Source organism: Nipponia nippon, unplaced genomic scaffold (assembly GCF_047370975.1).
Source record: "Nipponia nippon isolate SJK-2023a ecotype South Korea unplaced genomic scaffold, ASM4737097v1 scaffold_56, whole genome shotgun sequence".
Classification (NCBI taxonomy): domain Eukaryota; kingdom Metazoa; phylum Chordata; class Aves; order Pelecaniformes; family Threskiornithidae; genus Nipponia; species Nipponia nippon.
The window spans coordinates 84886-140849 of record NW_028262376.1 but is presented as its reverse complement, the minus strand read 5'-3'; the positions used below and the strand labels follow the sequence as shown (position 1 = coordinate 140849).

At 52.9% G+C, this 55964-nt stretch overlaps 3 protein-coding genes and 1 pseudogene across 3 annotated transcripts; 3 read left to right on the top strand and 1 right to left on the bottom strand.

The window, feature by feature from the left end:
• The first annotated feature begins 16269 nt into the window (after positions 1-16269).
• LOC148051703 (olfactory receptor 14J1-like) lies at positions 16270-17199 on the top strand. Its single transcript, XM_087735416.1, has one exon. The coding sequence runs from the start codon at positions 16270-16272 to the stop codon at positions 17197-17199; it is 930 nt and encodes a 309-aa protein (XP_087591542.1).
• Positions 17200-26631: 9432 nt separating this feature from the next.
• Positions 26632-27567, top strand: LOC148051702 (olfactory receptor 14J1-like; annotated as a pseudogene).
• A 4798-nt stretch (positions 27568-32365) lies between these two features.
• LOC148051701 (olfactory receptor 14A16-like) lies at positions 32366-33388 on the bottom strand. Its single transcript, XM_087735426.1, has one exon. The coding sequence runs from the start codon at positions 33386-33388 to the stop codon at positions 32366-32368; it is 1023 nt and encodes a 340-aa protein (XP_087591552.1).
• Positions 33389-48399: 15011 nt separating this feature from the next.
• On the top strand, positions 48400-49518 carry LOC148051700 (olfactory receptor 14C36-like). Its single transcript, XM_087735417.1, has one exon. The coding sequence runs from the start codon at positions 48472-48474 to the stop codon at positions 49516-49518; it is 1047 nt and encodes a 348-aa protein (XP_087591543.1). The 5' UTR covers positions 48400-48471.
• Positions 49519-55964: the final 6446 nt, after the last annotated feature.

The window sequence follows — 55964 nt, the reverse complement described above, 5'->3', positions numbered from 1 at the left end:
CAGACACCCCCATCCCACTTGGGAAATGTTCTTGGAAAGGGTAAAATTCCCCCGTTGCCCCGTTGCTCTCAGTGTAAACCTGTGTCAGTGCTCTCATCCAGGAGGGCTGCTCTGTCCATCAGCCTGGTGCCCAGCTGCTCTGTGCTTGCAACGCTCCCAGCTGCAGGAGGGCTGCTCGCAGAGGTTGTTCCAAACAAAAACTGGTCTGTTCTGGGAGCAGAGGGGTCCTGTTCAAGGTGCAGATTTCAAAACACCTCTCCTTTCCAGCACAGCTCTGCAGAGTATGATGAAGAGGACAGGACAAGGATGCTGCTTTGTTTGAGTAGATCAAGTGCTCTCAGACATCACAAGGGTCCTACAGGAAAGCGGTGCCCTTCTGGAGTGATGCTCACAGCCCCGCAGGACTCCCTGTCCAGCCTGATCAGGTGTCTGAAGGTGATGTCTGCTAAGGGAAGCAGTGTCTCATTGCCCAAGCACTCACTGCAGTGTCTCGAGCCTGGAAAATGAAGAGAGGGCTTGGGCACCTTGGTCCCATGGACACACCTCCAGGGCAGCACCCTCCAGGTCAGGGCCAGAGCAGGCACTCAGCACCCCCACCCCTTGCCCCACACCACCACCGTTACTGCCAGGGAGCCCAAGAGCAGGAAGAAGAGCAGCACAAGCAGGTGGAGGAACAAAGAAAAACCCTGTGACTCTCCTCCTAAGGGAAGCAAGGAGAGGAGAGGCGGCCGGGCACTCAGGAAAGCCTTCTCCTCACCTACCTCCCGGTTAGCAAAAGCCCAGGGCAGTCAACTCACAGCCCCTTTGCCCTGCAGAGGGAAGCGGCCCCATGTCAGGGGAGATGCCCCTCTGCTGTGCCAGAGCTCTGGCTGCAGCAGAGGCACCTCCTGCCCTGGACCACGCAGCCTTGAGGGCAGAGGCTGTGCTGGGTGGGAGACGAGAGCAGCGGTCTTCCTCAGAGGAAGGCGTCTGCATTGGAGGGGATGACAGGGAGCTTTCCAAAGTCTCCCTCCCATGACATTGCTGGTTGGAGTTTCCTACAACACCCTGCCCATGTGTTTGCAGCCTGGAGCTATCCCTGGTGGGAACTGTTTTCTCCCTCCAAGTTTTCCCTGTCAGGGATCACAGGCCCCATCACCCACTCCTGTCTGCTCAGCTCTGACCTGAAAAAACCTCCCCGTTCCAGGCACTCTCTAGAGGTACTGCCCGTTTGCAGGCAGTGAGGAGCAGGTCAGACAAACCCTGATGAGGCCAGCAATGGTGATGCTGGTGCTCTCTGGAGGGAGAGGAGGGGATGGAAGCAGTTGACTTGACCCTCACCAGACCTGCTGATCTCTCAGTGTAGCAGCTCAGGACTCTCAGGCTCCCTCTCCAAATGCAGCAGCGTCTTTCCCCTTTTTCCAGAAACAGCAGGAAACGGAAAGCACAGCCTCAGGAAAGCTCTTTACCTTCAAGGGATCCCCTGCCTTGCTCTTCCTCTGCAAAAGTCCCCTCTGAAATGCCCTGGGCAGCTCTGGCTGCACACCCTGCCTTCACCCCTTCACTCTTGTCTACCATGAGCCCCTGGGCTGGGAGGCCTCCTGACAGATCCCGTAGGCTGTAGGCTATGACAGATAATTTAGGAGATCCTTCCAGGAACAGCAGCTGCATTGCCCTGCACCAAGAGACTTACCGTGACAAGGGCTGGAAAGGTTTCTTCCCTTGCAGCTCTCCTCTCTCCTCCCACTCCAGGCTGCCTTTACTCTCTCTGTGCCCTACTTCTTTTCCCAGAGCCCTGCTGCGCTTGGCAGAGGAGTTGCTCCTTGGCTGAGCTGTCTCTCTGCACTGCTGCCTGCTTCCCAGGAGCTCCCTCCATCCCAGGAGCCCGTCTCAGCCCAGGAGGAGGGGACCTGCCCAAGACATCACTTGCTCTGCCCCACACCCCACTCTGTGCTCCCTCCAGGTGTCCCTGTGACTCTCCAGGAACCTCCTTGGAAAGAGACTGAAGGAATCACCGATGCTGCCTGTCTCACCTCCGCAGAGACGTTTCTTTGCAGCAGTGCCCTTTCTCCTCTCAGAGACACAGTTAGGTCTCAGAATCCCCCTTCCTTGGCCCATCATCAGACAGGACACCTGGACACTGGCAGGGAGGCATCTCCTTTAGCCATGCTGAGAGAAGGCAATCAGCTGAGGCAATGGAGGCATCTCCTCCTGGAGTTGTAGTCCTGGGGCTGGAAGGGACCTCAGCTCCCTCCCGTGCCTGCCACAAACCCACAGGACATGAGATTCCTCTTGCTTCAGTCATGGTGTCAGCTAAAAATAGGCACCTGCACTCCTTTTCTGTGGTCCCATGGGCATTGATGGAGATGGAGACCAGGAGTTCACACACAAACACCTGGTGACATCTGAGGTGCCAGATGTTGTCCACAATAATGGAGCAGTACTGAGAGATTGGGAAACATCTGGGGGCACCATCCTGCAGCCTGGTGAGGATGCCAGCTGAAATGACGGCAGATGCCCACATTTAGGACATCAACCCCTGTCCCTACTCACGCTGTTCAGGGCCGCCTAGAGAGGTGTCCAGCTGACCAAATGGAGTTCTGTGCCAGAGGGAGAGGGAAGTCTTTCTCTTTCTCCCCTCCTTTAGCTGTATTGACTAGCTGTCTGTTGCCTGTAACACGAGTTGTCTCACTCAGCCCCACAGAGCCTAACCTAGTTCAGGGCAGCTGCTCATTGAATGGCCAAACACAGGCCTGTAGGGCTCTGTGAGACGCCAAGGCTCTCCACCAAAACTGCCTGTGGCTGGCAGGGACAGCACAGGACCTGCAGGAAAGCCGTGTCCCCTCAGAGCGGGTGCGTGACAGACACCCCAGGCGCCATCTCAGATTCCTTCAGTGCTTGTGTGCAAGTGACTGGTTGCCACCCCTGCAGTGAGGCCAGCCCTGTCCCATCTCTATCCAGCAGATGCAAGGCACCGCATGAATAAGAAGCACATTGCACTGGGCTCTCCACTTGTGGGCCTATGTTCTCAGCTTCTTCTACTTCTCCTCTGCCCCATCCTTTACTCACCCTCTTGACGATACAGTCTTCAAAGAGACCAGTGAATTTCGAGTGTGCCTAGATCACAGGATGTCCACACCCAAGGACGCTTTCAGCAGCACCTTGTCCTTCCAGGAGATCAGTGCCTCTCTCCATCAAAGGCCCTGCAGGGCTGCAGAGACACCACAGACAGCAATGCCCTCTCCTGCCAGGGCTGCCCAGCCCAGCCTTTTTCTCTCTGACCTTGGGGACAGCAGGCATTGCTCTCTTTTGGGGCACCTCAAGTCTTTCTTACAATGCCATCTGCCATCCGCTCCAGCATGTCTCTGCCATGCAGCAAAGCTTTTGCGTACATGGGCTCTTGGGTGCTTGGTGTCCCTGTTCACCATGACAAAGCTGAGGTTGGCCTGGAGCCACAACTCGGGGGCTGCAGCCCAGATGTGCAACACTCTCCTCTGACTGGGAACAGCCAGGAGGAGCTGGAGCCCCGAGGCCGGTCACAAGCTGTGACTTCTGAGGCCCAGTGGGACACCTCAGCCAGTTAGGGCAACATCGTGATGGGAGATAAAGAACGGGTGATCAAGGGGAGGAGGTGGACAAGCTCTTATTTAAGTAACTCCAGGAGGTCTCCAGGTCAGTGACATGGGGCTCTTTCTGGGGACCTTAATGACCCTGACATTCATTGGAGGGGGAACACAGCACTGTGAAAACAGACCAATAGGTTTCTGGAGGGGGTTGGAGCAATTTCTTTGCAAAGCCACCAGCTGGACCAACAGAGATGATGCTCACCTGGATCAGGTCCTTGCAAACCATGAAGAGTGGTCAGGGACGTGAAAACCAGGGTCATCCTTGACTGTAGTGACCATGAAAAAGGGGGGTGCAGCTCTTGAGCAGCCTGAGGAGGGAAAGGAGCAGAGTGTAGGGGTCAGACCTCAGAGGGGAAGTTTTTGGCCTGTTCAGGGGGCTTTTAGTGGGGATCCCGTGGGCAGCAGTGAGGGGCAGCACAACTCAGTACAGCTGGTCTTCAACGAGAGAATCACCCACAAAGAGCAGCGGTGAGTACATAGCTGACAAGACCAACTTGGGTCAAGAGGGAACTCATGAGGAAACTCAAGAGGTAATGGAAGCAGAGAGGAGGAGGGTGCAGAGACTCACTTCAGAAGGAACAATTTAGAAGTAGGAGTGGCTTTTTCTTTTTTTTTAATAACAATTTTGGAAACCAAGGTGGGTTGAGCTACAGGAGCACAGATGCCTGGTGTCACCCTCCATCTGCAGTTTCCATTGGAGGGTCCAGGTCTCCCACGGCCCCTTGTGGTCACTCCCAGTCCCAGGTGAGTGTGTCAGGCACACCAGGACCTCCTGAAGTGGCAGTGGAGGCTTCTGGTCAGGAACTGAGCTCAGCCTGCAAAGATGAGGCAACCTTCTCAACATTTATGTAGGATGTGAATATTTTCATCAGCTGAAATGTTTGAATACTTTTCATAGAGAGAGAATGTTTTCCTGTGCTGCCATCATGAAACTCTCCAGGATGCTAACAGCTCTTGGGAGAAGAAACCTTGATCTTCCTGGCACTTGCTTGACCACTGCTCTGTCCAGTATGGAGTGTACTGAATCTCACTAATCTTCTAGCTATTCCCACATGTCCTGATTCAACTGACCCTTTCTCAAGTCATCTTCTCCAGCAGATTGTCTGCACAGATGCCTTTTTAAGTGTCCATCTGGTTTTCTTCTTCCCGTTACTCTCCATTCCCTCAGACCCCTCCCAAGTACCCAGGTGCTGCTTGGAGCTTCAGGCAGGTGAAAGCTTGCTGCTCCTGTCTCCTGACTCTCTCTGTAGCCAGCTCCTTCATTGCCTTTCTCTCTGTCCTTTCTTACTAATCTCACTGCAGATTTTCCCCTCCAAAGGACAAGTGGGATTTAGTGGAGGCAACCTGGACTTCATGGACACCTGATGAATGTTTTTTATTCTTCACTGAACGACTCTTCCTTTTTTTGTTTTTGTTCTTGTTAACGAAGAGAAATGCTGTGTCTCTGTGCAGCCACTTCTCCAAGGAAAGCAGAAGGAAATGGAGGCTGGGACATTCAGCTCCAGCCTGAGTGGGAAAAGCTTCCATTTTAACATGAGTGATGTGAGTTTTAGGTGACCGGTGAGAGAAATGGCAGGTTGGGGTGGGGTGGGTGGGATGAAGCGTGTCTCTAGAGTGTCTGACAGAAAGGGTCTGGCTTTTCCTGCGTATTCATACTTCATCATGAGACCCTCGGGATCAATATGGCTTGGAGATTGTCTATATCGTTTATTCTGTAAGCAGAAAAATAATGAAAATGCACAAATCTTTTTAAAATGTTATTTCTTTTTGACATCTTCTCATTTACACTCTACTCCTGAACTCTCCCTAATGAACCACACAAGAAGGGAGGCATTAAAGAAAACTGCAGAGCACCATGGCATGTTAGGGTATCTGCATTTCCATGAGCCCTCTGCTGCCAAGTTCCTGAACTGCAGCTACCGAAAGGAGATTGAACAAGCTGCTGAAGAAGCCTTTAAAATGTGATTAAAATCTCCAGGACTCTGAGGGTGTCACTGGGCTCCCTGAGGGCCATCACAGCTGAAGCCATGAAGGGAAGCACGGGTGGAGGTACCCCTCCCCGGGGGCTGCCTTAAACTGGCAAGAGGTCACCACTGGTTCCAGGTGACAAAGGCAATGGGCAGGCGGCTCTGCTGCCATGTCAGCCCTTGATGGGTTTCATCCAGAAGGATGGTCAAGCTCTGATCCCTGGCACCGGGGAAGGGAGATCCTTTTCCTCATGCATTGCTCAGGGCTCTTGATGGAGCAGTGTGATGTGGGGGTGTGTGATGACGAGTGCAGGACAACCCTAGGAGTGCATGGACTCTGTGGGGGAGCACTGAGGCCATGGGGCTGTAAGGAAATGGTGTCCCCGTGTGGCTCTTGGTGGCAGTGACAATATTGAGAGCTGAGAGGAGAGAGACCTTGGTTGTGTTGGGGAAGTCCCAGCCCCACCAAGGCCCTCAGTCATCTCCACCACGGGCTCTCCCATGCTGTCCCATGCCTGCAGCAGGTCTCCTGCAGACTTTGGCCACCCCCCTGCTTCTCCACCTCACTGTGTACCTAGGCTTTACAAATGTCTTTTTGTCCTCCCTGCCTTTTGCTTCTAACACAAAGCTGTGGTTTTCTGGGGATTTGCCAAAGCTGTGAATCCCCAAGCAACTCATCCAGCTGCTTTCAAAGCTAATGCTCCTCAGTCACCTAAGATATCCCAGCACTGTACTTACTTATCATAGAATCATAGAAAGAATCATAGAAGCATAGAATGGTTTGGGGCCATCTTCAGCTAGATCAGTTTTAAACTAAAAGAGGGGAGATTCAGACTAGATATAAGAACTTTTTTTCGATGAGGGCAGTGAAACACTGGCACAGGTTGCCCACAGAGGCTGAGGAGCCCACAGAGGCTGAGGAGCCTCCATCCATGGAGGTATTCCAGACCCACCTAGACAAGGTCCTGAGCAACCTGCTCTAGCTGACCGTGTCGCAGCTGGGGAGTTGCACTTGATGAACTCCAGAGGTCCCTTCCAATCTCAACATCTCTGTCATTCTGTGAGTGTGAAGGAGAAAAGTGAGACGGAAAGAAATGAACAACACATAGCCTTGATGGCAAACACAGTGGGATCCTCTGGAGAGGGCCCACGCTGGAGCAGGGGAGCAGTGTGAGGAGGAAGGAGTGGCAGAGATGGTCTGTGCTGACCATAGCCCCCATTCACCATCCCCCCAGCTCCTCTTGGGGTTGGGGTGGGTAGAAGAATTGGGAGCAATGGAGTAATTTGAGCCTGGGAAGAAGGAGTGGGGTGGGGAAATGGTCTTGAATATTTTTGCTATGCTTTCTCTCTATCCGAATCTCTTTTAATTGGCAATAAATTCACTTGATCTTCCCCAAGTCAACTCTTCTTTGCCCATGACAGTAATGAGTAAGTGATCTCCCTGTTTTTCTCTTGACGCATGAGCTAGTCCACCTTATTTTCTCCCTTTGTCCTTTTGAGCTGGGGGTGCGAGTGAGCAGCTGGGTGGGTGTCTGGCTGCTGGCCAAGGCGAACCCACTACAGGACCACCACAGCAGGACTGCTGTGTGCAGCCTGGGGCTCAGCAGCACAAGGAAGATCCTGACAGACTGAAGCAAGTCCTGCAGAGGCCGGAAGGATGGCTGGGGCCTGGAGCAGGTAATGGACAAGGAGGGGCTGAGAGAGCTGGGTTTATCAGAAATCCCTCAGAGCCAAACACCAGAGCAAGGACCCAGGCCACCTGGTAAAATCTCAGTCAATGAAGATTTTCAAAATTGGTCGAGACAAGCACCCGATTGAGCTGGAGCTGTCTGAGAAGAGGCTTGGCTGAGAGTCCAGCTGTGGCAAGAGCTGTGGGATTTGGTGTGTAATGGCTGTCAGAACCTGCTTCCCTTTGTATTACTAATGGCAGTGGAGTTGGGTGTCACTGAGCCCCAGAGGAGGATGGGGGTGACCATGCAGCAAAGGTCCTTCCTGAAGGCTGGGGTGTATGGCCAGAGATGGAAATGGCTGGTGGGTGCAACTGGTCTGGGACAAATTTCCTGGGGCAGCTTCCCTGGGGTGTTCAGGGAACATGGCACAGACCCGGCCCCTCTCTTCTGCACCTTGGATGCCTTGCTTCCTTCACCATGACACCTGGCTCTGCACTGGGAGTGCTGGCTGCCCCTACCCTGCACACTCACACACCTTAGCTCTGCACTGGTGGTTTTCTCTCCCGGGCTCTTTCCAGCCCAGCCCAGACCCTCCCCACCTCTCCCCACCTCCCCTGCCCTCTCCCCAGCCCAGCCCAGCCCAGCAGAGCAGCCCAGCCTGGGCTGGCTCCATGGCACTGCCCAGCGCAGGCTGCTGCAGAGCTCTGGGCACTCACCCCACAGCCCCAGCCCCTCTGAAGGCCACAGCAGCTGCTGGGGGGCAGACAGCGGGGTTCAGGCTCCCCATCAGCCCCACGGCTGGTGCTGGCTCCAAGGCCATGATGAAACAGAGGCTAGGCACTCGCTGCTCTCCTGAATTCATCTTGTAGGTGATCCTCAAGCCTCACTGAACTTGCTCCCTCCTCTGCTGCCACCAGCCCCACTCCCCAGGACAGCACCAGAGTGCTGGCCCTGGGGGTCTTCAGGCAGCTCCTGCAGCTCTCCACTCTCCCTTCCCAGTGTCTTTCGGGTTCCCAGTGAACCCCATGAAACTGCAGAGTCCTCGATTTAGTGCTGTAGTGTGTATTCCTCGATTTATCGCTTTACTTCTGGGAGACTTCACCTCTGAGGGTGTTTCACCTTCTGAGTCTCCATTCATTCCAACCCCAGGGCACGTGGTGAGTCCCATCCTCTCCTGACCCCTCCAAATTCATTTACACAGAGTCGGGTACATGCCATCTGTCCTGTCATGCATGAAGCAACCTGAGGAGATAATGGGGAGCTGATGGACCATCTCCCCTGCCATTAGACACCAAGAAGAGAGCCTTTAAAAGCAGAACTTTTGATCCATTGTAACCCAACATTACCATGAGTTTAGTCCCAAAACAACTGAGAACAAAAGGAGAATAAAAATTTTAAAAGACCCATTCCTTGGACATTTTCTTGGCATTGCACCCAAGAGATGCTCTTTAATTGAAGAGCTCCTATCTGACAGGCCAGACACAACAGGATCAAACCTCCACAGGAGTAGGAACCCAGAAAATTATCTCTAAATAGAATGATTACAAGAGAAAAAAGCAGACTCATGGCCTAAGATAAACTCTAGGAAATGTGGAGAGGAGGGGAGGCAGGTTATTGTCAGTGAAACAGCACCCATTGGATCAGTTTCCGTAAGGCATCCTTGAGGCCCTGGTTCCTCATGCTGTAGATGAGGGGGTTCACTGCTGGAGGCACCACTGACTACAGCACTGCCACCACCAGGTCCAGCAAAGGGGAGGAGATGGAGGGAGGCTTCAAGTGGGCGAACACTACAGTGCTCAAAAACACAGAGACCATGGCCAGGTGAGGGAGGCACGTGGAAAAGGCTTTGTGGCGTCCCTGCTCAGAGGGGATCCTCAGCACAGCCCTGAAGATCTGCACATAGGACACCACAATGAAAACAAAACATCCCAAAGCCCACAAAGACACTAACCACAAGAAGCCCAACTTCCCTGAGGTAGGAGTGTGAGCAGGAGAGCTTGAGGATGTGGGGGATTTCACAGAAGAACTGGTCCACAGCATTGCCTTGGCAGAGGGGGAGTGAAAATGTATTGGCCGTGTGCAGGAGAGCATAGAGGAACCCAGTGCCCCAGGCAGCTGCTGCCATGTGGACACAAGCTCTGCCGCCCAGGAGGGTCCCGTAGTGCAGGGGTGTGCAGATGGCAACATAGCCGTCATAGGCCATGATGGTGAGGAGATACAATTCTGCTGACATCAAAATGACAAACATAAAGTCTTCGGCAGCACATCCCAAGTACGAGACGGCCCTGTTGTTCCAAAGGGAACTGGCCATGGCTTTTGGGACAGTGGTGGAGATGGAGCCCAGGTCAAGAACAGAGAGGTTGAGGAGGAAGAAGTACATGGGGGTGTGGAGGCGGTAGTCGTAGGCTACGGCGGTAATGATGAGGCCGTTGCCCAGGAGGGCAGACAGGTAGATGCCCAGGAAGAGCCAGAAGTGCAAGAGCTGCAGCTCCCGTGTGTCTGTGAATGCCAGGAGGAGGAAGTAGGTGATGGAGCTGCTGTTGGACATTGTATCCCTCTGGGCATGGGCATCTGTTCAAGGAGGTAAAGGAAGGGAGAAGTTAGGGCTGACTGCTTTGAGAAAAATCTACTCACTTTCTTATAGAAGCCCCTCCAAACTGCCTTTCACTTTTCGGGAAGACCTTTGTTGAGCTCTGGTTGGTGCTGGCTGAGGGTGCCCCAGGGAGCAGCAGGCTCTGCTGCGGGCTCTGCAGGACTCAGTCCTGCCCTACACAAGTAGGTAAACAGGTACACGGGCTGATCTCAGATTAAATCCAATCCTGATATCAAAGAGCTTTTCAGCATTGTCACTCCCAATTCACCTGACTGCAGAGCAGAGCTGTGGGCAGTTTGGGTTGTGCCTTCTGCTCTAGTTGCCCCAGCACAGCTGAGCAGTGGTTGGAATGCAGCAATGCCTGGCATTTCTGCTGCGCTGCAAGGGAAACCTTGTGGGTGCTTAGATTGGGCACAGGGACTGTCCCTTAGTGCAGAGCGAGGACAGCCGCTCTGTGCATCAGCCCTGTTAGCTGCCCTGTGCTGGCAGCTCTTCCACCTGGAGGACTATCGCACTCGGGTGTTCCCCCCAAAAGAAAGAGGTCACTGCTGGGAGCAGAGGAATCCAGTTTCACATGCAGTGCAGATCTCCAGCCCCCTCACCCCATCTCATCGTACCTGAGGAGGATCTCAGCTCTGCCCTCCCAACCAGGGACACAGAGGGCTCATGACAGCTGCCCACATGCAGCCACCCAGCAGCATCTCAATGGCCTTAGCACTGAGGTGTCTTCTCCATGGGGCTCCTGCATAACACGGAGATGTCCTGGGAGAGCTGTGTCGCACGGGAGGGCAGCCTGCAGCCCAGCAGGACCTCCCAAGGACAGAGTCAACTCTCCTGAATTTGTTACGTCCTGAAGGGAGGGTGAGATCCGTGCCAGCCGCACACACTGCAGTACCCAGAGCCCCACAGGTGATCAGAGTGCGAGCTGGATGCTTTTCCTCCATGGCCTTATGTGCATGACAGCACACGCAGCGTTGGTGTCTGAGCTGTACTTGAATCCTCACCCCCCACACCAGTGAGTGTAACAGTAAGAAGAAGGGTGGGAAGGAGAAGAGGAGAACATGCCAAAGGAGTCATTCAAGCTGCTCTTAGATTTTCTTACAAGAAAACAACTCTTTTCCTCATCTCTACAGTCAAAGAGCAAGGATGTTCTCATGAGAACTCCCTGCTGCACTGTTAGGTGCAGGCAAGGCCTCGCAGGAGGCGTAAGGGCTGGTACTGAGTGGGAGCTGCCTGCAGGCCCCTTGGGTCAATGAGCTGCTGAGGTTGTCCTGCGGCCAAGGGATCTGTGCAGCACAGCACAAGCGTGAAGGCCAGGCTTTACATGCAGCGCAGCCCAGCTGGCTGTACCGTGGTCTTCTGGTCAGGATCACTGCTCAGGTTTCCCTGGTCTGTGCTCCACCCTGGTGCCACAGCTGAGCTGCTGCGGCCAAACCGTGCACAGCCAGGAGGAGGTGGATCGCAGGCAGGAGGAGCTGGACCCCCATGGCTTGTCACACAACGGTGATGGTTTGGGATGAAATGAGATGTGGTGGGAAAGCTTGCTCACATGGGGTTCTGCAGTGGAGGAAAACAGGCTCTGCTGGAGAGATGGGCAGAGAGGATGAGTCTGGGGGATGCTCCCTGTGTTGAGGGGATGCCCCTGTTTTTCTCCTCCTGTGGAGGACGACAACCAGCAGTGGATGGGGATTCATTCAAGGGTTCCTTGAGTAAACTCAAGCACCATTACAGAAATGGAGAGGGGTCATTTGAGCAGATCCCTGAACACAAGTATTGGCGTGCCCTGACCCCTGAGATTCCACTTTTTGGTCCAGAGGAATATGATGCCCCTTGAGAAGTCCTGGAATATCTCCTGACCCATGTGGTGGTTTAGGCTGGAGAAGAATGAAAACAACACCTCTTACTGGAGTAATTTCACCTTTGATGCTGATGGACAGGGCAGATGGAGGCACTCCAGACCTTCCAGGCACTCTGTGGAAGGGTTAGGTCTTCAGAGATCCAAAATGAAGATAATGGTGTTGTGTCAGTGTCCATCACATAAAAATTTGGCCTGCTTTGTGCTTTTGCCCAGTTTGGTATCTGCCCCTTGACATATTTTGGTAAAACCATAAACTTCTCACACAGAGATACACTTGAAAGGAGGATGAAAGACAGACAGCAGAAGTGAATTAAGGGCACCATTGTCTGAAAGGTATTACCATGAAATGGTAAGAAAGGGTTAGCAATGAGAGAAAAAGCACTGTTCTAAAAATTTCATGCCAGAATCTAAATACTCTTAAGTTACAGCTATCTTGTGAATTCAGAATGAATGACAAAAATAAAATGAAAGAAATTAAATTTATCATCCTCAAGAAGAAGAGGAAATTTTAGAGCATGGTACTGTTACTGCTTTTAATGAAAACAGAAATAAGTCCATAATGTGGCCACTAAGCCCCCAGCCAGCCACTCACTCACTCCCCTCTCCTGAGGGGTTGGGAGAGCATTGGAATGGCAAAGTGAGAAGAACTCATGGGTCAAGATGAGGAGTCTTGAACAGGTAAAGCAAAAGCTGTGCCCACAAGCAAAGCAAAATCAGGAATACATTCGCTCCTTCCCATTGGCAGGCAGGTGTTTAGTCATTTCCAGGAAAGCAGGGCTCCATCACGAGTAACAATTACCTGGGAAGAGAAATGCCAAAACGTCGTCCTCCTTCTTCCCCCAGCTTTTATTGCTGAGCATGATGTCATATGGTGTGGGACATCCCTTTGGTCAGTTGGGGTCGGCTGTCCTGGCAGTTTCCCCTCCTAACTTCTAGCCAAAACCCCAGCCCAGTTCTTGGAAGGGAAGCATGAGAAACATAGAATAGCTAAAAAGGTTTTGGTCAGAAATCCTAGACATGGAACCCTACGGGCTGCTATGAAGACAATAAGCTCCCTCCCAGCCAGCCAGGGCAGGCTGGCCTTTTTGGAAGGTGTGAAAATGAGAACAGTGAAGAATTTGAGAGGGGGGGAAAAGGGAAGCAGTAAATTAAAGATGAGGCCGGGGATGGCATCGGGACTGTTTGAGGTGCCTGTGCTGCTGCCTTCTACCTGATGTGAATTATTTCCACAGTCAGAGGGAACCTGAGGGCTTTCCCTCATGTTGAGGACACAGAGCTGTGAGGAATGAGAATGTCATTCAGACTGGAAGGGACCTGGCTAGATACCTGTAGAAAACATCCTTCTCAACGCAGGATCACACAAGGTTGCTCATGGTTTTATCCAGATGGGTCTGAGAAACTTCCAGGGATGGAGGCAGCGCACACGCTCTGGGAAATGGCTTCCCATGTCTGGCTGTCCTCACCTTGCAAAAGTTTCTCCCTATATTGAGCCTGACCCTCTCGTGTTCCAGCTCGTTGCCTCCTGTGCTCCTGCCTTGCACCACAGTGTCTTCTTGGGAACCTCACCATAGGCAATGCAAGTCTCTTCCATCCTCTCCGCAAAGCCCTCCATTCTCCAGGGTGAACAAGCCCAGATCCCTCAGCCTCTCCTAACAGGACCAGTGCTCCAACCTGGGCCATCTCTGTGGCCCGCCACTGAAATTTGCGGATCCTCCAGCTTGCCAATGTCTCTCTGGCATTGCGGGGAACCAAAACCTGGGATGCCACCATACCTTGGCAGTTTATTCCATCAGTATCACAGCTCTGTCTCTGACATTAACGGCTCCCACTCATCCTGTCTGTGCTCCTGGATGACGGCACTGCCACACATTTGGACTGAAGCAACAAAGCTGTGGGACCCAGCAAACTCATATTTGCCGTAAAGAAACCTGGTACCAAGTGTCCAAGAACCCGTCTGTGCAAAAGCAGAGATGGCATAGGCAAAAGAGAGCTGCCTGTCTTACTAGCCCCAGGTCTAAGGACCCAGGATGAAATGCCTAAATTCACTCAACAGAACACGTCCTCCCAGCTTGGAGAAATTAGATCCTTCCCTGGCACCTTCCTGGGTGTCCTCTCTAAGGATGGGACAAAAAAAGTAATTCTCATGCCCAACTATTTTTCTAATAGGAGCAATGACACTGCAGGAGAGAAGTTGAGGGAGGGAAGATCAGAGATGCCTTCAGCCTGTTTCCCAGCAGGTTCCCCAGGAGCCCCAGGGACACCTGGAGGGAGCCCAGAGGGGCAGAGAAAGTGCTGCCTTGGGCTGGGCCTCTGCTGCTGAGCTGGGCTGGGCTCCTGGCATGGAGGGAGCTGCTGGCAAGTGGGCAGCACTGCAGAGAGACAGCTCTGCCCAGGAGCAGCTCCTCTGCAAAGGGCAGCAGGGCTGATGGCACTGTCTGCAAGTGCTGAGAGGAGAAGGGCGAGGCAGAGAGACTGGGAAGGCAGTGTGGAGTGGGAGTATGGTGAGAGCTCACTGCATGGGAGAGATCTTCACAGCCCTCTACATGGTAAGTCTCTGGGTGCAGGACAATGTAGCTGGTGTTGCTGGAGGGATCTCCAAAAGCTGCTACATCCCACAGCCTGTGGGATTTTCAGGAGGACATGCTGCAGAGGAGGACTTGCCTGCTGCACTATCAGAAGAAAAGGCCACCTTCCGGGGTTTCGGTGTGCACCTGTGTGTGCCCAGGGCTGTCCTTCAGAGCAGGGTCACTGCACCCCAGGGGACTGTGCACCAGGGCAGGGACTCTGCCGTCTGCCCAGGTCAGCACTCAGCATGCCCAGGGAGCGCCCTTCAAAGCTGTGGGGAGAAGCTGTGGGTGGAAGGAGGGCAGGATCCCTGTGCTGTCCAGAGGGTGCAGCGTGGGTCAGGGCTGCTCAGACTTCTACATCACCTGGAGGACATTTGCACGGGTCATTTTAAAGAGGGATGTCAAGGTAGGGGATTGCCTGAAAGGGAAGTAATCTGTGCTTTGAGTTTTTCCACTCTTGGTTGGCTGGGTGGGCAGTGGGAGATGGGAATTTATTTCTCTGCTTTGGAGTAGGCAATGAGACCCCAGTTCTCATCAGGACTTGTCTGAGCTGCTCCTTAGCCCCTGCACACACAGAGATGCCCCTGGGCAGTGCCCTGCTGCCAGGAGGTGCCTGCAGGGCAGAGCTGAGCACACAGCAGGTGGGATGGGATCTTTGAGCATGAAAAGGGAGGAGATGTGGGGATCAGGCAGGCATCTTCCTGCCACCCCCTGCAGTGCAGATACTTTCCCTGGAGCAAACCCCAGGTCTCCTCACTCACACAGCAGAGTCTCAGCCCTTAATGGCATGGAGACATGCTCATGATTTACCTTCCCAAGCAGCCTGACCACCAAAGAGAGTTAAAACTCAAGGGTCTCTCTCTGTCTCCCTCTCCTGCCTCCCTTGGCAGGGCTCCTTTGGCATGTCCTCCTCTTCTGCCTGCCGCCCTTCTTCTTACTGTTACACCTACTGCTGTGAGGGGTGAGGATTCAAGTGCAGCTCAGACACCAACGCTGCATGTGCTGTCATGAATATATGGCCATGGAGGAAAAGCATCCAGCTCGCACCCTGTTCACCTGTGGGGCTCTGGGTACTGCAGTGTGTGCGGCTGGCACGGATCTCACCCTCCCTTCAGGACGTAACAAATTCAGGAGAGTTGACTCTGTCCTTGGGAGGTCCTGCTGGGCTGCAGGCTGCCCTCCCGTGCGGCACAGCTCTCCCAGGACATCTCCGTGTTATGCAGGAGCCCCATGGAGAAGACACCTCAGTGCTAAGGCCATTGAGATGCTGCTGGGTGGCTGCATGTGGGCAGCTGTCATGAGCCCTCTGTGTCCCTGGTTGGGAGGACAGAGCTGAGATCCTCCTCAGGTGCAATGAGATGGGGTGAGGGGTTTGGAGATCTGCACTGGGAAACTGGATTCCTCTGCTCCCACCACTGGCCTCTTTCTTTTGGGGGGAACACCCGAGTGCGATAGTCCTCCAGCTGGAAGAGCTGCCAGCACAGGGCAGCTGAGAGCAGGGCTGATGGACAGAGCGGCTGTCCTCGCTCTGCACTAAGGGACCGTCCCTGTGCCCAAGCTCAGCACCCACAAGGTTTCCCTTGCAGTGCAGCAGAAATGCCAGGCATTGCTGCATTCCAACCACTGCTCAGCTGTGCTGGGGCAACTAGAGCAGAAGGCACAACCCAAACTGCCCACAGCTCTGCTCTGCAGTCAGGTGAATTGGGAGTGACAATGCTGAAAAGCTCTTTGATATCAGGATTGGATTTAATCTGAGATCAGCCCGTGTACCTGTTTACCTACTTGTGTAGGGCAGGACTGACCCCTGCAGAGCCCGCAGCAGAGCCTGCTGCTCCCTGGGGCACCCTCAGCCAGCACCAACCACAGCTCACCAAAGCTCTTCCCGAAAAGTGAAAGGCAGTTTGGAGGGGCTTCCATAAGAAAGTGAGTAGATTTTCCTGAAAGCAGTCAGCCCTAACTTCTCCCTTCCTTTACCTCCTTGAACAGATCCCCATTCTCAGAGGGACACAATGTCCAACACCAGCTCCATCACCCACTTCCTCCTCCTGGCTTTCACAGACACACGGGAGCTGCAGCTCTTGCACTTCTGGCTCTTCCTGGGCATCTACCTGGCTGCCCTCCTGGGCAACGGCCTCATCATTACCGCCGTAGCCTACGACTACCGCCTCCACATTCCCATGTACTTCTTCCTCCTCAGCCTCTCCCTCCTTGACCTGGGCTCAGTCTCCACCACTCTCCCCAAAGCCATGGCCAATTCCCTCTGGGACACCAGGGACATCTCCTACACAGGATGTGCTGCCCAAGTCTTTCTGTTTGTATTTTTGATTTCAGCAGAGTATTGGCTTCTCACCGTCATGGCCTATGACCGCTATGTTGCCATCTGCACACCCCTGCACTACGGGACCCTCCTGAGCAGCAGAGCTTGTGTCCACATGGCAGCAGCTGCCTGGGGCACTGGGTTCCTCTATGCTCTCCTGCACACTGCCAGTACGTTTTCACTCCCCCTCTGCCACGGCAACGCTGTGGACCAGTTCTTCTGTGAAATCCCCCACATCCTCAAGCTCTCTTGCTCACACTCCTACCTCAGAGAAGTTGGGCTTATTGTTGTTAGTGTCTTTGTGGGCTTTGGGTGTTTTGTTTTCATCGTGCTGTCCTATGTGCAGATCTTCAGGGCTGTGCTGAGGATCCCCTCTGAGCAGGGACGCCACAAAGCCTTTTCCACGTGCCTCCCTCACCTGGCCGTGGTCTCTGTGTTTTTTAGCACTGTAGTGTTCGCCCACTTGAAGCCTCCCTCCATCTCCTCCCCATCCTTGGACCTGGTGGTGGCAGTGCTGTACTCAGTGGTGCCTCCAGCAGTGAACCCCCTCATCTACAGCATGAGGAACCAGGGCCTCAAGGATGCCTTATGGAAACTGATCCAATGGGTGCTATTTCACTGAGAATAACCCTCTTCCCCTCCTCTGCATGTTTCCCATAGTTTATCTTATGCCACAATTCTGCTTTTTTCTCCTGTGATAATTCTACATAGAGATAATTTTCTGGGTTCACACACCTTCTATGGAGGTTTGATCCTGTTCTGTCTGACCCTTGCACAACACTGTGTCACATGTGGCCCATCACATTGTAGCTCTTCAATAAAAGGGAGCCTCCTGGCTGCAGTGCCTGAAGGCTGGGCTCTTCTTCCAATGTTCCTTCCAAGAAAATGTCCAAGGAAGTGGTCTTTTGAATTTTCTGTTCTGCTTTTGTTCTCAGTGGTTTTGGGGTTAGGCGCCTGGTAAACTTGGGTTCCACTGGACCAAGTGTTCTGGTTGTAAAGGCTCTCTTCTTGGTGTCTAATGGCAGTGGAGACAGTCTCTCAGCTCCCCATTCTTTCCCCAGTTTGCTTCTTGTATGACAGGATGCATGGCATGTACCAGACTCTCTAGCAAATACTTTGGAGAATTCAGGAGAGGAGAGGATGGGGACTACCCGCGTGCCCTGGGGTTGGAATGAATGCAGACTCAGAAGGTGAAACACCCTCAGAGGTGAAGTCTCCCAGAAGTAAAGCGATAAATTGTGGTATCTATGAAAAAGGCCTCTGCAGTGCCATGGGAGTCAGAGGGGACTCGGTAGGCACAGGGAGGGGAGAGTGGAGAGCAGCAGGAGCTGCCTGAGGACCCCCAGGGCCAGCACTCTGGTGCTGCCCTGGGGAGTGGGGCTGGTGCGAGCAGAGGAGGGAGCAAGTTCAGTGAGGCTTGAGGATCACCTACAAGATGAATTCAGGAGAGCAGCGAGTGCCTAGCCTCTGTTTCATCATGGCCTTGTGGCCAGCATGAGCCGTGGGGCTGATGGGGAGCCTGAACCCCGCTGTCTGCCCCCCAGCAGCTGCTGTGGCCTTCAGAGGGGCTGGGGCTGTGGGGTGAGTGCCCAGAGCTCTGCAGCAGCCTGCGCTGGGCAGTGCCATGGAGCCAGCCCAGGCTGGGCTGCTCTGCTGGGCTGGGCTGGGCTGGGGAGAGGGCAGGGGAGGTGGGGAGAGGTGGGGAGGGTCTGGGCTGGGCTGGAAAGAGCCCGGGAGAGAAAACCACCAGTGCAGAGCTCAGGTGTGTGAGTGTGCAGGGTAGGGGCAGCCAGCACTCCCAGTGCAGAGCCAGGTGTCATGGTGAAGGAAGCAAGGCATCCAAGGTGCAGAAGAGAGGGGCCTGGTCTGTGCCATGTTCCCTGAACACCCCAGGGAAGCTGCCCCAGGAAATTTGTCCCAGACCAGTTGCACCCACCAGCCATTTCCATCTCTGGCCATACACCCCAGCCTTCAGGAAGGACCTTTGCTGCATGGTCACCCCCATCCTCCTCTGGGGCTCAGTGACACCCAACTCCACTGCCATTAGTAATACAAAGGGAAGCAGGTTCTGACAGCCATTACACACCAAACCCCACAGCTCTTGCCACAGCTGGACTCTCAGCCAAGCCTCTTCTCAGACAGCTCCAGCTCAATCGGGTGCTTGTCTCGACCAATTTTGAAAATCTTCATTGACTGAGATTTTACCAGGTGGCCTGGGTCCTTGCTCTGGTGTTTGGCTCTGAGGGATTTCTGATAAACCCAGCTCTCTCAGCCTCTCCTTGTCCATTACCTGCTCCAGGCCCCAGCCATCCTTCTGGCCTCTGCAGGACTTGCTTCAGTCTGTCAGGATCTTCCTTGTGCTGCTGAGCCCCAGGCTGCACACAGCAGTCCTGCTGTGGTGGTCCTGTAGTGGGTTCGCCTTGGCCAGCAGCCAGACACCCACCCAGCTGCTCACACACAGCCCCAGCTCAAAAGGACAAAGGGAGAAAATAAGGTGGACTAGCTCATGCGTCAAGATAAAGACAGGGAGATCACTTACTCATTACTGTCATGGGCAAAGAAGAGTTGACTTGGGGAAGATCAAGTGAATTTATTGCCAATTAAAAGAGATTCGGATAGAGAGAAAGCATAGTAAAAATATTCAAGACCATTTCCCCACCCCACTCCTTCTTCCCAGGCTCAAATTACTCCATTGCTCCCAATTCTTCTACCCATCCCAACCCCAAGAGGAGCAGGGCAGATGGTGAATGGGGCTTACAGTCAGCACAGACCATCTCTGCCACTCCTTCCTCCTCACACTGCTCCCCTGCTCCAGCGTGGGCCCTCTCCACAGGATCCCACTGTGTTTGCCATCAAGGCTGTGTGTTGTTCATTTCTTTCCATCTTACTTTTCTCCTTCACACTCACAGAATGACAGAGATGTTGAGATTGGAAGGGACCTCTGGAGTTCATCAAGTGCAACTCCCCAGCTGAGACACGGTCAGCTAGAGCAGGTTGCTCAGGACCTTGTCTAGGTGGGTCTGGAATACCTCCATGGACGGAGGCTCCTCAGCCTCTCTGGGCAAGCTATTCCAGTGTTTGACCACCCTGACAGGGAAAAAGTGTTTTGTTGGGTTCAGAGGGAATGTCATGTGTTTTTATCTGTGTCCATCACCCTTTGTCTTGTCAGTGGGAACTACTGAGAAGAATTTGGCTCCCTTGTCCTCATTCCTTCCCATCAGGTATTTATGCACATTCATAATATCCCCCCAAGCAATGGTTTCTCCTGGGAAATTAGTGAAAAAAATATAAGTTTTCTAATTTTTCTCTGGAGTGCTCCATACAGGATAGACATGGACCTGTTGGAGCTGGTCTAGGTAGGGCCACAAAAATGATCAGAGGGATTGAACCCGTCTGCTATGAGGAAAGGCTGAGAGAGTTGGGGTTGTTCAACCTGGAGAAGCGAAGGCTCTGTGACTGCTGCCTTTCAGTAATTAAGGGGGGCTTAGAAGAAAGGTGGGGACAGACTTTTTAGTAGGGCCTGTAGTGATAGGACAAGGGGTAATGGTTTTAAACTAAAAGAGGGGAGATTCAGACTAGATATAAGAACTTTTTTGTCGATGAGGGCAGTGAAACACTGGCACAGGTTGCCCAGAGAGGTGGTAGATGCCCCATGCCTGGAACAATTCAAGGTCAGGTTGGATGGGGCTCTGAGCAACCTGATCTAGTTGAAGATGGCCCCAAACCATTCTGTGCTTCTATGATTCTTTCTATGATTCTATGATAAGTAAGTACGGTGCTGGGATATCTTAGGTGACTGAGAAGCATTAGCTTTGAAAGCAGCTGGATGTGTTGCTTGGGGATTCACAGCTTTGGCAAATCCCCAGAAAACCACAGCTTTGTGTTAGAAGCAAAAGGCAGGGAGGACAAAAAGACATTTGTAAAGCCTAGGTACACAGTGAGGTGGAGAAGCAGGGGGGTGGCCAAAGTCTGCAGGAGAACTGCTGCAGGCATGGGACAGCATGGGAGAGCCCGTGGTGGAGATGACTGAGGGCCTTGGTGGGGCTGGGACTTGCCCAACATAACCAAGATCTCTCTCCTCTCAGCTATCAATATTGTCACTGCCACCAAGAGCCACACGGGGACACCATTTCCTTACAGCCCCATGGCCTCAGTGCTCCCCCACAGAGTCCATGCACTCCTAGGGTTGTCCTGCACTCGTCATCACACACCCCCACATCACACTGCTCCATCAAGAGCCCTGAGCAATGCATGAGGAAAAGGATCTCCCTTCCCCGGTGCCAGGGATCAGAGCTTGACCATCCTTCTGGATGAAACCCATCAAGGGCTGACGTGGCAGCAGAGCCACCTGCCCATTGCCTTTGTCACCTGGAACCAGTGGTGACCTCTTGCCAGTTTAAGGCAGCCCCCAGGGAGGGGTACCTCCACCCCTGCTTCCCTTCATGGCTTCAGCTGTGATGGACCTCAGGGAGCCCACTGACACCCTCAGAGTCCTGGAGATTTTAATCACATTTTAAAGGCTTCTTCAGCAGCTTGTTCAATCTCCTTTCGGTAGCTGCAGTTCAGGAACTTGGCAGCAGAGGGCTCATGGAAATGCAGATACCCTAACATGCCATGGCGCTCTGCAGTTTTCTTTAATGCCTCCCTTCTTGTGTGGTTCATTAGGGAGAGTTCAGGAGTAGAGTCTAAATGAGAAGATGTCAAAAAGAAATAACATTTTAAAAAGATTTGCACATTTTCATTATTTTTCTGCTTACAGAATAAACAATATAGACAATCTCCAAGCCATATTCATCCCAAGGGTCTCATGATGAAGTATGAACATGTGGGAAAAGCCAGACCCTTTCTGTCAGACACTCTAGAGACACTCTTCATCCCACCCACCCCACCCCAACCTGCCATTTCTCTCACCGGTCACCTGAAACTCACATCACTCATGTTAAAATCAAAGCTTTTCCCACTCAGGCTGGAGCTGAATGTCTCAGCCTCCATTTCCTTCTGCTTTCCTTGGAGAAGTGGCTGCACAGAGACACAGCATTTCTCTTCGTTAACAAGAACAAAAACAAAAAGAGGAAGAGTGGTTCAGTGAAGAATAAAAAACATTCGTCAGGTGTCCATGAAGTCCAAGTTGCCTCCACTAAATCCCACTTGTCCTTTGGAGGGGAAAATGTGCAGTGAGATTAGTAAGAAAGGACAGAGAGAAAGGCAATGAAGGAGCTGGCTACAGAGAGAGTCAGGAGACAGGAGCAGCAAGCTTTCACCTGCCTGAAGCTCCAAGCAGCACCTGGGTACTTGGGAGAGGTCTGAGGGAATGGAGAGTAATGGGAGGAGGAAAACCAGATGGACACTCAAAAAGGCATCTGTGCAGACAGTCTGCTGGAGAAGATGACTTGAGAAAGGGTCAGTTGAATCAGGACATGTGGGAATAGCTAGAAGATTAGTGAAATTCAGTACACTCCATACTGGACAGAGCAGTGGTCAAGCAAGTGCCAGGAAGATCAAGGTTTCTTCTCCCGAGAGCAGTACACATCCTGGAGAGTTTCATGATGGCAGCACAGGAGAACATTCTCTCTCTATGAAAAGTATTCAAACATTTCAGCTGATGAAAATGTTCCCATCCTACATACATGTTGAGAAAATGTCCTCATCTTTGCAGGCCAAGCTCAGTTCCTGACTCTTCATGGTTTGCAAGGACCTGATCCAGGTGAGCATCATCTCTGTTGGTCCAGCTGGTGGCTTTGCAAAGAAATTTCTCCAACACCCTCCAGAAACCTATTGGTCTGTTTTCACAGTGCTGTGTTCCCCTCAATGAATGTCAGGGTCATTAAAGTCCCCAGAAAGAGCCCCATGTCACTGATCTGGAGACCTCCTGGAGTTGCTTAAGTAAGAGCTTGTCCACCTCCTCCCATTGATCACCCGTTCTTTCTCTCCCACCACAATGTCGCCCTAACTGGCCTCTCCTCCGATCCTCACCCACAAGGGCTCACCCAACCTGTTGACTTTCCCAGCAAGGAGCTCCATACATCCAAGCAACTCCTTCACACAGAAAGTATTCCTCTTCTGATGCTCCCAGCCTGTGCCTCGTGAAGAACCTTTATCCATCCATTGCAGCACGCCAGCTGTGGGAGGTGTCCCACTGTGCCTCAGAAGTCACAGCTTGTGACCAACCTCGGGGCTCCAGCTCCTCCTGGCTGTTCCCAGTCAGAGGAGAGTGTTGCAAATCTGGGCTGCAGCCCCCGAGTTGTGGCTCCAGGCCAACCTCAGCCTTGTCATGCTGAACAGGGACACCAAGCACCCAAGAGCCCATGTATGCAAAAGCTTTGCTGCATGGCAGAGACATGCTGGAGCGGATGGCAGACAGCATTGTAAGAAAGACTTGAGGTGCCCCAAAAGAGAGCAATGCCTGCTGTCCCCAAGGTCCGAGAGAAACAGGGCTGGGCTGGGCAGCCCTGGCAGGAGAGGGCATTGCTGTCTGTGGTGTCTCTGCAGCCCTGCAGGGCCTTTGGTGGAGAGAGGCACTGATCTCCTGGAAGGACAAGGTGCTGCCGAAAGCTTCCTTGGGTGTGGACATCCTGTGATTTGGCCCACTCGAAATTCACTGGGCACTTTGAAGACTGTATCGTCAAGAGGGTGAGTAAAGGATGGGGCAGAGGAGAAGTAGAAGAAGCTGAGAACACAGGCCCACAAGTGGAGAGCCCAGTGCAATGTGCTTCTTATTCATGCGGTGCCTTGCATCTGCTGGACAGAGATGGGACAGGGCTGGCCTCACTGCAGGGGTGGCAATCAGTCACTTGCACACAAGCACCGAAGGAATCTGAGATGGCGCCTGGGGTGTCTGTCACGCACCCGCTCGGAGGGGACACGGCTTTCCTGCAGGTCCTGTGCTGTCCCTGCCAGCCACAGGCAGTTTTGGTGGAGAGCCTTGGCGTCTCACAGAGCCCTACAGGCCTGTGTTTGGCCATTCAATGAGCAGCTGCCCTGAATTAGGTTAGGCTCCGTGGGGCTGTGTGAGACAACTCTTGTTACAGGCAATGGACAGCTAGTCAATACAGCTAAAGGAGGGGAGAAAGAGAAAGACTTCCCTCTCCCTCTGGCACAGAACTCCATTTGGTCAGCTGGACACCTCTCTAGGCGGCCCTGAAAAGCGTGAGTAGGGACAGGGGGTGATGTCCTAAATGTGGGCATCTGCTGTCATTTCAGCTGGCATCCTCACCAGGCTGCAGGATGGTGCCCCCAGATGTTTCCCAGTCTCTCAGTACTGCTCCATTATCGTGGACAACATCTGGCACCTCAGATGTCACCAGGTGTTTGTGTGTGAACTCCTGGTCTCCATCTCCATCAGTGACAATGGGACTACAGACCCTATTTGTAGCAGACACCATGACTGAAGCAAGAGGAATCTCATGTCCTGTGGGTTTGTGGCAGGCATGGGAGGGAGCTGAGGTCCCTTCCAGCTGCAGGACTACAACTCCAGGAGGAGATGCCTCCACTGACTCAGCTGATTGCCTTCCCTCAGCATGGGTAAAGGAGATGCCTCCCTGCCAGTGTCCAGGTGTCCTGTCTGATGATGGGCCAAGGAAGGGGGATTCTCAGACCTAACTGTGTCTCGGAGAGGAGAAAGGGCACTGCTGCAAAGAAACGTCTCTGCGGAGGTGAGACAGGCAACATTGGCGATTCCTTCAGTCTCTTCCCAAGGAGGTTCCTGGAGAGCCCCAGGGACACCTGGAGGGAGCGCAGAGTGGGGTGTGGGGCAGAGCAAGTGACGTCTTGGGCAGGTCCTCTCCTCCTGGGCTGAGATGGGCTCCTGGGATGGAGGGAGCTCCTGGGAAGCAGGCAGCAGTGCAGAGAGACAGCTCGGCCAAGGAGCAACTCCTCTGCCAAGCGCAGCAGGGCTCTGGGGAAAGGAGTAGGGCAGAGAGAGATTAAAGGCAGCCTGGAGTGGGGGGAGAGAGGAGAGCTGCAAGGGAAGAAACCTTTCCAGCCCTTGTCATGGTAAGTCTCTTGGTGCAGGGCAATGCAGCTGCCGTTCCTGGAAGGGTCTCCTAAAGCTATCATAGCCTACAGCCTACGGGATCTGTCAGGAGGCCTCCCAGCCCAGGGGCTGATGGTAGACAAGAGTGAAGGGGTGAAGGCCAGGTGTGCAGCCAGAGCTGCCCAGGGCATTTCAGAGGGGACTTTTGCAGAGGAAGAGCAAGGCAGGGGATCCCTTGAAGGTAAAGGCCTTTCCCGAGGCTGTGCTTTCCGTTTCCTGCTGTTTCTGGAAAAAGGGGAAAGACGCTGCTGCGTTTGGAGAGGGAGACTGAGAGTCCTGAGCTGCCACCCTGAGAGATCAGTAGGTCTGGTGGGAGGCAAGTCAACTGCTTCCATCCCCTCCTCTCCCTCCAGAGAGCACCAGCATCACCTTTGCTGGCCTCATCAGGGTTTGTCTGACCTGCACCTCACTGCCTGCAAACGGGGAGTACCTCTAGAGAGTGCCTGGAACTGGGAGGTTTCTTCAGGTCAGAGCTGAGCAGACAGGAGTGGGTGATGGGGTCTGTGACCCCTGACAGGGAAAACTTGGAGGGAGAAAACAGTTCCCACTAGGGATAGCTCCAGGCTGCAAACACATGGGCAGAGTGTTGTAGGAAACTCCAACCAGCAATGTCATGGGAGGGAGACTTTGGAAAGCTCCCTGTCATCCCCTCCAATGCAGACACCTTCCTCTGAGCAAGACCCCTGCTCTCGTCTCCCGCCCAGCACAGCCTCTGCCCTCAAGGCTGTGTGGTCCAGGGCAGGAGGTGCCTCCTCTGCAGCCAGAGCTCTGGCACAGCAGAGGGGCATCTCCCCTGACACGGGGCCGCTTCCCTCTGCAGGGCAAAGGGGCTGAGAGCGACTGCCCTGGGCTTTTGCTAACCGGGAGGTGCTGTGCCCTGCTGGGTGAGGAGAAGGCTTTCCTGAGTGCCCGGCCGCCTCTCCTCTCCTTGCTTCCCTTAGGAGGAGAGTCACAGGGTTTTTCTTTGTTCCTCCACCTGCTTGTGCTGCATTTCTTCCTGCTCTTGGGCTCCCTGGCAGTAACGGTGGTGGTGTGGGGCAAGGGGTGGGGGTGCTGAGTGCCTGCTCTGGCCCTGACCTGGAGGGCGCTGCCCTGGAGGTGTTTCCATGGGACCAAGGTGCCCAAGCCCTCTCTTCATTTTACTGGCTTGAGACCCTGCTTCCCTTCGCAGACAGCACCTTCAGACACCTGATCAGGCTGGACAGGGAGTCCTGTGGGGCTGTGAGCATCACTCCAGAAGGGCACAGCTCTCCTGTAGGACCTTGGTGATGTCTGAGAGCACTTGATCTACTCAAACAAATCAGCATCCTTGTCCTGTCCTCTCCATCATACTCTGCAGAGCTGTGCTGGAAAAGAGAGGTGTTTTGAAATCTGCACCTGGAACAGGACCCCTCTGCTCCCAGTACAGACCAGTGGCTTCTTCAGAGCAACCTCTGTGTGCAGTCCTCCTCCAGCTGGGAGCGGTGCAAGCACAGAGCAGCTGGGCACCAGGCTGATGGACAGAGCAGCCCTCCTGGATGGGAGCACTGACACAGGTTTACACTGAGAGCAACGGGGCAACGGGGGAATTTTACCCTTTCCAAGAACATTTCCCAAGTGGGATGGGGGTGTCTGAATACTAAAACACAGTGTAATGAGACACATTTGCTGCACCTCATCTCCCACCTTCCTCTGTGGAAGAAAGCGTCCTTTGGAGCTTTCACCCTGCGCTCTAGTGCAGCACAGGGAACTCCTCCCCAGGAACCCTCCCTCCAAACACCCTGGGCTGTTGCTGCCTCCATGGGTCATTGCTGTAAAGCAGGGCTGACCCTCAAGGAGCTCCTGGGGAGAGGGCACGGCTCTGCACAGCACACTCAGCCAGCACAAACCAGAGCTGAAGCCTCGGAGCTGCATAATGGTCCCCCAGGAAAGAAAAGCTCCCTTAGGTATTTCACAATGAAGGAATCAAATTTTGCTCAGAGAAGCTTCTCTGAATTTTTCTGGTTTATCTCCTTTGGCTGTTTCCATGCCCAGAAGCAGCAGATGTCCAATGGCAGCTCCATGAAGGAGTTCCTTCTCCTGGCATTCACAGACAGGCGGGAGCTGCAGCTCTTGCACTTCTGGCTCTTCCTGGGCATCTACCTGGCTGCCCTCCTGGGCAACGGCCTCATCATCACCATCATAGCCTGTGACCACCGCCTCCACACCCCCATGTACTTCTTCCTCCTCAACCTCTCCCTCATCGACCTGGGCTGCATCTCTATCACTGTCCCCAAATCCATGGCCAATTCCCTCTGGGACACCAGGGCCATCTCCTACGCAGGATGTGCTGCTCAGGTCTTCTTTGTATTCTTCTTGTTTGCTGCAGAGTATTCTCGTCTCACCATCATGGCCTATGACCGTTTTGCTGCCATCTGCAAACCCCTGCACTACTGGACCCTCCTGGGCAGCAGAGCTTGTGTCCACATGGCAGCAGCTGCCTGGGTCACTGGGTTCCTCTATGCTCTCCTGCACACTGCCAATACATTTTCACTCCCCCTCTGCCAAGGCAATGTCCTGGACCAGTTCTTCTGTGAAATCCCCCACATCCTGAAGCTTTCTTGCTCCAATGACTATCTCAGGGAAGCTGGGCTTCTTGTGTTTAGTGTCTTAGTAGCATTCATCTCTTTTGTTTTCATCGTGCTGTCCTATGTGCAGATCTTCAGGGCTGTGCTGAGGATCCCCGCATAGCAGGGATGCCACAAAGCCTTTTCCACGTGCCTCCCTCACCTGGCCGTGGTCTCTCTGTTTGTCAGCACTGCCGTGCTTGCCTACCTGAAGCCCCCCTCCATCTCCTTCCCAACCCTGGATCTGGTGGTGGCAGTGCTGTACTCAGTGGTTCCTCTAGCAGTGAACACCCTCATCTACAGCATAAGGAACACAGACATCAAGGAGGCCCTATGGAAACTGTTTGAACACGGACTACTGCAGCATCAGTAAGGTGTCCATCATCCTCAGGAAAAGCTCGCTTGCTCTTTTGATCATATGTGTCTTGTTTTTCCATTTCTTTATTTTACGTCATATATTACTTCCACTTAAATAATAATATTATTATTTCCCTGCCAGTGTTTTCTGACGTAAAAGACCTCACATAGATATGGAGCCAGGCTCCCTGTCTAGGGAAACACAATAAAGAATCCAGCAGAAAATCTTTTGACTCTGCTTCCATCTCATACTAGTCATCTGGAGCTGGGGGTGCAGCCCCAGAATACAGGAGGTGTCAAGGAGCCATGAGCCCAGCTTCCACATGGAGGAGCAGGCATTCGTGGACGTCGGGACTACCCCTCACTGCCTCAGTGGGCAGATCCTTTCTGCCACCTTCACATTGGGGCTGCTGCTTCCCTGGAGCCATGGCTGTGGACAACAGCAGGACCTGGTCTCTTCAGAGCAGCACTGCCAGCTGAGGGCCTGTGGAGAGCACAGGGTGGGAACCAAGAGAAGTTGGCCAGGGGAAAGGCATGTCCAGGGAAAAGAGCAAGGGAGCATTTCTGTGCCTGCAGGGAGGAATCCATGAGAAAGAGAAACCTCTTTCTGCAGGCATCCACTTGGGGCATGCTGCTCTGTGCCCTGGCCAGGACTCTTGTGCTGGCGTGGGGAGGGGGACTGGCAATGATGGGGCATGGTTGGTCTGTGGCATCTCCTGGAACAGAGACCATGCTTCCTGCAGTTTCCCTAACCTCCCTTTCCTCATGCCAGGGTGAGCCTCCAGCCCTGGGGCTGATGGGGAGGCTGACCCTTCTCTGCTCCCTTCAGAGGGGCTGGGGCTGTGGGCTGCGGCGGGCACTGCCGTGGGGCCAGCCCAGGATGGGCTGCTCTACTGGAATGGGCTGGGCTGGGGAGAGGGCAGGGGAGATGGGAAGAGCCAGGAAAGATCTGGTCCGGTCTGGAAAGTGCCCAGGACAGGACAACACCCATGTTAGCTGAGCTGTGTGACCAGTTCGTGGAAAACTGTCTTCCATGGGAGGCACCCCACGCTGGAGCAGGGGAAGAGTGTGAGGAGTCCTCTCCCTGAGGATGAAGGAGCAGCAGAGACAACGTGTGATGAACTGACCACAACCCCCATTCCCTGTCCCCCTGCACCGCTCATTGGGGAGGAGGTAGAGAAAATCAGGAGGGAAGCTGAGCCCAGGAAGAAGGAAAGGGTGGGGGGAAGGTGTTTTAAGATTGTTCTTACTTCTCATTATCTTACTCTGACTTTTGATTGCCAATAAATGAAATTAATTTCCTCAAGTTGAGTCTGTTTTGCCCATGACAGGAATTGATGGTGATCTCCCCGTCCTTATCTCGACCCACGAGCCTTTTGTCATATTTTTCTCCCCCTGTCCAGCTGAGGAGGGGGAGTGATAGAGTGGCTTGGTGGGCACCTGGCATCCAACCAGCATCACCCCACCACAGAAGTAGAACATTTCCTTCCCTTTAAATTGTTTCCTTAATTTCTTCGTTGCTTCTTTTTATTTTTTGACATTTTCTGAATTGTTCTGTCGTAATCAGGCCTGTAACATTAAAAACAGTATGGTTGTGTCTCACATGGAGTTCAGTGCCCTAAAACACTCCCTGCCCAGGACTGGCCTTGCCACTGCTTGCCCTTTCACATAGACGGTCACGCTCTGAGGGGCTGAGCTCTCTCAACCGTTCCAGAGAAGAAGGGTGACCCTCTTCAGGGAAACGCTCTGTTTCTGCATGGCCAACATCTTTGTGTTACCAGCACTTCTGGAAGGAGTCCCTAAATCAGCAAGACACACTCTCTTCACATTCCCTCAGCGGTGCACGAATTGTCACTGTATTTTAGGTGCAGAAAGGGACAAGATTGTCCTGACCCAGCACCAAACTCCTCAACGCAGCTGTCTACCTCTAATCGAGTTGTCTAGGCTTCCCTTTGCAGTAAATGGAGAGACAGAAGATGTCTCAACCGAGATGCCTGGAGGTTTCCTGGTGACCAACTAATGCTCCAGAAGGGAGCCCTGGGTCACATTTCCAAGCACCTCATGGGTACATCTGTAACCCCAGGGCAGCTCAGACAGCAACAGCCTCTGCATGTGGGCAAATGAATCCAGACCTGAACAGAGGTCTTAGTCTTGAGTTGAAACCTACTTAAAACTTATTCTAGGCAACAACTAAAAACAATCTTCATTTGCAGAATGTCAGGTATTTTGGCTGAGTGCTAATACTGTTTTCCTCTTTTTATTTTTGTATTTGGAAGGACCACATGAGCACAGCACATTACTTCCCCTCTGCCAACATATTTATATGCAGCTGTTCATCGAAATACATTTCCTACCAGTGCTCTCAGTGGAGAAAATTTCTTCTGAAAAACTACTCTATCTATAGTGACCTATTTCCCAGCTCTTCTTCAGCCTCTCTGCCCTTTCTCCTTCCTCTACCTAGTTTGCCTTCACAGAGAACTCCAGGTGAAGATTGATTGAGTAATTCAATGGGGGAGATATTTTTGGGCATTGTCCAGTTCCCCTCCCTGCCCCCTACTCAATGGAGGGCTCCCCCCAGATATGCATTGGCCACAAACACGTCGAGGGTGAACTCTGTCCCATTGTCCAGGCCACCACTAAAGATGTCAGACAGCACTGGCCCCAGCACTTCTCCGGGAGGGACGCCTCTAGAAACTGGCCATCGGTTGGACTTTCTAACAAGGACCCTTATGTTCCCCCCAGCTGCCATGACATTTCAAAGCCAAAGGGCAGCAGCCTTGCAATGACAGCAGCCATTTCCCCCAGCCCCCTTGGGTGCATCCCCTCTGCTCCCAGGCACTGGCCTGTGTCCAGCTGGCACTAGTGCTCCCCAGCTGCAGCTTGCTCTCACATGGCTGAAGCTTTGCTACCCCAGAGGCTGCTGGGGGACTCAAGGACCAGGGAGACTTGGGGGCAGATCTTACCTGGCAAGGGGGAGGGAAGTGAGGCAATGAGATCCTCAGCCTCTTCCATGCCTGTGCAAGGCCTTTTTGGACAGCACTGGAGGTCCAAGTAATTGAATCTTGCTTTGATTTCTGTCCCTCACTGTCAGGAGTACCTCAGGTGAAATTAGCCTCTGATCCACACTTGGCACATCATCATGGAGGGGTTTTACTTGGGAAGAAGAGCCCAGGAGTGAGGAGCTCAGCTTCATGGTGAAAAACATTTTCCTTATCTCCAGGCTGAATGCTCAGTGGTATTTTCCTGCCAATATGCACCATCCTTAAGAGCCTGGCTCTGTATTCCCCATGACCTCCTTGTAGGCACTAGCAGGCTGGGATGAGGTCCCCCTCAGCCTTCCCTTCTCAAGGCTGGACAAGCCCAGCTCCCTCAGCGTCTCCTCACTGGCAAAGTGCTCCAGTCCCTGGGTGTCCTCAGGGACCTTTCCTAAAGCCACTCCAGCTTGCCTATATCGTCCCAGAATTGAGGATCTGAAATCTGGATGGAATATTCCAGAGAATCCCTTCCCTCCATCTCCTGACCATGTTCCTGATCACAGAGCCCAGGATGCTGGTGGCCTCCCTTGCTGCCAGGGCACATGGCCGCCCCCAGTCCAGCTCGCTGACCACCAGGACCTTTCCCACAGGGCTGCTCCCAGCCAGGCAGCCCCCAACCTGTCCCATTGCCAGGGTGAGTCCCCTGCAGGGGCAGAAACTGGCATTTGTCCCTGTGGGAGTTCATGACGTTCCGGCCAGTACGTGCTCTCCTCCTTGAACCCCTTCATTGAGCACAGAGGCCTGGGAGTAAAGACTCAGGCACAGAAGGCCTTGAGTTCCTCAGCCCCATTGGTGTCTCCAGTTTATTAGATCACCATCCTTGTTCAGCATCAGCCCTGCATTTTCCTTGTTCAGACTTGGTCTCTAACACAGCAATTGAAGCTCTTCTTTTTGCTCCTGACTTCTCTTGCAGCCACCAACTCCAGGTGGTCACCCCTTGGCAGCTGCTTCGTAGCCCCTGTCAGTGCCCTGTCCTGTGCCAGCCCAGCCCCGCTGCCTCCCATGCAGTCCCACAGCCCCACTCTGTAGGCACAGCATGGCAAAGGGTGTATTTGGTGTGAGGAACAGTTTCTCTTGCATGATCTCCATGACATCACTTTGTGCCCTGTCCCCCTTCTGTTCCTCCTAACTGAGACAGCTTCCTCCAGGTCCTGGAACCTAACCAGCCCTATCTGCATCCCATGTGGGGTTTCGCAGACATCCCTGACCCAGGGTCTGCCAGGGTCTGGACAAGGAGAGAGGTCGAGCAGGGCTGGCCATTCCCCCAGTGCAGGCTCTGAGCCCACCAGGAGGAGGCAAAAATGGCCGTGCAGCAAAACTCACCCATAAACCTGTGGTGAGTGGAGAGTGCTGCAAGTGGCCAAACAGGGAGGCTCACTCCAGTGACTGAAAGCTCCCTCAAGTCCCATTCCCTAACACATCGCCCTGAGCCCTACTGCCCTCAGCCGATGGAGAACACCAGCACAGCAGCACAGACTCACGGGGGCAATGGTTTATCCTGTTCCTGACCTCAGCTTTGGAAGAAGAACCCGACCTCCAGACACCGGCACTGACGAAACCCCCTTTTATTACAGAGATGTGACATGGGAGGCCAGCTGTGCCATTGGGTCAGACACATGTGCAAAGACCTTTGGGTCAGACAGACTGGCTTCATGCCTCTGGAGAAGCGGACTGCATGCAGACATTCCTGGAGAAACAGAATTATCACAGATAAAAAGCCCAAAGCACAGGAGGTTCCCCAGATACATTGGAAATCACTGGTGAAGAGACACGGGCAGCTTATTGCTGCTGAAAGGCTACGGATTGAATGAGCTTCTTCAGTGCGTCTTTGAGCTCCTGGTTCCTCATGCTGTAGATGAGGGGGTTCACTGCTGGAAGCACCACTGAGTACAGAACTGCTACCACTAGATCCAGGGATGGGGAGGAGATGGAGAGGGGCTTCAGGTAGGCAAACATGCCAGTGCTGATAAACAGGGAGACCATGGCCAGGTGAGGGAGGCACGTGGAAAAGGCTTTGTGGCGTCCCAGCTGTGAGGGGATCCTCAGCACGGCCCTGAAGATCTGCACATAGGACAGCACAATGAAAACAAAACACCCAAAGCCCACAAACACACCAACCACAATAAGCTCAATTTCCCTGAGGTAGGAGTGTGAGCAGGAGAGCTTGAGGATGTGGAGGATTTCACAGAAGAACTGGCCCACACCATTACTGTGGCAGATGGGTAGTGAAAATGTATTCACCGTGTGAAGGAGAGAATTGAGAAATCCACTGCCCCAGGCAGCTGCTGCCATGTGGACACAAGCTCTGCTGCCCAGGAGGGTCCCATAGTGCAGGGGTTTGCAGATGGCAACGTAACGGTCGTAGGCCATGACGGTGAGAAGACAATACTCTGCAGTAAACAAGAAAAATACACAGAAGACCTGGGCAGCACATCCTGCGTAGGAGATGACCCTGGTGACCCAGAAGGAATTAGCCATGGATTTGGGGACAGTGGTGGAGATGGAGCCCAGGTCAAGAACAGAAAGGTTGAGCACGAAGAAGTATATGGGGGTGTGGAGGTGGTGGTTGCAGACTACGGCAGTGATGATGAGGCCGTTGCCCAGGAGGGCAGCCAGGTAGATGGCCAGGAAGAGCCAGAAGTGCAAGAGCTGCAGCTCCCGTGTGTCTGCAAAGGCCAGGAGGAGGAACTGGGTGATGGAGCTGTCATTGGACATCTGCTGCCTCTGGGCATGGGGCACTCTCCAAGGAGGAAAAGGCAGCGACAAGTTAGGATAAACTTCTCTGAGCAAAATCAAAGCCATTTCCCCTGGACCCTCTCCCTGGCACACACGCTCACCCTTTTCCTTTTCAAGAAGACCTTCTTTCAGCTCTGTCCCTGGAGCTCAGGTTGGCGCTGGCTGAGTGTGCCATGAGCAGCAGGGGCTCTTCCCACTGGCTGCCGAGGAGTCAGCCCTGCTCTGCAGGAAACAGTTCATGAGAACGGTGGGCGCAGGGTCCAGTGCTGGTGTTTGACTTTGTCAGATGAAACTGCTCCCACCCCAGAAGGGCCTGTCAGCATCTGCACTCCCAGTGCTAAGGAACAGGGATGGCAGAAGGCAGTTGGAGAGGTTAGTTTTACAGCTTCCCTCCATCTCCTCTGGGGAGTGTGTTTGGATGTCAGAAAGCCTCAGCATTTCTGCTGCTCTCAGGTAGAACAGAGGGAGTCCTGTGAGGCAAGAGGAGTGCCTGTGGCTTAGTGCAGAGGGAGAAGAGCTGGTCTGTCCCTCCGTCTGGCTCCCAGCTGCCCTGGGCCTGCATCTTTCTGAGGTGGAGGGTGATCACACTCCCACTTTACACTGAAAATCCACCAGACACTGCTGAGATCAGAGGGATCCACTGCAGACCACTAAATGTCTCACCCTTTCTCAAGGTCTCAGCACCCCACATTTAGCCCAGGACACACACGGCTCTTTTCACAAACCCAGCAGCATTTTCTCTGTTGTAGCATCTCTGCACTTCTCCATGGGGCCTTCAGATACCATGAAGGTGCTATAGGGCAGGTTTGCATCCTGGAAGGTAGCTCACAGCTTGGAAGGACACCCCAAAACAATAGCCAGCTGTGCTAATGATGGCTTCTGGTTAAGGGAGGGTCAGCTCATTCCCAAGCCTCACAGACTGCTTTGCCCAGAGCATCACAGGTTAGAGGAAAGCTGGGACACCTCATTGCCATAAACACACCCAAATGGGAGGACCCACAAGATTAGTGCCTGACTCTGCAGCTGAAACTCCCATTCCCAGAGAGCCTGACATCAACACCAAGAGCAGCGGAGGGAGGCAAGGAGAGAGACAGGGGGCACTCAGGAAAGCCTTTCGCTTACCCAGCACTGCACACCACCTCCCGGACGGTGACAGTGCAGGGCAGTCACCCTCAGGACACAGCACACCCTGCAGCTGCTCTGTGTGTGCAGGTGTTAAAGAACAGGTCACGCAAACCCTGATGAACCTGGAAAGGTGATGCTGGTGTTATCTGTGGGCTGGTGGGGGTGAAGGCACTTGCTGAAGTTCCCAGTAAACCTCAGTGTGATGGCTTCGGAGTCTCAGCCCTTTCTCTAATGCACACAACTGTGTTTCCATTCCCACCAAGCCGAGCCAGAGAAAAAGGGACCAAAGCAAGGAATTCATTCACTACCTCCCATCGTCAGGCAGGTGTTCAGCCATTCCCAGAAAACCAGGGCTCCATCATGCATAACGGTTACTTGGGAAACCAAAACAGTCCGGTCAAGGGGTCGAGCGCATCTGTCACACGCTGCACCACTGTCAGCCCACAGGCACCACCTCAGTCCCTCTGCGCTGGGTGTTGGGTGTCTCCACGGGCCCTCCCCTGAGCCCATGCAGGGACCCCAGTGCCTCCCACATCCTGGCTGCACAGTCCCAGGGAACCCTGGTGAGGCCCCACTTGGGAGCGTGGGTTATGATTGTTGTGGTGGGTTGACCTCAGCCAGACCCACCCTGGTTTTCACTCACCGCCCTCTCCTGGAGGACGGAGAGAAAACAGAAGGAAGGAGAAAAGTCTCATGGGTCAAGAGAATGACACCTTAATAAGAAAAGAAAAAGCTATGCGTGCAAGCAAAGCAAAAAGAGGAATCCATGCACCAGTTCCCAGGGGCAGGCAGATGTTTAGCCACTTGCTGGGAGGCACAGCCTCAGCACACATAACACTGGCTTAGGAAGACAAACACCATCACAACGAACAACACCCCTTCCTCCTGCTTTTGCCAAGGTTTTATTGCTGAGCACGACATCCTTTGGTATGGAACAGCCCTTGGGTCAGTTCAGGTCTGCTGTCCTGGCTCTCTTCGCTCCCATTTTCTTGCCCCCCCCCCTGCCCACCCCAGAGGCCTACTGTCTTCTGTGGGAGGCGTTTGAGAGAGAAAGCTTTGATGCTCTGCGAGCAGTGTTCAGCAATAGCCAGAAACCTGGAGTGGTATCAACGGCAAAGGGTGTATCCGGAGTGAGGAATAGATTCTCTTGTGTGATCTCCATGAGCTCAGTCGGTAGAGCACGGGACTCTAAATCCCAGGGTTGTGGGTTAGTGCCCCACATTGGGTGCCAAAAAGGACTGTCGTGGTTTAACCGCAGTTAGTAACTAAGCACCATGCAGCCGCTTGCTCACTCCCCCACAATGAGATGGGGGAGAGAATCAGAAGAGGAAAAGTGAGAAAACTCATGGGTTGAGATAAGAACAGCTTAATAATTGAAGTACAATAAAACAGAACAGTTTAATAGGTAAAGCAAAAGCCGCGCACACAAGCAGAGCAAAGCAAGGAATTCATTGACTCCTTCCCATGGGCAGGCAGGTGTTCAGCCATCCCCAGGAAAGCAGGGCTCCATCACGTGTAACGGTTACTTGGGAAGACAAACGCCATCACACAGAACGTCCCCCCCTTCCTCCTTCTTCCCCAGCTTCTATACTGAGCATGACGTCATGGGGTATGGAACAGCCCTTTGGCCAGTCTAGGTCTGCTGTCCTGGCTGTGCCCCCTCCCAGCTTCTTACGCATCCAGCAGAGCATGGGAAGCTGAAAAGCCCTTGACCAGTGTGAGCACTACTTAGCAACTACTTAGCAACAACTTAGCCCGAACCAAAACATCAGTGTGTTATTGACATAGTTCTCATCCTAAACCCAAAACACAGCACTATACCTGCTACTAAGAAGAAAATTAACTCTATCCCAGCTGAAACCAGGACAACATCGCTTTGTGCCCTGTCCCCCTTCTGTTCCTCCTAATTGAGACAGCCTCCTCCAGGTCCTGGAACCTAACCAGCCCTATCCGCATCCCATGTGGGGTTTCGCAGACATCCCTGACCCAGGGTCTGCCAGGGTCTGGACAAGGAGAGAGGTCAAGCAGGGCTGGCCATTCCCCCAGTGCAGGCCCTGAGCCCAGCAGGAGGAGGCAAAAATGGCCGTGCAGCAAAACTCAGACATAAACCTGTGGAGAGTGGAGAGTGCTGGGAGTGGCCGAATAGGGCGGGCACCACTGAAAGCTCCCTCCAGTCCCATGCCCTAACACATTGCCCTGACCTCTGCTGCCCTCAGCCCATAGAGAATCAAAGCAGAGCAGCATAGACATATGGGCGCAATCCCTTGAGCCTGTTCCTGATCTCAGCTTTGGAAGAAGAGCCAAACCTCCAGACTCTGGCACTGATGAAACCCCCATTTATTACAGACATGTGACATGGGAGGCCAGCTGTGTCATTGGGTCAGACACATGTGCAAAGACCTTTGGGTCAGACAGACTGGCTTCATGCCTCTGGAGAAGCGGACTGCATGCAGACGTTCCAGAAGAAACAGAATTATCACAGATAAAAAGCCCAAAGCACAGGAGGTTCCCCAGATACATTGGAAATCACTGGTGAAGAGACACGGGCAGCTTATTGCTGCTGAAAGACTACGGATTGAATGAGCTTCTTCAGTGCCTCTTTGAGCTCCTGGTTCCTCATGCTGTAGATGAGGGGGTTCACTGCTGGAGGCACCACTGAGTACAGAACTGCCATCATAAAGTCCAGGGGTGGGGAGGAGATGGAGGGGGGCTTCAGGTAGGCAAACATGGCAGTGCTGATATAACAGGGAGACCACGGCCAGGTGAGGGAGGCACGTGGAAAAGGCTTTGTGGCGTCCCTGCTCAGAGGGGATCCTCAGCACGGCCCTGAAGATCTGCACATAGGACAGCACAATGAAAACAAAACACCCTAAGTTCACTAAGACACTAACCAGAGGAAGCCAAGTCTCCCTGATTAGGCGTCTGAGCAGGAGAGCTTGAGGATGTGGGGGATTTCACAGAAGAACTGGTCCAGGGCATTGCCTTGGCAGAGGGGGAGTGAAAATGTACTGGCCGTGTGTAGGAGAGAATTGAGAAATGCACTGCCCCAGGCAGCTGCTGCCATGTGGACACAAGCTCTGCTGCCCAAGAAGGTCCAATAGTGCAGGGGTTTGCAGATGGCCACGTAGCGGTCATAGGACATGACAGTGAGAAGACAATACTCTGCAGTAAACAAGAAAAATACAAAGAAAACCTGGGCAGCACATCCCATGTAGGAGATGGCCCCGGTGTCCCAGAGGGAATTGGCCATGGATTTGGGGACAGTGGTGGAGACTGAGCCCAGGTCGAGAACAGAGAGGTTGAGGAGGAAGAAGTACATGGGGGTGTGGAGGCGGTGGTAGCAGGCTACAGCAGTGATGACAAGGCCGTTGCCCAGGAGGGCAGCCAGGTAGATGCTCAGGAAGAGCCAGAAGTGCAAGAGCTGCAGCTCCCGTGTGTCTGTGAAGGCCAGGAGGAGGAACCGGGTGATGGAGCTGCCATTGGACATTTTCTTCCTCTGGGCATGGGACACTGTCCAAGGAGGAAAAGAGTGATAAGTTAGGGGGACTTCTCTGAGCAAAATCAAAGCCATTTCTCATACACCCCCCCCCCCATCCTGCACAAACCCTTTGAGAGGTTTGGTTCTTTTACAGCTCCTCCTCCCCTCGCACCCTGGGGAGTGTTCTTGGATGCCAGAAAGCCTCATCATTTGTGCTGCACTCAGGGAGAACAGAGGGAGTCCTGCGAGGCAAGAGGAGTGCCTGTGGCTTATTGCAGAGGGAGGGGAGCTGGTCTGTGCCTCCGTCTGGCTCCCAGCTGCCCTGGGGTCCTACCTTTCTGAGGTGGAGAGTGATCACACTCCCATATTACCCTGAAAAGCCACCAAGTGCTGCTGTGAGCAGAGGGGTCCACCTCAGACCTCTAAATGTCTCACCCTTTCTCAAGGTCTCAGAACCCCACTTTTAGCCAAGGACACGCAGGGCTCATTTCACAAACCCAACAACATTTTCTCTGCGCTTTTCCCTGGGGAAAAAGCACACAAAGGTGCTATAGGGCAGGTTTGCATCCTGGAGGGAAGCTCACAGCTTGGAAGGAATCCTCAAAGAAGATAGCCAAGTGTCCTAATGATGGCATTTGAGTGAGGGAGATTCAGCTCATTCCCCAGACCATCAGACTTCATTGCGCACAGCTTCACAGGTGAGATGAAAGCTGGGACATGTGTGCCCATGGACACAGCTGCATGAAAGGACCCACAAGATCAGTGTGCGACTCTGCAGCTGAAACTCCACCTCCCCAGAGGGTCTGGCAGCAAGACCAAGATAACAATAGCAATAACAGAGACCAGTGGAGGAACAAGGCAAAACACAGCGAGGGTGTGGCTGAGAGAGGCCAGGGCAGAGGCATTGGGGCACTCAGACAGCATTCCCCTTCCCCAGCTGTGCACGCCACCTCCCAGACACCACCATTGCCGGGCAGCTGCTCTCAGCCCCTGTGCTCTGCAGAGGGAACTGGGCCCGTGGCTGCAGAGCTGCACCACGGCTCTGCTGGAGCTCTGGCTTCAAAGGAGGTGCAGGTGCTGCCTGAGCAGCCCTGACCCACGCAGCACCCTCTCAACAGCAGAAGGACCCTGCCTTGCTGGGGGTCACTCTTTCCACCCAGAGCTTCTCCCTGCAGAAGCATGTGGAGCTCCCCGAGCAGGCTGAGTGCTGACCCTGGCAGGCGGCAGAGTCCCTGCCCCAGCCCACAGCCCCTGGGGTGCAGGGACCCTGCTTGGAAGGACAGCCCTGGGCACCCCTGGCTGCACAGCCACCTTCACACCCTGCAGCCATCCCTGGGAGAAGGCAGCCGTCCTGTTCTGTCCCTCTGATGGTGCAGCAGGGAGGCCCTGCTCTGGAGCACGTCCTCCTCCTCTACACCAGAGAAACTGTGAGAAGCCTCCTGAAAGATCCCATAGGCTGTGGGACGTGCTACCTTTTGGATTTAACTCCATGAGCAAAAGCTACGTTGCTCTGCAGCCGGAGACTTACCATGTAGAGGGCTGTGAAGATTTCTCCTGCAGTGAGCTCTCAGTTCACAGCCTTCCCACTCCTGATTGCCTTTAACCTCTCTCTGCCTCGCTCCTCTCCCCTCGCTGCCTGCAGGCAGTGCCCTCAGCCCTGCTGCCCTTTGCAGAGGAGCTGCTCCTGGGCAGAGCTGTCTCTCTGCAGTGCTGCGCACTTGCCAGCATCTCCCTCCATGCCAGGAGCCCAGCCCAGCTCAGCAGCAGAGGCCCAGCCCAAGGCACCACTTTCTCTGCCCCTCTGGGTCCCTCCAGGTGTCCCTGGGGCTCCAGGGGAACCTGCTGGGAAACAGGCTGAAGGCATCATTCATGTTCCCTCCCTCAAATTCTCTCCTGCAGTGTCATTACTCCTATTAGAAGAATAGTTGGGCATGAGAATCACTTTTTTTGCTCCCACTATTAGACAGGACACCCAGGAAGGTGACCAAGAAGGATCTAATGTCTCCAAGCTGGGAGGATGTGTTCTGTTGAGTAAATTGAAGCATTTTATGCTGGGTCTTTAGACCTGGGGCTAGAAAGACATGCAGCTCTCTTTTGCCCATGCCATATCTCTGCTTTTGCACACATGGGGCCTTGGACACTTGGTACCAGGGTTCCTTATGGCAAATATGAGTTTGCCTAGTTCCACAGCTGCAGTGCTTCAGCCCAAATGTGCAGCAGTGCTTTCAGGCAGGGGCACAGACAGGATCAATGGGAGCCATTAATGTTGGAGACAGAGCTATGACACTGATGGAATAAACTGCCAAGGTGTGGTGGCAGAGCTCAGGACAGCTGCTCTTCAAGGACAGCATCCTCCAAGCTCCGCAAGGGTCCAGATCAAAACTCAGTCTAAACTTGAAAGGCAACTGAAGGGCACCATAAGGAGGGTTTACTGCTTCAGGAAAAGGAAAAGATCCTGTGTGGTCACTGATTAATTTAGGAAGAGCAGGTGGAGATAGATGTGAGATTCTCTGTGTCCTCTTTGCCTCAGACTTCCCCAACAAGGTGTCCCAGGCCTCTATGACTCAGGGCAGGACTCTGGAGGAGATCAAACAGCAGTGCATGTGGATCAAGTCAGGGATCACAAATGCTTCCCAGTCTATGGGACGGGAGGGGCAGCATCCCAGGGAGCTGAGTGAGCAGGCCAATGGCCACTCTCCAGCATCTTTCAAAGGTCAGGGAGTCTGTGGGAACGCCCTGACAATGGGGAAAATGCAAACGTTGCAAACGCTTTTCTAAAATGGCCAAAGGATGCACAGAAGAGCAAATGGCTGTGTCCCAGATCATGTTCAGTCGGATCCCATTTCTGGGTGTCTGAAAGAGAAGGGGACTGGCTTTACCCAGGGGAGCTTGTCTCTCACCATCCTCTTTGCTTTCTGTGCTGAAAGGAGAGGATTGCTGGACCCAGGGAGAGCAGAGATGGTCTTTTAACCTGGAAGTCAGTGAACTTTTCAACATTACCCCTCCACAATATTCTCATGCCCAAATCCAGATATTCTGGTCTGCCTCAGTGGATAAGTAGATGAGTAAATAACCAGATGGATGGTCGGGCTCAGAGGGACGTGGTCAATGCGTGGTACTCTGCCCGGAGGCATCTAGCTAGTACGGTCCTGCAGGGGGCAGTGCTGCCACCTGCCCTGTTTAACGTGTTTTTAATGACCTGGAGGAGATCAAAGAGTGCTTTTTCATAACATTTGTTGAAGGCACCACATTAAGGAGAGCAGACACTACACTGGAGGGCAGGGCTGTCATCCCAAAAAACAAAGCCAAGCTGGAGTGATGGGCCAATAGGAACCTCAGGATAGCCAATAAGTTATGCCCTTGTGGTCGACTAAGCCCATGCAATGACATCGTCCAGGGACTGCCCAGGTGGGCAGCAGCTCTGTGGAAAGGCTTTGGTGGTCCTTGGGTTCCATTAGGCAAAAGAGGAGCAATCAGGAAAGAAGGCCAACAGCATCCTGGGCTGTAGGAGCCAGAGCACAGCCAGTCTGCTCAGCACTTTTCACACCATAGCCAGAATATTTTCCTAGGTTTTGACATCCCACAATGCCAGAGAGACCTGGACAAAGTGGAGCCAGGTCAGTGGAGGGCCACCAAGGTCAGTGGGGTGGGAGAAATTGTACTGGGAGAAGAGGCTTAGAGAGCTGGGCTTGTTCAGACAGGAGTAGAGAGGATCTTATGGGAAACATGCAGCAGCATCACACCGTTCCCAGGAAGATGGAGTCAGGCTCATGTCTGTGACACAAGGACAAGAGGCCATGGGCTGAAAGAAGAGAGGGTCAGGCTAGAGAGAGGGAGAAACTTTCCCAGCAGAAGGATAGTCAAGTGCTGGAAGCTGTTTCCCAGGGAGCGTGCACTGGCTCTGTCCTGGACTGGGATCAAGATGTGTTTGAATAAAGGCCTGAGTACGCTGTCTGAGCCTGCTTTGAGCAGGAGGTTGGTCCAGACACCTCCCGAGGTCCTGAATGATGCTGTCCTTCCTTCCCCTTCATGTTTTCCAATTCGGGAGAGCTCTCAGGTTCTCCCTGACCCCAGAAGTCATTCACATCAGGTTCAGACCTGATTCACAGGTGTCCCCAAACAGCCCTCACCACATCCTTTGCTTCCCTTCTCATTTGCCCAACGCCAGCTTCTACTCTTCCTATCCTTATACCCCTCCAGAGTAACAGCCTACAGTGTTAATGCTTTCAGAGCCAGTTGCTCAAGGAATGTCAGCATGCACGTACAGAGTCTACAAATGAGCCTGGCATTGAATCCATCATTGCGGAAAGAGACAAGAGGGATTTGACCAGCTCCTTGAACCCAGGAATCGGTATGCCATGCCTCCTGAGATTCCCAGGAACACCTGAACTGGAAGTGCAGAGAAGTGTGAGGCCTCTTTAGGTGTCCAGGAGACAGGAAGAAGGTTTCAGGTACCCAAATGCCATGACAGTGCGCAGACCATCATTCCCTTGGCCTCTGGCATCCCATTTCTTGAGATGCAAACCTGGTGAGTCTTCTGCCAATGATGCACCAATTATCCATCAGGTGTTTCTGTGATTTCCCTAAAAGCAGCAGTACTTATTTTTTAAAAAAAAAAAAAAAAAAAAAAAGGACAACTTTTTCCTAAGAGATGGTGAAAAAACCCTGTCATGGTCCAGAAAGCTAGCTAGCTCCACTAGCTCTGGAGGCAGCGAGGAAGATTATAAAAAGCACCAGGAAGATCCAAAGTGCTGAAGGCCTCTTCTGAAGAGTGAGTGGCCCTGAGCAGCAGTGATTGGCCATGTGCAGGTCTGGGAGAGAGGTCGGGGGATGTCAGTGAGAAAGGAGAGGGGTGGCTGATGGCTTTAGTGAATCCTTAAAACCATGTCTGAAGCCAGCAATGGAAAGCAGTGGATTTCTGTGTGTGGAGGAGGAAGAAGACGATTGTCCTAGGAAGATGGCAGGAAGGAAGGCCCCTCCTGTGCAAAGCAGGGATGACACAGACATTTCCATCGCATGTGCATGGCTCAGCCTGACCGATGAGGAACGCCCACTGCTTGGGGTGTCTGTGCTCAGTCGTGCCCCATGAGCTGACCTGGCTCTCCTCCCCTCCTTCACTCCTCACACTTGGGTGGGTGTCAGAAAACCTCCCTGAGCCTGGAGGATGCACAGCCCTCCTGGGGTGAGGTCCCACCACTGTGGGAGAAGAGGAAGGGTGGGTAAGACACATGGGCATGCAGGGGGAGAGCAGTGCAGGCGCAGCAGTGAGTGTGTTCAAGGCAGGAAGAAGACTTGACATTTCGGGGGCTGTCATGCTGAAGTGAAATAGGTTGAGTCTTGATTTGGAGGCAGCAGCAGAAGGAGGATGGGCAGTTGAGTGCTGGGATGGGGAGCTAAACAGAGGATTCTAGCATGTCTGGGGCTTGGAACTCTTGGGTGAGAAAGGAGCACTAGCAAGGCTTTGGAAGAAACGGGATGGGTTGTGGGGAACTCAGAGGCATTGACAGGAACCTTGTCTGCCCATTCCCTGCATGGTCTCTTCAGTGATGGCCTTCAGCAGGGCCTGCTAACACCCTCCGAAACCTTCACCTGTGCTGCTTTTACTTCTCTGGAGGTTGCACAGTCTTTCAGGAGCTGCAGTTCAGGAACTCGGCACCTGAGGGCTCATTGCCACACAAAGCACCACAGGGAGCCAAGCCTCGGCAGAATTTTCCTTTAGTCTTCAGTTCTTGTGTTGCTTACTAGAGAGATTTCGGGAGTGTCATCAAAGTGAAAAGGCGACAAAGCAAAGAGGCAAAGTGAATCAAATGCTTGATTATGAAAAGACAGTTCCCAACGTAATTGGGTTATAGGATGCATGCCCACTTGTTCCAGGCCTCCAGGCAGAGTGTGGCTCAATCTGCATGGCCCTCTAAGCCTCTATCAGCTCATTTTGCTTTTGCTACCCATCCCTGCAACTCTCAAGCCTATGGGAGCTTTGGCTTTGGCATCCTCCTTACATACAAGGGTAAGGCTTCTAAATAGCAAGTCTATGAAGCCAGATGGGTTTTGTGATGTCACATGCATTGGGACATCTCCAGAAAACCACAGCTTTGTCATTCAAGAAACAGAATCTGCCACCAACCTGTCTCCTGCCCCTGCCACAGCCCCCACCAAAGTCCAGAGAATCAGCCACCAGGGGAGCTGTCCGAACTTCATAAATTACCCCGCAGAGCATGAGGTGTCTTTCAGCCATACCCAGTGTTTCTTTTGGCTCTTTCCAGCAAGCTCTTGATTCAGAACATTGGCTTTCCTCACTGCTCTCCAATACTGTTTAATTTTCTTCATTGACAGCACCAGCCAGCCCTCCAGATGCCTCCTTTAGGTGGTCTTACTCATCCTGTGTCATGTGGATCTATGACATCCATAGCAGCATGTAGGTGCCTCAGTCTCCTTAAGATAATTTGAGGGTTTGAACTCCTTAGTTAATAATCTTCATGAGTAAAATTCACCTCTTCTCCACAGATATCTGTAGGACAGCTGTTTATGTTGGATGATGCCTTTCTAGACTCTCTGTTCCTTAAAAATAGAGGCACGTGGTATCTGCACACTTTCAAGAAGTCGTGCTTGGTAGCCAAACTAACCTGGATTAAATCTTTGACAGTAGGACAAAATTCAGCTCTGTGTGTGGACTGCAAAAGCAGTGAGGAACCCTCTCCTTTCTTCCTTTCTCCCCATCACTTGCTTAGGTCTTGGAAGGAGAAGAAATTAAGAAAGGTGACATTCCTGGGTGCCAGTGATTGAATTCTGCTCCCATGAGTGCCTGATGTCGAGACCCTCACCTTCAGCTGAATCTCTTCTCTTTGGGAACACTGCAAGGCAGTGGCTCCGATGTCATGCTATGTGTGCAGATGCACGACACTCTGACAAGATAACACCGTGAGCAATTGCAGGACACTACAGGTAAGGTAAGGGGTGACCTGTTTCATGGATTTGCTGCCCAAGGTAGAAAGTGGCACAGCAACCATCTCAGAAACACCACAGGAGGCTGTAAAAGAAGACAAGCATGGCCAATGTGGACAGGATTAACAAGTGTGGTGGGTTGACCCCAGCCAGTAACTAATGAGCCACCCAGTCACTTGCTCACTCCCCCAACAGCAGCCTGGGGAAGAGAATTGGAAAGGTAAAAGTGAGAACATCTCATGGGTTGGAATTAAGAATGGTTCATAAGTGAAGCAAAGCTGCATTCACCAGCAAAGCAAAAAAGGAATTCATTCCCTTCATGCCATTGACAGAGAAATGTTCAGCCAGTTCCAGGAAAGCTTCAAGGCCTTCATCGCAGTTAACAGTGACTTGGGAAGGCAAATATCATAACCACAAATGTTCTCCCTTCTTGTTCCTTTCCCTGGGCTTTTATTCTTGAGCATGATACCCTGTGGAATGGGATATCCCTTTGGTCATTTGATGTCAGCTGTCCTGCCTGCATCCCCTCCCAGCTTCTTCTTCTTCTGCATCCCCAACCCCAGCCCACTCATTGGAAGGGCAGCGTGAGAAACAGCAAGAGAAGGCCTTCCTGTTGTTTAAGCACTGTTCAGCCATAGCTAAAAGAGTTTTGGTCACAAATCCAAAACATGGAACCCTACGGGCTGCTATGAAGACAATGCACTCCACCCCAGCCAGCCAGGGCAGGCTGGCCTTTTTGGAAGGTGTGAGAATGAGAACAGTGAAGAATTTGAGAGGAGGAAGAAGGGAAGCAGTAAATTAAAGATGAGGCCAGGGATGGCATCGGGACTGTGTGAAACAGGGCAGGTTGCAAGCTAGACCCCTGCAGGACCCTACTAGATAGATGCCTCTGGACAGAGCACCACGCATGTACCACCCTCCTCCAAGACCAACGGCTCTCCAGCTGGTTTTTTACAAAACTACTTATCCACCCATGCAGCCCATACTGTCCTAATATGGACACAAGAAATTTCTGGAGGGATGATGCTGAAAGCCTTGATGACTTCCAGGTAAAAGACCATCTCTGCTCTCCCCGCATCCAGCAATCCTGTCCTTTCATCACAGAAAGCAAAGAGGATGGTGAGAGACAAGCTCCCCTGGGTAAATCCAGTCTCCTTCTCTTTCAGATGCCCAGAAATGGCTTTCGAGGGGACATGCACTGGGGCACAGCCTTTCATTTCCCTGCTCATCATTTAGGCATTCTGGAAAGGTGTATGGATTGTAGAGGTGCTGCCAGTGATCAGGGAGTTCCCAGAGTGCCTGTGACCTATCAAAGATGATGGAGAGTGGCTTCGTTGTGCCATTGGCCTGCTTGCTCAGCTCCCTGGGATGCTGCCCCTCCTGTCCCATAGACTGGTAAAAGATGGTTTGTTCAAGGGACCCCTGACTTGGTCCCCATCCACTGCTGCCTGGTCTCCTCCAGAGTCCTACCTCAAGGCACAACGGCCTGGGAGACCTTGCTGGGGAAGTCTGAGGCAAAGAGGACACAGAGAATCTCACATCTATCTCCACCTGCTCTTATTAAATTCAGCAGTGGCCACACAGGATCTTTGTTTCTTCTTTAACTGTTCCTGAAGCAGTAAACCCTCCTTATGGTGCCCTTCAGTTGCCTTTCAAGTTTAGACTGAGTTTTGATCTGGACCCTTGCGGAGCTTGGAGGATGCTGTCCTTGAAGAGCAGCTGTCCTGAGCTCTGCCACCATGCCTTGGCAGTTTATTCCATCAGTATCACAGCTCTGTCTCTAACATTGGCGGCTCCCACTCATCCTGCCTGTGCTCCTGGCTGACGGCACGGGCACACATTTGGACTGAAGCAACACCACTGTGGAACCAGGCAATCTCATATTTGCCATAAGAAACCCTGGTACCAAGTGTCCAAGACCCCGTGTGTGCAAAAGCAGAGATATGGCATGGGAAAAGAGACGTGCATGTCTTTCTATCCCCAGGTCTAAGGACCCAGGATGAAATGCCTAAATTCACTCAACCAAACACATCCTCCCAGCTTGGAGAAATTAGATCCTTCCCTGTCACCTTCCATGTGTCCTGTCTAAGGATGGGACAAAAAAAATAATTCTCATGCACACTTATTTTTCTAATAGGAGTAATGACAATGCAGGAGAGAAGTTGAGGGAGGGAAGATCAGAGATGCCTTCAGCCTGTTTCCCAGCAGGTTCCCCTGGAGCCCCAGGGACACCTGGAGGGAGCCCAGAGGGGCAGAGAAAGTGGTGCCTTGGGCTGGGCCTCTGCTGCTGAGCTGGGCTGGGCTCCTGGCATGGAGGGAGATGCTGGCAAGTGCGCAGCACTGCAGAGAGACAGCTCTGCCCAGGAGCAGCTCCTCTTGAAAGCGCAGCAGGGCGGAGGGCACTGCCTGCAGGCAGCGAGGGGAGAGGAGCGAGGCAGAGAGAGGTTAAAGGTAATCAGGAGTGGGAAGGCTGTGAACTGAGAGCTCACTGCAGGAGAAATCTTCACAGCCCTCTACATGGTAAGTCTCCGGCTGCAGAGCAATGTAGCTTTTGCTCATGGAGTTAAATCCAAAAGGTAGCACGTCCCACAGCCTATGGGATCTTTCAGGAGGCTTCTCACAGTTTCTCTGGTGTAGAGGAGGAGGACGTGCTCCAGAGCAGGGCCTCCCTGCTGCACCATCAGAGGGACAGAACAGGACGGCTGCCTTCTCCCAGGGATGGCTGCAGGGTGTGAAGGTGGCTGTGCAGCCAGGGGTGCCCAGGGCTGTCCTTCCAAGCAGGGTCCCTGCACCCCAGGGGCTGTGTGCTGGGGCAGGGACTCTGCCGCCTGCCAGGGTCAGCACTCAGCCTGCTCGGGGAGCTTCACATGCTTCTGCAGGGAGAAGCTGTGGGTGGAAAGAGTGACCCCCAGCAAGGCAGGGTCCTTCTGCTGTTGAGAGGGTGCTGCGTGGGTCAGGGCTGCTCAGGCAACACCTGCACCTCCTCTGCAGCCAGAGCTCCAGCAGAGCCGTGGTGCAGCTCTGCAGCCACGGGCCCAGTTCCCTCTGCAGAGCACAGGGGCTGAGAGCAGCTGCCCGGCAATGGTGGTGTCTGGGAGGTGGCGTGCACAGCTGGGGAAGGGGAATGCTGTCTGAGTGCCCCAATGCCTCTGCCCTGGCCTCTCTCAGCCACACCCTCACTGTGTTTTGCCTTGTTCCTCCACTGGTCTCTGTTATTGCTATTGTTATCTTGGTCTTGCTGCCAGACCCTCTGGGGAGGTGGAGTTTCAGCTGCAGAGTCACACACTGATCTTGTGGGTCCTTTCATGCAGGTGTGTCCATGGGAACAAGTGTCCCAGCTTTCGTCTCACCTGTGGGGCTGTGGGCAATGCTGAGAGGCCCTTCTGTGTTGTTTTCACCTGACAAAGTTGAACACCAGGACTGCTCCCTGCCCCTCCCCACTTCTGCAGAGTAGGGCTGGCTTATCAAGAGCCCATGGGCAGAGGCTCGGCTCTTCATTGCACACTCGGATAGCACCAAGCTGAGCTCCAGCCACAGAGCTGAAGGAGGCTCTCCTAGAAAAACAAATGGGTGTCTCTGTGTGCAGGGGCACCGTGTATTGGAAATGGCTTTGATTTTGCTCAGAGACAACTTTTGCTCCCCTAACTTGTCATTGTCTTTTTCTCTTATGAGAGTGCCCCATGCCCAGAAGCAGCAGATGTCCAACAGCAGCTCCATCACCCACTTCCTCCTCCTGGCATTCGCAGACACACGGGAGCTGCAGCTCTTGCACTTCTGGCTCTTCCTGGGCATCTACCTGGCTGCCCTCCTGGGAAATGGCCTCATCATCACTGCTGTAGCCTGTGACCACCGCCTCCACACCCCCATGTACTTCTTTCTCCTCAACCTCTCTCTCCTCGACCTGGGCTCCATCTCGACCACTGTCCCCAAAGCCATGGCCAATTCCCTGTCGGACACCAGGGTCATCTCCTTCTTGGGTTGTGCTTTCCAAATCTTTCTGTTTGTCTTTTTCATTTCAGCAGAGTACTGTCTTCTCACCATCATGGCCTACGACCGCTATGTGGCCATTTGCAAACCCCTGCACTACAGGACCCTCCTGGGCAGCAGAGCTTCTGTCCACATGGCAGCAGCTGCCTGGGGCAGTTGTTTCTTCTATGCTGTACTGCACACGGCCAATACATTTTCACTACCCCTCTGCCAAGGCAATGCCCTGGACCAGTTCTTCTGTGAAATCCCCCAGATCCTCAAGCTCTCCTGCTCACAATCGTACCTCAGGGAAGCTGGGCTTCTTGTGGTTAGTGTCTTTGTGGGCATTGGGTGTTTTGTTTTCATCGTGCTGTCTTATGTGCAGATCTTGAGGGCCGTGCTGAGGATCCCCTCTGAGCAGGGACGCCACAAAGCCTTTTCCACGTGCCTTCCTCACCTGGCCGTGATCTCCCTCTTTCTCAGTACTGTCATGTTTACCTACCTGAAGCCCCCCTCCATCTCATCCCCACCCCTGGATCTGGTGGTGTCAGTTCTGTACTCAGTGGTGCCTCCAGCAGTGAACCCCCTCATCTACAGCATGAGGAATCAGGAGCTCAAGGATGCAGTCTGGAAACTGATAACTGGATGTATTTCTGGAGCAATAAACTGCCCATTGTCTTCATAGCTGTTATAATGTAACTAACTGCAGGCGCAGCCTGTCTTCTGTATTTTTTGTTATTGTTGTGGTAGTCCTGTGACGGCAGGCAGGGACAGGCAATGGGCAGTTCTGTGACAGAGCTGGCCTCCATAACAGCATTTCCAAAAAGAAAGGTGATGTCCTCAGGGCAGTGCATGAAGGCTTAGGTCTTCTTCCAAAGATTCTCTCAAGAACAAGCTCAAGACAGTGCCCTGGGGAGGAAAACACCATTAAACATCCAAAGTGTGTGAGTGTGCAGGGCTGGGGCACACAGCAGTGTCCCTTGCACAGCCAGGCCTGCTGTGAGAGACTGGAAGGACCAGCAGAGCAGATTCTGGTCTGTTCCTGTGTTTGCCTGACACCCTGGGCAAGGTGCCCCAGGGCAATGGCCACAGACCAGCCCCTTGCAACCACCATTCCCAGCACTGGCCTCTCACTCCAGCTCGGAGAGGTTCTTTATGGAGGGACACCGAATGACTAGGTCAGACGTCCATGTTTGCATTGTACAGAGGTGGCTTCAGCATGCACACTGTGTGCCTGTGGGGAGATGAACCTCACTGAGCCCAAATGCCATCAGCTCTTCCTAGAGGTGCCATGAAGGCCAGTGGGACAGACAGTGCCTCCAGGTCACTTCACTTTGAGCATAACATCCCCTGGGAAATCACCTGAATGCAGCACTGGGATGTGCTTCTGTGAACCAAGGTCCCTGTGTCCATTCCTCATGCCGAGGGGCATCTCAGAGAGGTGCAGAGCAGGGCGATACACCGCAGGGCTGAGGTGCCTCCCAGCCTCTGGCAGTGGAACAGGAGGCCAGAGAGCCATTGTGCCTGCTGCAGTGCCCTGCCTCCGCACGTGGAAGGGAAGGACTCGTGCCTCTGAACACCCCTGTGTGTATGAGGAGCGCATGAGGCCAGCTCAGATATGGGCACCTCACAGGGCCCTGCCCTTTCTGTGTGTGACTCCAGGAACAAACCCCCCCCGCCCAGCGAGATTCATCTCACCTGCCTTGCACAGGCTCATTGCAAATGCTCCTGGCTGCTCTCGTCACCCTTTCTGGATTGTGCCCTCAGAGGTGTCAGAGCCATCAGAGAGGTTCTTGGTCCTTGGAAAAGGCAGACATCAAACCTTTCTTCCAGAAGTGCAAGAAGGAAGACTGGGAGAATTACAGGCTGGTCATCGTTACCTCAGTCCTGCAGCCATTTCCAGGTACTTGTAGGACAAGAAAGGGATTGCCAAACCTCTGTGGGTAGGGGAAAGAGGGGGATGTTTTGTATGTGGGCCTTAGCAAGGGTTTTGACATGGCTTCCCATAGTCTCTTTATAGTCAGATTGATGATACCTGGACTGAAGAAGTGGGTGATGTAGCGGGTGGGAAGGTGCCTGGTGGATCCAGCCCAAATGTCAGCAGTGGTAGAGTCCTGCTGGTGGCCACTTCCTAGTGGCATCCCTCAGTGCAGGCAGTGGGGCCAACACTGTTGAGTGTCTTCATTATCTGCCTGGATAATGTGCTGGAGTGCCTTTTCAGGTCCTTTGTGGATGATGCCAAACTGGGCAGACCCATTCTACAGCCTTATCTTGTTCCCCCTGCCTTGAGCAGGATAGGCGGACAAGGTGATGCTCAGGGGTCTCTTCCAAGCTGAGTTATTTTAGGATTCAATGAATGTTTTCCTTGGAGAGCTTTTTGAAGACAGAAGAACCAGAAGAAGAAGGAAAAAAAGAGAAGTAGAGGCATAAAATGCACCAGTATAAATACAGCAGTTCCTCTGAGAAACATTTCTCCACACAAATCATTGATAGGAAATCTTTTAGATAAATTTGATGAAACAACCTTACTTCTGTCTGCTCACGTCCTGGGCCACAAAGAGGGTAATGGCTGGGAACAGTATGATGCGGTCAATTGTGTCTCGGGAACTCATAATCCATTGGGAAGCCAATGGCTGTGAAGGGGGCTGTGAGGTCACTTCTGCCTCTGGAGGTGAGAGGCCAACAGCAGGAATGTGTCTGGGAAAGGCGCTGTGAGGTCACTTCTTCCTGAAACAGCCGATAGGTCAGCCCTTGACTCATGGCTGGGATATGTGCTGCTAAACTCCCCTCTGCCAGTGTCTCTGACAGGCCAGCAGAAGGCTCCTGGTTGGCACATTGGCTGGGAGACCCCCTCTGCCGAAGGACCCAGGCTCACTCCAGGAAGGGGGCTTGTATTGTGGCTGTCATGTCTCTTCTGCCTGAGTACAGGATGGGACAGCAGCAGGCACACAGCTTGGTCATGTCTATCCGAGAAGCAGAAAGGCTCGCAGCCTTGGAAGATCATGGTGAGGTTACTTGTGTCTGGTCAGATGAAGGGCTACAAGAAGGCTGATGGGTTTGGATGCCTGTTTAGAAGGGTGCTTTCCCAGATGGTGGAACTTTCCTTGGATGTAGGAAAGAGCAGGAGAGCGAAACAGTGCCACACAGTGCAGCTTGGATGGTGGGGATTGGACATGAGGAGGAAGAAATGTCACTCAGAGGGTGGTGCTGTGGTAGATGAAGTCCTCCAGAAGGAGGATGAGATCAGTCCATGTCCTTGTGTTTCAAGGAACAGAGTGTGAGGGTGGACAGACATCGGTGAATGCATGGAAATGGCAGGGTGAGAGCAAGGTGAGGAAGTGAGATGGGTGTCTGCAGCCTGCAGGGCAAAAGAAGCAGCTGTGGGACAGCGTAGGACAAGCTGTGGTGGAGATGGCAAAGAGCACTGGCAAGGCTGGAAGTGGCCAAGAGAATCCTAGGCCGTTCCCTTTAACTATGGCAATTGTCTCTGCCCCCAAGGCCTATGAGGACACATGTTGTCCTAAGGCACTGGGGGGCCTCATTGCCTCCTTGCACACCCCCAGTAAGGCTGGGAGTTGTCATAGCCTTGTCCTGCACTCAGCATCACCCCCCCCACATCCCACTGCCCCAGGAAGAGCCCTGAGCAATGCGTGAGGGACAGGACCTGCCTTCCCCGGGGCTGGGGGTCAGCGCTTGGTCTTGCTGCTTCATAAAACAAAGCCAGGGTTTCCTCAGCAGCTGAGCTGCCTGCCCATTCCCTTTGCCTGCCTGCAATCAGGGCCTCCAATTCTCTGCTCTAACGAGTCCCTGGGGAGGCTTTGCCAGTAATGGCCCTCAGTGGGGCTTATTAATACTTCGAGGTACTTTGGGTTTTGCTTTTGATGCTGACTCTTGGAGAGGTTTGTGCAATCTCTTCTCAATGCCTGAAGCTGAAGGACTCAGCACAAATCCTCCATGGGGCTCACTGAAATAAAGCAAGCCCTAACAAGCCATGTCTCTTCCTGTAATTTTCATCAAGTCTTCAGGAGTTGTACAGATAATTGGAGCTGTTTCCTAGTGTAGTTATGGGGAAAGATTTCAAAGAGCTTCTAATAAACATAAGGTTTTATTTTCAAGGGTGTATTTTATTATTGTTCAGTTTAGAGAAGAGGTGACGGCAGCATTCTCCAATAGATATCGCTGCAGGGTGTCTCCTCAGGAGGTCTGGACTGGTAGGAGAAGCTGTCCCTTGAGCTCTGACAACCTCCCACCTCACCTCCCCAACCCCACCATTGCTCTCCTTGCCCACCTGGGACTTTTCCTTACAGCAGACTTCTCCACTCATCTCTGCAGCTGGATGGTACAGCTCCTTTGCACCATCTCCCCCCTGCTCTCCTTAGAGACGTGGCTGCACACAGCCACAGGAGGGTTTTTCCTATTTGCAAGCAAAGGAAAAGTCAAGCATGGTCAAGTTCCATAAAGAAAACAGACTCTGCGAGCATATGCTAAGTCCAAGCTGCCTCTAATGAGGTTGCCTTTCTACAGGGGATAATCTTAGGAGAACTATTTCAGGTAGGGAGATCCAAAGAAGAGAGATATAAACAGAATTAAAGAGTTGGCTAAGGAGACAATTAGCCTGCTGCAAGACAGGCAAACTTTTAAGTCCCTGATGTCAAAGCAGCAACTGGATGGGTGCGAGGAATCTGAATGAAGAAAGAGTAAGGGGAGGAGAAACCTGGAGAATAAGGGAAAGGGCTTTTGTCTAGGCAGTCTGCATCTGAAAAGATGACCTTAGAAATGGTTCTTCAATCAAGAGAGGTGAAAACATATGAAAGATAAAAATTAATTTAATGTAAATCATTTTAATTTCTTTTAATAATTTAAATTTAAACTTAATTTAAATATAAATTCAATACACGGTGTAAGAGGCAGAACACTGGTAATGAAGTTACACTGGAAGATCAATATTTCCTTGGAATATCCCTTTTGAGAGGTTGCAAGATTGATAGAGATCTTTTGTGATTGCAGACAAACTGATGTTGCAGCCATCGTTGAAAGAGGCCAGAAGCGCAACCCTGGGAACCCCAGGCTGTACAAGCTCACTTGGGGGAGGAGTGAGCCTTCCCATGAGTGCTCTTGGGGGACATTGCTGGGCACCTCAAAGAGCAGAAGGTGTCCAAATGCAGTCAGCATGGATTAGCCAAGGGTAAATCATGCCTCCCCAACCTGATGGCCTTCCTGATGAAGGAACTGCTTTTATGCACGAGGGGACAACAGTGGATGTCGTTTACCTCAGCTTCAGCAAGACTTTTGGCATGGTCTCCCTTGATCCTGGTACCCCCGTTAGGCCATTACAGTCTGGATGGGTCGACAAAGAGATGGGTGAAACAGCAGTTGGAGGATGAGGCTGAGAGCGCAGTGGAGAAGGGGTCACACCCTACCTGGAGGGCAGTGGGCCATACTGGGGCATTGTGGGGCAGCACAGGGGCCTCTCCTGAGCCCTGTGTAGTTTAGCACCTGTATCCATGACCCAGAGGAGGCAACTGTCACCACGTTTGTCAATGGCACTAAATTGGGAGGACCATTCCTGTGCCTAGGGATGCCATTGAGGGCAAACCTGACAGTCAGAAGGACTGTCCAGTCCAGAACATCTGGTGGGAGTAGAGGAGGGGGCAAATTCAGTCAGGGTTGGGTGTCACTGACAATATGAATTCAGGAGAACCAGAGAGTGCCTAGCCTGTGTTTCCTCATGGCCTTGTGGTGCTTGGGGACAGAAGGCCAAACATGACCCAGCAGTGCGACCTGGTAGCAAAGGCAGCCAGCAGAGTCTTGGAGTCTCACCAAAAGAGCGAGGGCAGTGATTGTCTCCCCCTGCTCATCGCTCCTTAGACCACCTGTACACAACCGTGTCCATTTTTGGGCCCCCACTGGGGAAGGGAAGGAGGGAGGGAGCGCCTGTGGGGCTGCTGGGCTCTTGGCCAGAGATCACCAGCACAGCAAGGGAGGTGTTGGTAACTGGCGGGGAGTTGAGTGGAGAGTCATCAAGCTGCTGAGGGGCTGGAGCACTTGCCTGGGAGGAGAAAGGGGAGGAAAGGGCCTTGTTCAATCTGCAGAAGAGAAGGCCTTGGAACTTCATAGTGACCTGCTATTCCCAAGGGGGAGGTTTTCAGGAATATGAAACTGGTCTTGTAACAGTATGGCTTGGCAGGAGAATTATAGGCAACAGTCAGATGTTGAAATGAGGAAGTTTCCGGCCAGAGATAAGGCAATGAGATACCTGCAGAGCATGGGGTGTTCTGGGCTGTAAACAGAATGTAAACAAATCCCCTGACTTGGGATATCATTCAATGGAAATGTTCAATATTTGTCCTGACAAGGCCATGAGCAGCTGACCTAGCTGGAGCTGTCTGAGAACGGGCTTGGCTGAGAGGCCAACTGTGGTAAGAGCTGTGAGATTTGGTGAGTCCTGACTGTCCAATCAGAAAATGCTTCCCTTTTTATTAATTATGACAGTGGCATTAGGTATCACTGAGCCCCATAGGAGGATGGGGGTGACCATGCAGCAAAGGTCCCTCCTCAGGGCTGGGGTGTATGGACAGAGATGGAAATGGCCAGTGTGTGGGACTGGTCTGGGACAAATTTCCTGGGGCAGCTTCCCTGGGGTGTTCAGGGCACATGGCACAGACCATGACCCTCTCTTCTGCACCTTGGATGCCTTGCTTCCTTCACCATGACACCTGGCTCTGCACTGTGAGTGCTGGATGCCCCAGGGCACGTGGGGAGTCCCCATCCTCTCCTCTCCTGACTTCTCCAAAGTATTTTCTAGAGAGTCTGGTACATGCCATGTGTCCTGTCATACAAGAAACAACCTGGGGAAAGAATGGGGAGCTGATAGACCATCTCCACTGCCATTAGACACCAAGAAGAGAGCCTTTAAAAACAGAACACGTGGTCCAGTGGAACACAAGGTTACCATGCGCTTAACCCCAAAACCACTGAGAACAAAAGGAGAATAGAAACTTCAAAAGACCAATTCCTTGGACGTTTTCCTGGAAGGAACTTTGGAAGAAGAGCCCAGCCTTCAGGCACTGCAGCCAGGAGGCTCCCTTTTACTGAAGAGCTACAATGTGATGGGCCACATGTGACACAGTG

Coding starts and splice junctions, on each gene's coding strand:
- LOC148051703 (XM_087735416.1), top strand. CDS start 16,270: ATGTCCAACACCAGCTCCATCACCCACTTCCTCCTCCTGGCTTTCACA.
- LOC148051701 (XM_087735426.1), bottom strand. CDS start 33,388: ATGGCTTTGATTTTGCTCAGAGAAGTTTATCCTAACTTGTCGCTGCCT.
- LOC148051700 (XM_087735417.1), top strand. CDS start 48,472: ATGGCTTTGATTTTGCTCAGAGACAACTTTTGCTCCCCTAACTTGTCA.